General features: G+C 49.7%; 3 protein-coding genes across 5 annotated transcripts in view; all 3 read right to left on the minus strand.

Moving 5' to 3' along the window:
- PPP1R16B (protein phosphatase 1 regulatory subunit 16B) overlaps positions 1–16,001 on the minus strand; it is an 85,951-nt gene extending 69,950 nt beyond the window's left edge. Inside the window, exon 1 of the mRNA XM_036417760.2 lies at positions 15,982–16,001. The gene's annotated coding sequence lies outside the window, so the exon portion shown is untranslated. The remainder of the gene's footprint in view (positions 1–15,981) is intronic.
- A 12,355-nt stretch (positions 16,002–28,356) lies between these two features.
- ACTR5 (actin related protein 5) lies at positions 28,357–51,115 on the minus strand. 3 transcript variants are annotated; one of them, XM_036417757.2, is made up of 10 exons: positions 50,453–51,114; positions 48,979–49,208; positions 46,659–46,828; positions 45,256–45,473; positions 43,980–44,162; positions 38,284–38,400; positions 37,474–37,613; positions 36,409–36,541; positions 34,988–35,231; positions 28,511–29,298 (listed from the first exon to the last, which is right to left on the minus strand). In XM_036417757.2, the coding sequence occupies exons 1-10, from the start codon at positions 51,077–51,079 to the stop codon at positions 29,186–29,188; spliced, it is 2,175 nt and encodes a 724-aa protein (XP_036273650.1). In that variant the 5' UTR covers positions 51,080–51,114; the 3' UTR covers positions 28,511–29,185. The 3 variants fall into 3 exon arrangements, with proteins under 3 accessions (XP_036273652.1, XP_036273650.1, XP_036273651.1); XM_036417759.2 differs by lacking the exon at positions 38,284–38,400 and having other exon boundaries at positions 28,357–29,298; positions 50,453–51,115; XM_036417758.2 differs by lacking the exon at positions 28,511–29,298 and having other exon boundaries at positions 34,818–35,231; positions 50,453–51,108.
- Positions 51,116–55,577: 4,462 nt separating this feature from the next.
- SLC32A1 (solute carrier family 32 member 1) lies at positions 55,578–59,754 on the minus strand. Its single transcript, XM_036417762.2, has 2 exons — positions 59,204–59,754; positions 55,578–56,969 (listed from the first exon to the last, which is right to left on the minus strand). The coding sequence occupies exons 1-2, from the start codon at positions 59,603–59,605 to the stop codon at positions 55,782–55,784; spliced, it is 1,590 nt and encodes a 529-aa protein (XP_036273655.1). The 5' UTR covers positions 59,606–59,754; the 3' UTR covers positions 55,578–55,781.
- Between the last annotated feature and the right edge of the window lie 10,657 nt (positions 59,755–70,411).

Here is a 70,411-nt window from a genome sequence, read left to right on the forward strand (position 1 = left end):
GTAAAGAAGCACACACAAAAAACACATCAGTGCTTTAAAAGACCTGTCCTATGAAATGCAAGGAGATTTCAGAAAATCTATAGTATTCATGATCAGGGAGATAAGAGGACATTAAAAAAATGTTTTAATTGATTTCAGAGAGGAGGAGAGAGGGAGAAAGAAATAGAAACATCAATGATGAAAAAGAATCATTGATCAACTGCCTCCTGCACATCCCACACTGGGAATTGAGCCCATAACCTGGGCATATGTCCTGACTGGGAATTGAACCATGATCTCCTTATTCATAGGTCAACACTCAACCACGGAGCCACACCAGGCTAGCTAAGAGGACGTGTTGACTAAGAAACCAGACAGATCAATTTGTAATTGAACAAATACTTGTTGAAGTCAGTATAGAATAAAACATGTGCTTAATGAAACTAAAGATAAGCATCACAGAATCTATAAAACACGTAAGTGAAAGGAACCCAGAGATAAAGAAGGCAGGGTAATAATGGCAGCGTCTGTGCACAGCACAGCTTCCCACGTGTCAAGCTCTTCACATGTAACATCTCTTGGAATCATTGCCCCAACTCTGCACTGTAGGCACTGTCCCCATTTCAAAGAGGAGAAAGCTGATGCTCAGAGGGGTTAAAAGATTTGTAACTTGGGCCGAGGGTCCAGTTGGTGGCTAGCCTCTCTTCTGATTGGTCTGTGCCTGGGCCATGATGGATAAATATTTTTAATAGCTCCCCTGCTTAAAAACAAACAAACAAACAAACAAACAAACAGCCAGACAAGGAAGATAGCCCACAGGAGCACAAATGAGAGCAACAAGAGGAATCCTTGAAGGAGAATAAATGAAATCTATGCGGAGTGAGGATGATAGTGAAGCCATAACTTCTCCTACTATTAGAGCTGCCATCACCCTTTGGAGGAGTAAGCAGGAAATATCTATACCTCATCCTAAACTTCCTAAAATCTGCCTTCCAAAGCCCTGTGGGCTCAGCCCCCATCACCATTTTCTTGGTGAACACTTTCTCATTTTCTACTTCACCCAAACCAGATTCATAATAGCAACCATCCTCATAACAGCAACTGTCCTCTGTGCTCTACTCTCTGGGTGATGCAATTGTCAGTAGACAAGTCAGAAAGTTCCCAGATGCTCTGCATTTTGGTATGAATTTTCCACCCCATATGCAGTCTTTGAAGTCTCTGAGTGCTGATTTGTGACCTGCCAGGTCACCACACAGAGAAAAGCAAGCTGCAGTGGACTGCCTTTACATTGCTTCGGTTCCTCCCCGCTTTGATCTCCAGCCAGAGTTCCTTCACTTTCATTCCCTCCTCTTGGATCCTCTTGGATGTAAGAACTCCAAGCATACCTCTGCTTCCCCTCTGATCAGCTTTGTTTCCATTGAACATGATACATTCTTTGTAAGCCTCAGAGTCAATCCCATGAAAGTGCTGTTACCATCACAATTGAATTTATCTCCTCCTGTTGAAATCTCCGGTTCACTTTGTTAGCCACTTTGGTCTACACCCAGATAGCTGTGGTCCTAATACTATTTCAATCATCTCACTCATCATTTTCTCCAGCAAATTACTGAAAATCCTCTCTATTTTATACCTGATGTTACCAGTTAACTAATTTCAGAAAATGTTCTCCCCTAATACACTTTAATTTTCAATTTTAAGCCACATTCATTTAGTCAATAAATACGGCATCTACTATGTGCTAAGCAATAAAATGGGGGGGAGGGCAGCTCTAAGGGTCTCTTTTCCTTTAGTTATATATTCTTTTTTTTTATTGATTGGGGTGACATTAGTCAACATGAACATAGGTTTCACGTGTGGGTTTCTATGTTACAAGTATATATTCATTTTTAATTTAAATTCTTTATTGTTTAAATTATTACATATATTTCCTTTTCCCCCCATTGCTGAGAGTCTCTTAATGAGCAAAATTATTTGCCAGAAAGGTTCTGCTTCTAGTAATGGCAAAGTAGCTCTTAGAAGACGTCCCCTCTCACATATAAACTCTGGAGAGAGAGACAGTGAGACAGAGAGAGAGGGAAAGAGAGAGAGAGAGAGTACTGAAAGGCATTTGATTTGTTCAGCAACAAACATACATAAACTTGAGGGAGTTAACCCTTGAAAGGAAGAAACGGCAATAGGTGATGTCCCTATTTTTATGGCTTTTGACCTGAGGACAGACCCAAGTCAATGTTGCACATGGACTACAATTTGGATAGAAATCTTCATTCTTAATTTTTGAGGAATTAGAGGCCAGAGTTCAGGTCAGTACAGCTGGAAAGTAAGAAGAGATCCCAGAAAAGAGTCACAGAACAGTAGCCCCATATTCTGAATATATATTCTGCCCAAATTTCCATGAATGATGCATGTATAGGGCAGGTTTCAAACAGACAACTAAGGCTAACAGAACTAAAGAAAGATTTCAGTTAATGCCCACTCAAGAGAAATTGAGTTTAGAATTTGAGTTTGGTAATGAATAAATAAATAAATCATTACTGTTTTTGAGAAATATCGAATCAAGAGTCTTTTCTTTTTTAAAAAATAATATTTTATTGATTTTTAACAGAGAGAAAGGGAGAGAGATAGAGAGCTAGAAACGTCAATGAGAGAGGAACATCGACCAGCTGCCTCTTGCACACCCCCTACCGGGGATGTGCCCGCAACCAAGGTACATGCCCTTGACCGGAATCGAACTTGGGACCTTTCAGTCCGCAGACCAACGTTCTACCACTGAGCCAAACCGGCTTCGGCGAATCAAGAGTCTTTTCAAGTCTCATTCACAATACTCAGGATGTAATACAAAATTACTAGGGAAAAAAGTGTTTTAAACAAACAAAAATGTGGCCCAAACTCAAGAAGGAAGATAATCTATTGAAAAATGTACCCCAAGAGGACCCAAGATGTTAAGAGTTAACAGATGAGAATCTTAAAGTTGCTATTATAATTTTGCTCAAAGGTATAAAAAAAAATATGCTTGTAATAAATGAACAAACAGGAAATATCAGCCACTGCATAGAAACTAAAAAAGAACAAAAACTATTAATCAGATCAGCTAAATCCCACCAACACCTTCCTTTGACTGTAAGTTGTGCTTTTCACTAGGGACAATTACACAGTGCTAACAGTGACTTCAATGGCTTTTTTTTTTGGGGGGGGGGGGGTACTTTCCAAGTATAAGGTATTGGGCAAGTTTTGGAAAGCTAATATACGATACAAAATCCTAAGCTCTGGTCACACAAAAAAACATCTTTTTATCTGACAGCATCTTTCTATTAGTTATAGGTCACACACACACATACACACGGCACTTCTCGTGTCCTACCTTCTCTTTCAGGTCTTAAATCAGAAGAAGAAACTGAAGACCTGCCATGGCCCCTTTCCAGCTCTCAGATCACTCCTGACGGAGCCATTTGCCCCGCAAAAAGCACAGAGCAGTGAGGGAGAGGTGCAGGCTGTCAGGTTTGATATACCCCACATTCTCCTTCCACAGCAAAGGGACCCTCCACTAGATGGTTAGACAGACCAATTCTGTAAAAACCTCTAGGTACAGAAATAAAAGGGAGTCCATGGGGAGGCACTGGCCACTGTAACATCTCTTTCATCCAGTTTCAACAGCAGGTGTTTAGCTTTTTTTAAAAACTGGGAAGAAAGAGATTCTCAAACTTGGCTACATGTTGGAAACACTGGAGATGCTGGGAACATATATTAGGATCACAGGGCAAGACTACTATATATCCACCAAAATGGCCCCAGAAATGTTTTTGCATCAGAAAACGGCAACTGTTGGCAAGGTTCTCCTACACTGGGAATATAACGATACAGTCACCTTTAGAACTTCTCAGCAATATCGTGTGAAGCTGAGCGTACACACACCTTATATCCCAGCAATTTCATTCCTAGGAATGTGTCCAACAGAAATTTCTATATACACTTTCCAACGGCATTTACAAGAATTTAATAGCACTGTTTATAACAGTCCCACGGTATAAACTGTCCAAAATGCCCACCAACAGGAGTCTAGAAAAGAATGATGGTGTGTTCACACAGGGGAACATTGTGAATGAGAAATGAGAATGAGCAATAGACAATTGAACTCTCACAAGGTTAACCAAAATAAGGCAAATACACACACATACAAATACAGAGATATATGATTCCGTAAACTCAGTAGCAAGCAAAACTGACCTATGTTATTAATCAGGACAGTGATTTTGGGGTGAGAGTAATTGGAAATGACATAAGGGGTACTTCTGGGATACTGGTTGTGTGTGTGTATGTGTGTGTGTGTGTGTGTGTGTGTGTGTGTGTGTGTAGCAGGATATGGGTTACAGAGTCATGCTCAGTTTGTGAAAAATCCATCCTTTATTTGTCTTACGTTAACTCATTAAAAAAAAATATGAAATATTGATGCCTGGGTCCCACCTCCAGAGAGTCTGGTTTAATTGATCTGAGGTGCAGCCAGGCATCAAATGTTTGAAAGCTCCCCTGGTGGGCCTACCGTGCATCCAAGAACCAGTGTGTTAGAACTTGGCAACCCTCCCTCCTATTTCTGGGAGCAGCAAGTGCCGCTGTTTCTCTAGAAAGACTAAAGCAGATGTGTTTTTTTTTGTGGAACACGGGTAGCTCCAGGGGAGGTTAATAGGCGTTTCATGGAAAAAGAAGTCCATCATCAAATGTTTAATTTTTAAAAAATTCTAATTATCAACTGCGTTTCTAGAGCCAAGTGCTTTATCGACATTTAATCCTCACAATGAGCCTACGATAAAGGTGCTATTAATCTCTATTTTGCATAAGGATAAACCAAAGCCCAGTGGGGTGATTGTCAAGGTCACACAGCCAATAAACAGCAGTAATTCACAGGTTTTTCACATCCACATGGGCCTTGACACTGAAGCCCGTGCTCGCTACCACTGTCCTCATCTGCCTCTCTGGGCAGTACTTGGCTGTAGGACTGAACCCAGCTTTTATTGGGCTCAGGTGAGTGGTGGGTTATACAGCATTCCCCAAAGTGGTTTCTTCGTCTCCACCCCTAACCTTCCAACCCACCATCCACACCACTGGCACATTTTTTTTTTTTTTTCATTATGAAACCAAGTGTGATTCTGTATTTCCATTGTAGGGAAGCATTTAATCTCTCTGTTGCCTATAGGGTCAAGTCTAAACTCCTCAGCCTAATGGTTCAGGCCATCTAGTGTGTGGCTTTGACATTTTAACTTTATCGCTGGCCATCCTAATGTCCCAAAGTCACTAAACTCTCAATTTCCCACCTACACTGAACAGTCTGATGGGTTCATTTCCCCGCAATGGTCCCCACCATTTGCTGAGACCCTGCTATGTGTCAGGGTCTACACATAACTTTACTCTCCACAGTGAGCCATGTTAAACAGGTCTCATTATCCTCAATGGATAGATTAGAAAGTGGGGGCTCATCTTAACATGCCCAATGTCATAACTCAGAAGTGACAGAACCCAGATTTAGATTTCTCTCCTCAAAGCCCATGCAGGTTTCACTACAGCACACCCGCCTCCTCACCTTCGTTCATGCTATTCCATGGAGTGGCAATACCCTTCTTTCTCTCCACCTGGCAGTCTCTTCTCTGTTCTTCGAGAGCTGGTGCAAGTGCTGTAATAATCCTATCTATCATCTCTTAAGTGCTTTCCAGGCACCATGCTCAGCACTCCATTTGCCTTGTCTCAATGCTCTTTTTATTCCCTCTGAATTGTTCTTTATCTGCCCTGTGCCAAATGGGTTTCTTTCTCCTCTCTAGTTCCAAGGCATGTGACCACATCTCTATTGTGACGCTCAGCACTCTTCAGTCATTGTTAGTTTCCAATCTGCCTCTTCCATTGGACTAGATGTCCTTGATTGACAAGGCATATACGTTATTCACCTGTACATCCTGCTAGAGAGCCATCCAGCATATGGTAGGCATTTCAAAACTGAGAGAGTTGTCAGAAGGTGGGAAACTGAAAAGTCACAGATTTTTTTTCCATCAGTTCTATCGCAGGGAGTGGTCCTTGGGTTTGGAACCAGAGCTGTAGCATCAAACAGACAAAACAGACCTGGCTTCTGGGAGAAGAGGTCACACTGAGGGCCAGACCCAGGACACGCCTCGCCTGGCCCCCACCTTGCCTTCCATGAAAGGATGAGATGGGATTGCCCCTGGCTGCACGGGCAATCTTCAACTCTGAATGCCTTTCCATTGGCTCCACACATCCCTGCTTAGGTGGTGTGTGACAAAACAATGGTTAGGCTCAGTTCACAGCACTGTTTAAGAAATTCTCAACTGCTCCTTGCCTCGTCCTGCTCTTAAGACACCCCAGTGAATGAAGATCTCCAGGACAGAGAAAATGAATATCTAAGATGTGGCTCCCCAAAGGTGAGTCGATTAGCTGGTCATACCCCTTTCTAAATAGATCTATTCTTTTTTAGTTGGAGGCCCCTTCACAAGAAAAGAGCAGTCTTTGGTGCTCACTCATCGCACTGAGCATCCTTTCAGTGTACCTGGTCTACACCCAGAGAACTCCGCCCTGGAACTGGAATAACAGCCTGTACGTGCCACCAACGTCCCAACTCTAGGAGCTCCAAGGCTGTCCATTTTTAAAGCCAGTCGCTGCTCCTCTGCTCTCACTCTTACTGGACTAACATGCATTTGCCCAGGTATGAGTCATCGGTATAAGCACTCCCAGCTGCGAACTCAGCTGGGTTTCTGCACAGCCTCCTTCCAACAAACCCCTCTGGGAAACAGGGGAGCCACCAAAGAGACTATTTCAAAATCAGTTGCCCTTTCCTAACTGCCCACCTCTTCTGCTGCCCTCACGAGAGGTTAGCTGCGTGATTTTTTGGCTTCTAATCAAGTCATTTTCTTATCCATCCCACCCTCATCATAATGCACATTGTATTTTAAGAATTTGTATGTGATATTCATGAAGATAGAGTTTACCGGACAAAAAGTTAGCTTCTTTATGCTCTTCTTTAGCACACTTGAACCACCGTGTCTTTCTCTTTTTTGTTGTTGTTGTTGTTAATCCTCACCTGAGGATGTCTTTCTATTGGTTTTTAGAGAGTGGAAGGGATGGTGAGGGACAGAGAGAAACATCCATGTGAGAGAGACACATTGATTGGTTGCCTCCTACAAACCCCATGACCAGGGCCGGGCATGGAGCCTGAAACCGAGGTACTTGCCCTTGACGGAACCCTTCCATCCTGTGGGCCGACGCTCTATCCACTGGGCAAAATCGGATAGGGCTTCTCTTATTTTTATTTGCCCAAGTCTTTGATTACTCCAGGAGGCAGGGATCAGTGTGAGGGAAGCAACTGCTTTAACATAATTTTATGTCTTTCATTTCAAGAATAAAGCCAGGTAAAATGTAGCTCTTAAATATGTAACAATCTTTATGTAGGCCCAATCTAAAGAGTCAAAATTTGAATTACTGTGGAACCCGACTCAGAAACATGTTTTCCATTTTATTCTATCAGACTGGCAAAACTTAAAGTTACTTAATACTCAGCGTTGGAAAAGGGGATGTATTCCCACATACTGTTGATGGAATAGAAATTGGTTTGGCCTCTTGGGAAGACAATTTGACAACGTCTGTCATAGCTCTAATTGCAGGAAGTTTTCCTTATAGAGAAAACCATGCCAGTGTACAAAAATAGACACTGTACAAGCAAGGATGTTGTAGCATCCTACATTGGTAGCAGGAAAAAGCTGGAAACAACCTCAACTGTCAGCAAGGAAGTAGAAATAAATTATGGTAAAGTTTTATTGCTGGAATATCATGTAGCCTTAAAGACTGAGGCATCTCTCTGTGTGCTGACATATGCTAAGATAAATTAGATGGGGGGGGGGGGGAAGGAAGTTTCAAAAGAGTGATCTATAGATGTGTTAAAAAGAAGAAAAAAAGGATAAACATGTAAATGGATATGGGTCTGTCTATGTACCAGAAATTTATGGAAAGATACATAAAACATTCAGGAATTTCTTCCAGGGGCTGGGGGACGAGTGGCTGGTGGTAATGGATGGGGAAATATCACTGTCCATTGTCCACGTGTTCATATTGTTTAAATTTTAATAATGCATTTGTATTCTTTTGTAATTAAAAAGCATAAAATACAGCAATAAGAAAACAAAAGCTGAATTTTATATGTTAAGAAAAAGCTAATGAAAATTCAGAGGCAACTGTCCCAGTTCCAGAAGGGCCGTGGAGATGGCGACAAGTCACCGCGAAGGGCCACAAGCTCTGAAGAGAGCAGGTTTGAGAATGTGTGCCTTCTATTTGCGCTTGGACCACAAGAAATGAAGCCAGTTCTGACTGAGACTCTGAACCATCCTAGGAGCCAAGAAATTCTGAGAACTCCTCAGGGTGGCCCAAACACTAGGGCCTCTACCCTGTGCCAAGAAGCGAAGGCTCAGGAAGCCTAGGTATATAATGACACAGGTGATGTGGGTGAACAAAACAATGGCTCCGGCCAACCGGGACATCAGCAGCTCAGGGCTCTGTGCACCTACCCCCTCTGCTCTGGAGCCATCTGTGACTCCCAGGGACCGAGTTCGCTGATACTAATGCAATAATAATAGTTGAGATGTACATCCTATGTGCCAAGTAGAGGCTAAATGGTCAATCATATCATCTCATGCTTTCTATTATTCCTGTTACACAGCGGGAAACTGAGGCTTAGGCAAGTAACTTGCTCAACATTGTAATAAGTGGTGGAGGCAGAAATCAAACCCAGGTCTGACTCCAGAGCCAGCCAAGGTCACTGCCAGCCTTCCCCCATTTGGGGAAGAACTGAAAAAGAGCACTCCCTCAGCGTACAGACACAGAGAGCCACAGAGAAAAGCCAGAGACTATAATGATCACCTGCATCATCTTTGAAGCCAGATAATCTGAGTTCAAATCCTTGCTCTGTCACTTACAGGCTGTGTGGCCTGTGGAAAGTCATTGAACCTCTCTGTGCCTCACTTTTCTCTGCAGCACAATCAGTAATAATGCCGCCCCTAAGAGTTGCTAGGAGGACTAACGAGCTAAAAAGACAGTGATCAGCTCATAATAAGCACCAAATGTTAACAACTATTATTCATATATTTTTTAAAGATGCTCTTTCTTCCAGGCAGATGCAAGTCTGCAGGGTGTAGAGTTTGGCAGGTGGAGCAGACTAGGTTTCAGCCTCTCCCTCAGTCAGGAGCCATCAGAAAGTATATGACTCTACAACCTTACACTAGTCCTGCTGAGCAATTACTTCCGATGCACTGCCAGTTCCTCCTCCTGGCTACCTCTCTCCCAGCCTGGCACACTTTTTAAAAATGTGGGTTCCCAGGGCCCCATCCTGGCCGGTTCTAATCCAGGTGGGTTGGGCTAGGGCCCTAAAGCACCCCCCCAAAAAAATAAATTTAAATTAATTAACTAATTAATTAATTTAATTAAAACAAATAAAAAAAAAACCAGGTGACCCAGAAAGGGTGGGTTCCAGACACACATTTCTGGAAGCACAAGAAGCTCCTCACCCTTCCCTCTGGCTGGGTCAGTTGCTCCTTGAGAGCCGGCAGCCATCCCTTCACACTCGGTCCCAGGCCTGGGCCCTGGACAAGGCGCACAGTCAATACGTGACTCTGCAAGCCAGCCAGCAGAGCAGGTGGCTGTGCGCGCAGGCATGACAGGCTGGGTTTCCTTTTACGCTTGAGCGGGTTGCACCAAGGACCCCTCACTTTGGGATCTTCAGACCCTGCTACTCAAAGTGCAGTGGACAGACCAGCCAAAGGGCTTCCCCTGGGAGCCTGTTAGAAATGCAGGCCCTCAGTCCTCAAACCTACTGAGTCAGGAGCCCCGAGACGATTCATGAGCAAGTCTGAGACATCTACCTGAGATTCCCTTCCCCCATCAGAATAAACTCTGACCAAGGTGCACCTCTGACCCGTCCAAATGCCCTTGGGGGATAATCTTTTCCTTCAAACTCCCAGAGAGCCCACGAATGACACAGCCAGATCCTTTCAACAGCCCGGCTCCAATCTCAGCAGCCAGCCTGGGGCTCACGGCGAACCTTTGCTTTAATCAGTTATTTATTTCAAAGGCCCAATTAAAATACGCCTTCTTAATACATGGAAAGGGAGACAACAACTGCAGCCTTTACAATGCCGGGGTGTAAGACACTCCCTTCTTTTGCACAGAGCCGTGACTCCTGCTTCCCTGGCCAAAGCCATCCAAAGACATCGGATGCCCAAAGAAAACAAGCCGTGTCTTCCGGTTGGCCAAGCTTTAAGTGATCGGGCAGATTTTACGCTGGAGTTCGACCTCATTAATCCAAGGCCTATCTCGGTGCTGTAAATGTCAGTGGAAAATAGCCATTCAGTGGGTTTCCTTCATTCCACCAGAAAGAGAGAAAACAGGAAGCTGACAGCAGCTGTGCCCCAACTTGGCAGATCCCAAGGGCCCAGCTGACAGGGCGTTCCTTGTCAGCACCTATGTCCCCCCGCCCCGGCCTGCTCGTCCAGATAAAGGTGGGTCCTGTGTCTGCATGAGCAAAAGGCAGTGCATGAGCAAAAGGCAGCGGTGACTGCCATTCAGATCATTCAGGCCCCCAAGCACCTGCTCGGGAAGGAAAACAGCGTGAATTTCTTTGGCCTGAATTACCAATTGGCTGCTCATCATTCAGATCCATCTAAACCTCCTCTTCCCATTCACAACGTCCTGCGAGCCAAACCTCTGGGACTCCAGGGGACATAAGGTGTTCCAAGACCTCATTCATCTCTTTAATGCATCTTGATTGTCTCCTGTGTGCCGGGCAGCATGCTGGGCAGCCAGGGACATGGAGATGAATGAATTAGACACAGTCGCTGACCTTTTAGTTTAGGGTTTATAGTCCCGTCTAAGCTTTCTCGGCCTCGGCACTATTGGCATCTGGGATCATATAACTCTTTGTTGTGGGGGCTATCGTAGGCACTGGAAGACATTAGCAGCATTTCTGGCCTCTCCCCACTAGATGCCATAGCACCCCTCCCCAGTGGTGACAACCAAATGTGTCTCCAGATATTGTCACATTCCCCCTGGGGAGCCAAACTGCCCCTCGGTGAGAACCACTGGCCTGGGGGTGGAGACAGACTAAAAGAGCAATGACCACCTAATCACAATTTTTGATAAGTACCATGGAAGAGAATGCAGGTACTACACCAATATTATCTACAACTTGGAAGCCAGGCATTTGTGTGTGTGTGTGTGGTGTAATTATAAATCCTTAGGATAACTCTGAATGATCTCTATATAACATACGGTCTATAGGACCTGCATTCCAGATGAAGAAGCCGAGGCTCACGGGGATGGAGAAATGGTCCGAGGCCAAAAACCCAGTGGAAGGCAGGGTCAGGGTTTGGACCTTGGCCTTCATCTCTGCCTCTGATGGGAAAGGAGAACGGCCTGTGGCTACATGATACTCTGACCAGCCATCTAACAGGCTCATTCCTTCCTGGGGTCACTGTGGTGCTCAGCCACCTGCTACATTAATCAAGCTGCAAACTGCCTGCATCAAGGCGTGTTTGTGGGACATGATTGGGCGGAGGAATGCGGCCTGAACTCTGAGACACCCCAGAACCCCTCCCCCTTGCCAAGGGCCTGCAACAGGACCTTCCCACAAGGCAGCACCGGGAGAAAATAGGGCAGTTCCCCGTCCCCAGATAACCAGAACACACCCCACAGAGACCCATCTCTGAGGTGCCTACTGCCCACTCCAAGGATGCATACAGGTGAAAAAACCCAGACATTCTATACCATCAGCTTTAGGTGTCTACAAGGCGTGTAAGTTGAGGTGGCTCAGGATAGCACATAACAACTTTGGAGATACCCCCCCCCCCCCCCCCCCCCAGATATGAATTCCTACCACGTATAAGCTGCATGCCTTCTGCAAATCACCTCATCCTTTGTGCCTCAGTTTCCCCTCTGTGCAATGGGAATAAATGGGCCCACTACAATGAGCTGGTGCGAGGATTCAGCGGCAATGCAAGCCAAGATTCCAGACAACGACCACCACCCAGAAAAGCATGGTACAATATTCTGATCAATAAAGAAGCTGGACCAGGACACTTTCTCTCCCCCCAGCCCCTTCCTTCAAATAAGACACTGAGTCCCAGGAAGACAGGAACAGGCACAGGAGTATCTCATCTCAGGAAGCATCTCAGGAAGAAGGAGGGGACCTCTGTGCTTCCCGGGTAGAAGGAAGAGGGAGGGACAGTTAATATATTAGCAAAGAAGCACAGCACAGCCCTTCCTCTCAGGCAGAAGTTAATCCTGGACTCCCTCGGGCCACAGGGTACCTGCTTCGGGTCAGCGAGTGTTTAATCATTCGGGACCCGTTGGCAGCACAGCCTCTGCCTTGCGCCCTGGCTCTGCCGGCTGCCCCAGCCTCCATGTGCTCCGGTGGCAACTCCCCTCTGCTCACAAAGACAACAGGCCCCCGTGCCTCTGCCCAAGCTGTTCTCTCTGCCCAGGCTGCCTACCCCTGGACTGCCCGCCACCGGGAACACTGTCTCTGAAGGGCTCAGGTGGGTTCCCACAGCACACTTTGCCCACCTGTTATTGGTCATCACAGACTAATCATAACAGCAACTAGCATTTGCAATCGTGGGTTAACATCTCGAAGGCCCTGAGCTACATCTCTCACCCCTGTGGTCTCCCTTTTCTCCTCACATCACCACCCTCAGGTAGGCAGCTGATCGTTTGAGAGGTCAGGCATCTGTCCATCGCCACCCAGCTACAAGATGGCAGAGTCAGGAATGAACCCTGTGGGCTGGCCTGAGCCCACCTGGTCACCCATCGCTCTGTTTCTCAGTCCTCTTCCTGCCGGTGGAACTGTTTTCCCTGGCTCTCTGTGGGGGGCAGTGGCCTCACCATCTATTTCCAGGCCTGCCTCTCCCTCAGAGAGAAAGAACTCCGAGAGCTGCCTTATTCATCTTGAAATCCCCTGCTACGCACAAGATCTAGAAGGAAGTAAACATCTGTTGAAAACATCAATGAATCCTGAAAAAATGGCAGCCAGGTGAGAAAGGCTCTGTCATGGATTCCTGGGGACAGGCCGTGCCATCCTGACAGCCAGAGGCAGAGGAGGCCACACTGCCCCAGAACGCAGGCAGTGGGAGCCCGGTGCCTGGGAGGAAGCCGCAGTGAGGTGACAGGAAGCACTTCCTGCGTTCCTGCCCACACCAGGCGCTGCACTAAGCACTTTCTGGGTGTGATGGTCTCACAGAATCCTCACAGCCCATGAAGTCAGCATTACAATGACTCCCATTTAACAGATGAGAAAGTCAGGCCTGAGAGAGAGGAAATAATTTACCAAGGTCACAGAGCTTTTAGCACTGAGCTGCAATTTGTGCCTATTGGCACACAAAGACCCAGGAGAACAACCCCACCCCAGACGGGTCCCTTGTGCTCTTCATACTTCGTAGCTTTCTGTGGGCAACAGGCTCGTCCACGCCCTCCCTGGAGCCCAGTCTCTAAGATGTGCTCGGGGTACAGAAGGTCACCTGGTCTCTGCTGGAAGGATGCCAGCGAGGACCCACTATCCACCACGTCCTCCGTGCTGGGCTGGGGGTGGACAGTGAGGTCGGGTGGGGGTCCTAAGGGTCCAAGCACAGCACATGAATCCAGGTACGGGCCTTCTGCGACCTACAAAACCAGGCCGGCTGCAGCCTCTGGGGGTCAGAGAACGCTCCCTCCAGACGATGGAGCAGGTTTTAGGAGGAACCCGAGGCCCTAGTTTCCAAAGAGTCCTCAGAGGCTCCGCAGGGAGGTCTGGCCTTGGGGGAAAACCCACCTTCCTGTGTCAGCAACCTCTGAGCCCTGTGGCTCAGGCTCCCAAACAGACTTACCTAGGTTAGTGTTTAACTCCACTCCAGCATCAATTACCTGGGACGTGGAGGCTGCGCACGCATTGGCCTTGCCTGCCATGTCCTTCCACGCCAGGGAGGATTCAGAGAGCACAGGAGTCACAGGAATGTCTCAGAGGGGGGAACGCAAAGAGGGGTTGGAAGGATCGAGTGGTCTATCTCCCTGCAGGAATGTCCCAGCGGCTGGGAAGAGCCAGGACCAGAGAGGGGCCAGGAAGGTTCCGGGGTTGGGGGACACTGCTGGGTAGACTCCATTGGACAGCAAGGTGCAAAGTTGAACATCCAGAGTGGCCTGGTTGACCTCTGACTGCCAACATCCTGTGGGGGAGGGGGGCCGGGGAAGAGGCTGGGGATTTGTGTGGGAAGGCCTCCCCATGCAGGCTGCCTGCTGAAAAGACTCACTAGCGCCCACCAGCTGCCTGCAAGCCGCCTCTTGATGACAAAGCAGGGGAGGGCGATGTGGGAACTCCCGGCTCCTGCAGAACCACCCACCGAGGCTCCACTTCTGCTCCTGCCTCAGAGGAGGGACACGCCCCACTCCAAACCCTGAGGGAGGGCGCCAGCATTGACTTAGGGGCACTCCGGCCATGCCCCACTGCACCAAGCACTTCCATGGGGGCCTCTCCCCCATCCCCCAAAAGGCTGGTCCTCAACCCCATTTCCTAGAGGCAACTGCTGCTCCCACGAGGCCAAGGGCCTCGCCCTGGGGCAGACAGCTGGTCACCAGCGGAGTTCAAAAGCTTCATTGCCAGCCCAGGAGGGAGTCTCCGGGCCGGAGGGGCTTTCTCGATGCTGCACGGGCCGCAGGAAACGGCAGGGCACACGGGGAAGTCCCCCCGCGGGCCCGGCGGCTAATGGCAGGCCCCTTTCCGAGAGGGAAAGCGCCGGGGGAGAGGGCCCGGGGCCTCCACAGAGAGCGATTCAGCGGCGGCACCTGGCGCCCGGGCCGCGGGGAGCCGGGGAGCCGGGCTTTTCTGGAGGGAGAACAGGGGCCCTTTATGTGGCTCCATCACAGGGGCGCCGCCGCTCGGCTCCCGGTTCCGAGCAGCGCTGATGCCGCCGCGTCTCTCCCTCCCTCCCTCCCTCCGCGCCCGGGTGCCGGGGCGAGCGCCGGTCCCAGGCTCCGGAGGCCGGCCTCGGAGCTCCCCGGCTCGGCGATCGGCCCCGGTTATCCGCCCCGGACTGGGAGCTGCATCCCAGCACCTCCGGGGTGGCCGGGCCGGGCCGGGGGAGGAGGAGCGGGAGGAAGGAGGCTGCATCGGGGAAGGAGGCGGCAGCGAGCGCCTCCCCTCCTCCCCGCTCCCCGCGTGGGGATGCCCGGCAGCTCCGCCGGGGCGCTGCTCCGGTGACCTTGGGGAGACCCCCTGCGACCTCTCGGAGGCGGCTGCACAGGGTCCGCCCCTCCCGGGCGTTCGGGGGCGCTCCTCCGGGGGAGTCGGAGCGCGGGACTCGGGGGGAGACAGCGCGCCGGGCGTGGGGACCCCGCAGCCGGGACCAGGGGGCCTTTGGAGGGGCCGGGCGCGCCGCTCCGGGGCAGATCCACGCGGGGGCGGCACGCGGGGTCGCCTGGCCCTGGGGACCGTTCCTGCCGGAGCCAGAGCGCTCCCTGCGCCGGGCCGCTGTCCCGGGGACCCAGCGCCGCCACGCGAGGGGGCGGCGCCCCCATGCCCGGCCCGAGCCCGGGCTCCGGACTGTTCGGTGCCGGCGGTGGCTCCCGATGGCCGGGATGGAGCTCCCCGGCGGACTGACAGCGACAGAGTCCGGAGCCAGCCTAACCCCGCTGCCCGCCCCACCATCGGGCACGGCGACCCCCGCCGACACCGTGCCAGCGCCTCCCCCAGCCCCGGCCTCGTCCTGGCGCGCAGGACCGAGCGGGCGCCTCATCCCAGCTGCGGGGAGGGCCCCCACCTTAGGGCGCTCCCGTCCCCGCCCTCACCGCCTTCCTCTCCCCCACCCCCGGCCCCCGATCATCTCAGCCGCCGGCCCGGCCAGAGCGCCCTCCGCCCCCGGCCGGGCTGTCAGGGCCGGACCGCCCCCGCCGCCCCCCGCCGCCCGCCGGGCCGCCCGCAGCCCGCGGAGGCCCGGGACTCACCGCTCTCCAGCCCTGCGCGGCGGCTCCGGCTCCGGAGTCGGACCCCGAGCCGGTGGGTCCCGAGCCGCGGCTGCCGCCCGGGAGGCGACTGGAGCCCGGAGCCGCCGCTCCCCGCGCCCGCGCCGCCCGCGCTCCGCCCCGAGGCGGGGCCTGAGCCGGGGGGTGGGGGTGGCCGGGGAGCGCGGGTCCGGGCGCCCTAAGGTGGGGGCCCTCCCCGCAGCCGGGAATGCACGGAGCTGGGGCGCAGCCAGGCCCTGGGGGAGTCCTCCTTAGGGTCGCCCCCCCTTCCCGCCGCCGCCACCCCCTCTGGGAAGGGGAGCCCAGGGCTGGAGCCCCAGGTCACCCGGAACCGCTCAGAGCCGGGGGTTCGAGTCCCTACCTCGAGGGCTGCGCCGCCGGAGTCGGAGGCCTCCTAGGACGTCGAGGGGACCGGCCAGGCCTGGTCGTGGGGACCGTGGGGACCGGTCTGTGGGGGCAGGTCCCCCAACGGGGGGCGGAGAGCGGGAGCGAGACCCGGAGCGCGGCGGGCCGGGCCTGAGACGTGGGCTCGCATCATTTCCCCTTTCTGGGAAGAAAGGAGGTGAAGCGCAGGAGGAAGGAAGTGGTCGTGCCTCTGCTGACGTCTGCCACGGCCTGGAAAGGGGCTGCCTCTCCGAGGTGCACTGCTAAACACGAAAAGGAAAACACCTGGTGGCTTCTGTCATCGAATCCAAGCCTCTGGCCTGGGCCCAGAGCTCTGAGCGCCATCTTTTCTTTGCAAGACAAAGGATGTAACTCCCTTAAGGCTGCTGTATAGAGGGTCCTGTCACTCCCACCCCCTCAGGAAGGGGAGAGAAAGTTAAACAAAGCAGAAGGGAGGGGGGGAGAAAATCCATCCCAAAACATTCTCTGGAATCCACACTCCCTGGACACTGGCTTTCCAACAATAGCGTTCTCTTCTCCTCAAAGGGCCTTGTTTCCTGAGCTCGCTCAGCCTCCAGACTAGAGGCCTAGGGCCAGCCAGCCTGGTGCAGACAAGGTTTGAGTTTGGGGTTCGGGGATGGTACCCAGTGAATTCAGACCCCAGCAGTCTGTGTGAAGAACAACCCCGGGGTCATCACTGACGAGCAATGTTCTTCGGAGGCTAACGGTGTGACCTGAGGTTAGTGATGTTCTCTTTGCTAAGGAAACTCAGTAACCTTTCATGGGGAGGAGTGAAAAACCTCGGTATTGGGCTTATTCTGGGGCCCCCAAGTCCTCTGAAAGCACCCCCTTCTTCCCCCCATCTCCCACCCGTCTCAGTTCAATAATAATCCAGTTGTGAATGACACCATTTCAGTAGGAGCAATTAGAAAGCAGGGCAGGGAGGGAGGGTTTAAAGTGATGTTCGCTCGAGGGGATCCTGGCTCTCCACAGGATGTTTCCATCGATTTGTCTCAAAGAGCTGTGGGCTGACAGAGCGGGAACCATCTCTTCCAGGCAGAACCTAGAGTCCGTGTCCCTGAAATGAACCTTAGACCACGGGCCCAAAGCCCTGGGCTGTGCTGCCCGTTCACACCGCTGACAGTGTCTGATACCAGAAGCTCAACCGTTCTCAGAATAAGGTGAAGGACTCGCACTTCCTGATTTCAAAACTTAAACGAGTATGATGCGCTTATAAGGACAGACACATAGATCACATAGGTGTGTGGGATAAAACTGTGAGTCCAGGTATACACTCTTCACATTTACAACAAGAATGACAAGTCAATGTAGTGGGGAAAAAATACTCTTTTCAACAAATGGTACTGGGACAACCAGATTCCCACATACAAAAGAGTGGAGTTGGCCCTACCCGGTTTGGCTCAGTGGATAGAGCATGGACCAAAAGGTCCCGGGTTTCAATTCCGGTCAAGGGAATGTACTTTGGTTGTAGGCTCCTCCCCAGCCCAGGTCCTGATCGGGGAACTTGCAGGAGGCAACCAATCAATGTGTTTCTTTCACATCAATGTTTCTCTCTGTCTTTCCCTTGCTCTTCCATTCTCTCTAAAAGATCAGTGGAAAAATATCCTCAGGTGGGTAGAAAGAAAGAAAGCGAAGAGCGAACTGGACCCCCTCCCTCACACCATATACAAAAATGAACTCAAAATGGATCAGACTGAAATGTAAGAACCCAAACTGCAAAACTTTCAGAAGAAAAATAGGCAAACATTATGATGTTGGGTTAACTAATTGTGCAACAGAAAAAAAAATAGATAAGTTGGGTTTCATTAAAATAAAGAAAAAAACCTTTGTGTTTTAAGGGACATCGTTTAAAAAAAAAAAAAAAGCCCATAACTGTTATGGGCTGAATTGTGTGTCCCCCAAAATTCACATCTTGAAGTCCCTAACACCAGTACCTCAGAATGTAACTATATTGAAAGGTCTTTAAAGAGGTGATTAAATTAAGCTGAGACCCATAAGATGGGATCTAATCCAATATGAACAGAGTCCTTGTAAGGAGGAAGAGACATCAGGTGTGCACGCATAGAGAACAGACCTTGTGAAGACACGGGGAGAGAATGGCCATCTACAAGTTAAAGGAGGGAGACCTCGGGAGAAACCAAATCTGAAAACTCTTTGATCTTGGACTTCTAGCCTCCAGAACTGTAAGAAATAAATGTATGCTGTTTAAGCCATCCCAGTTGTGGTATTTTGTTATGACAGCCTTCACAAACAAATATTGTACAATAACCCACAGAATGGGAGAAAATATTTGCAAATTGTGTATCTGATAAAGGACTTGTATCTAGAATACATGAGTGACTCTTACAATGCAATAATAAAAAGCCAAATAACTTAAAAATGGGCAAAGAATCTGAATAGACATTTCTCCAAAGAAAATATACAAATGCCCAACAACTGCATGAGAAAATACTCAATGTCATTGACCATCAAAAAATGCACATTAAGACCACTGTTCTGATATATTGTACTTTCAAACTCACTAGAATGGCCATCCTAAAGAAGGCAGGTAATAACAAGTCCTCATACACTGCTGGTGGGAATGTAAAATGTGTTGCTGCTTTCAAAAACAGTCTGAGAGTTCCTTAAAATGTTAAATATAGCATTACCAGAACACTCAGAAATTCCATTCCTAACGTATATACCCAAGAGAAATAAAAGCAAACATCCACATGAATTTGTACACAAACATGCATGGCAGCATTAATGATAATAGTGGAAACAACCCAAATAACCATCAAATGATAAATGGGTAAATAAAATCTGGTGTACCCATACAATGCAATATTAGTTGGCAATCAGAAGGAATAAAGTTCTGATATATGCCATAACATGGATGAGCATTGAAAACATGAGCTAAGCCCTAGCTGGTTTTGCTCAGTGAATAGAGCAATCACCTGAAGGGTCGTGGGTTCAATGCCGATCAAGGGCACTTACCAAGGTTGCAGGCTCTATCCCTGGCCCTTGGTGGGGTGCATGCAGGAGGCTTCTCTCTCTCTCTCTCTCTCTCTCTCTCTCTCTCTCTCTCTCTCTCTCTCTCTCTCTCTCTCTCTCTCTCTCTCTCTCTCTCTCTCTCTCTCTCTCTCCCCCCCCCTCCCTTCCACTCTCTCTAAAAAATCAATGGAAAAATTTCCTCGGGTGAGGATTAACAAAACAAAACCACCCAAAAAAAGAAAATAAAACAGGTGCTAAGTGAAAGAAGCTAGATACAAGACCACATATTGTATGATCCCACTGATATGAAATGTCCATATAGGCAAATCTATAGAGACAGAAAGTAGATTGGTGGTTGTCTAGAGTTGGGTTTTGAGGGCAAGTGGAGAGTGACAGATCAAGGGCACCAGTTTCTTTTGGGGGTGATGAAATGTTCTCAAATTGATTGTGATAATGGCTGTACAACTATGAGTATACCAAAAATTATTGAATTGTATAGTTTATATGGGTCAATTACACAGAGTGTGAATGATTATTTTTAAACAGTTTTTACCTCCAAAAGTTAAACTATTCTCTGGTCCTTGAAAATAATACTGACCATGTCCTTCAACTCTCTCTCTTTTGTCCCTAGGCCATCAATGAAAAGCAAATCTCTTTATTTTGAGGTCATCTATGACCTGTTAGACATTAAGGGACAGTCCAAGGCTAATGAATGTATTTGAGGACGTGAAAATAAATGGATTCACTCCAACATATAAAAATCTGGGCCCAGTCCTGACTAGTTTGGCTCAGTGGATAGAGCGTTGGCCTGCGGACTGGAGGGTCCCAGGTTTGATTCTGGTCAAGGCCATGTACCTTGGTTGCTGGCACATCCCCAAGAGGGGGTGTGCAGGAGGCAGCTGATCAATGTTTCTCTCTCATTGATCTTTCTAATTCTCTATCCCTCTCCCTTCCTCTCTGTAAAAAAATCAATAAAATATGTTTTTTAAAATAAAAATAAAATAAAATCTGAGCCCAGTTGGCATGACTCAGTGGTTGAACACCAATCTATGAACCAGTAGGTCTCGGTTCAATTCCTGGTTAAGGCATGTGCCCAGGTTTTGAGCGTGGGGTGTGAAGGAAGCAGCCAATCAGTGATTTTCTCTTATATTGATGTTTCTCTCTCTCCTCCCTTCCTCTCTGAAATCAATAAAAATACATTTTTTTAAAATAAAATAAAATCTGGAACATGGATACTTATAATTATAGAATTAAATATCTACGTAACTTTAGGTCAACCAATCAACTGCAATTCAAGGGCTCATAATTACATATAAAGCATATGGAAGGTAGAATTTGGGTGAATTACACAGGGTGTTCCAAAAAATGAATGCACTCTTTGAATAATTATTAATGCCAATTGGTTAAATCTGAAAAGAAAGAACATCAATTGAGCTATCAGCTGTAAAGTATGTATATACATTTCGGAGGTCACCTATATGGTTGCTATGCTGCAAGGCAAGGCCTCTAGAATAAGGAAGGCCTAGAGACTCCTGACTTTGTAAAATAAAAAAAGGAGCTAGCCGAAACCAGTTTGGCTCAGTGGTAGAGCATCCGTCTGCAGACTGAAAGGTCCCAGGTTCGATTCCGGTCAAGGGCATGTACATTGGCTGGGGGCACATCCCCGGTGGGGGGTGTGCAGGAGGCAGCTGGTCGATGTTTCTCTCTCATCGACGTTTCTAGCTCTCTATCTCTCTCCCTTTCTCTCTGTAAAAAAATCAATAAAAATATATTGGGGGGGGGGAGGAGCTAATCCAGCTCACAGGGATTTATTTATTCCACTGGTTTCAATGTCAGCCAGTGGGCAAGTGCTGGACTGGCTGCACTCATTCATTCAACTAATAGCCCAAGGCCTGGCTAAGGCTAAGCCCTGATAGGTGGCTGATTCTGCTGGTGAAGATGTTGGCTCCAGGCCAGGCCCAACCAACAGCGGTGCAGGAAGCCCAGGGGGGCCTGAAGGGCCCACGTAAAAGTGAGCCAAGTGGGAGAAAGAGCCTGGGTAAGAGTCCTGGCTCTGCCATGAACCCGCTGGCCAGTCATTTCCCCTTCCAGAGAGTCCGCTTCCTGGTCTATAAAACTCCGATTGTACAAAGCTTGCATGTGTTTTTGTGCGCATTTTTCCCACGTCCCCGCACTTTGTAGGGAAGTGACCTCTTTTCAACCTCTTTTGTCAGCTCGCCGGAAGAGTTTAGGCTGGGCTGTTTGCACACAGTGGGGGGCCCATCAGAGGTGTGGAGAGAGCAGCAGATGTTCCTGGCTGGCAGGTGAGCGCCTGCCCGTGATGCTGTGAGTTTAACGGTAACCAGGTGAGGGCAGATGAAATTTTATTTTTATATTTGGTTTAGAAAGAACCCTCCTCACCCTGTGGCTCTCAATGTTGGCATCACAAAGGGACCTTTTAAAAGTGTTGATGCCCAAGCTCTATCCCAGACCATATATGAATCAAATCCTGGACATGGGGCTTGTACTTTTAAACACACGTGCTCACACACAGAGATAATAATAATCGATAATAATAAAAGCATAGCATGCTAATTAGACTGGACAGCCAAACGACCTTCCGGATGTCCTTTCGGACAAAGCAGGGGCTGTGAGGGCCGAGCCCCTTGCACAAATTTTGTGCATCGGGCCTCTAGTCTATAATAATAAAAGAGTAATAAGCTAATTAGACCGGATTTCATTCTGGACGAAGCTGAGGCTGGAGGAAAGCCCGGGTCCTGGCTGCCTGCTGGAGGCCACAGGGAAGCCCGGGTCTCAGGTCCCAGAGCGAAGCCGGGGCTGGCAGCCGGGGGAGGGAGAGCGGCCTACTCTTGCATGAATTTCCTACAACAGGCTTTTAGTAATAATAATAATAAAACACTTTCCAGAAAAGAAACACTTGCATGGTGAGTTAAAAATGCAATGAGCAGCAAGGCCGAGGATCACAAACTAGGTCTGTGTTTCTCAAACTTGGGGAACTTTGCAAAAAATGCTGCTTCTTGGGCCTATTCTTAGTACTCCTTTCTCATTCCTTGGTGTGGTATGGGGCCTAGGGATATGCATTTTAACTGGTTCTAATGAGTCTTAGTTAATGCCTCCAGCTGCCCTGAGAGCAATACCTTGGTCTGACTTAAACAGAGCTTCCCATATTCCTTAAGCAGAAGAGTCGCCAGGGCATTTATTGATAAATGCAGATTCCATTTTGCAAGCACCAATATAATAATCAATTGAGGAAGTAACAGTTCTCAACAGATGCTGAAGCCACTGAGGGAGAGGTTTGGAGTAACAAATAGTCACATGGTTCAAAACATCACAACACCAATTATTTGCTAACTGAAAAGGGAGAAAGACACCTTTACAATAGAGACCCGGCCATCTCCACCGGAATCGAGTGATCCAACCCACATCCCCAAGAGTGGGGCCAGCTGACGCTGTGGCCTCTGTGTGACACAGTACGATGGACTCAACATCTCCTATGTCATGTTCTTGCCAAAAATACTTACCCTGATTTTAATCATGAGGAAAATTTAGACAGATCTAGAATGTGGGGCACTCCACTAGCCTAAGGCAGGAGTTATTCTAGATTAGAAGGAGTAAAGGGACATATTTCCTTGATTGGATCCTGAGTTGGAAAGTAAATGTTGCTTGGATGCTGGGTGACATTATTGAATTAATGTTAATATTCTGAGACATTCCCTAACCAGTGTGGCTCAGTGGATAGAGGGTCGGCCTGCGGACTCAAGGGTCCCTGGTTCAATTCCGGTCAAGGGCATGTACCTTGGCTGTGGGCACATCCCCAGTAGGGGGTGTGCAGGAGGCAGCTGATCAATGTTTCTCTCTCATCGATGTTTCTAACTGTCTCTCACTCTCTCTTCCTCTCTGTAAAAAATCAATAAAATATATATATTTTAAAAAATATTCTGAGACATGACGATAGTAATGTGGTTATGAAGGAAAAGTTCCTTATCTTATTCTTAGGAATGCATGCTGAAGGGAGGGCAATGAAAGGAGAAAGAAAAGCATAAATTGCCAAAAGGCCAAGTGTTCTTTGTATTTCTCTTTCAATTCTTCCAGAGATTTGATATTTTTCCAAAATAAAAATGCAGCTTCCTCTTGGGGATTCTGATTCAGTGGACCTGGAATGAGGCCCGGGATCTGTATTTTTATTTTCTCTCTCTCTTTTTTAAAATTAACTTTAGATAGAGAGGATAGGAGAAGGAGAGAGAGAGAGGCATTGATCAGTTGCCTCCCCCATGCACCCTGACTGGGGCTCAATCTCACACCCTGGGTGTGTGCCCTGACCAGGAACCAAACCTGCAGCCTTATGGTGTACGGGGCAACGCGCCAACCACTGAGCCACCCGGCCAGGGCAAATCCACCATACCAGGTGGATTTCCTCTGGTTCAAGGCTTACATCTCAAGGTCCCATCAGCAACCTGCCCTGCTGGCTGCCTTTCGGTTTCTCAGACGCCAGGTACCATCATCTCTCCGCACATCCCGGTCCCTCAGCCTGCTCTGCTGTCCCCTCCTCTGCTTCACCCGCCCTTTTCCAGATCTTAGCCTGAATGCCACTTCTCCAGGGAGCGCTTCCCACAAGCCCCTCAGCCGATACCCCCTTCCCCACTGGCTCTCACAGCCCCGGGACCACAGCTGTCATTTCCATAGAGTTGTGATTTTTGGATTCATGTCTTCTCCCATTACACAGTGTTATGACTGAGCTGGGTCTCTCCCCACCTCCCCCCTCTTCCCCGGCCCAATCCCAATTCATAGGCTGCAATCCTAACCCCGGTGCCTCAGAAGATCACTCCATTTGGAAGAGGTGAGTAGGGTCAAATGAGTTCATAGAGGCAAGGTGGGCTCTCATCCAGGACGACTGGTGTCTGTGTGAGAAGAGGAAACTGGAGACAGAGGAGAGACCGCCTGGAGATACTGGGGGAAGACAGCCTTCTATCTACAAGCCAAGAAGGAAACAACCCTGCTGACATCGTGGTCTCAGACGTCTAACCTCCAGAATTGTGAGAAAACAGATTCCTATTGTCTAAGCCACCCAGCTTGTTATGGTGGCCCCGCCTAACACAGAGAGAGAGCGACACTGACCAGGGGCCAGATCTGCTCTGTTTACATCTGGATTCCCGGGGCCTGGCGGAGCCTGGCACAGAGGCTGTGTGCACACTGGCAGCTCTGTGGGACGCATGAAGTGGGAGAACGCACGACAGTCCTGGCACATAGTCGGGCTCCAGTAAACAGCACTTGAAAATGCAGCAAGATAACATTTGATAAATCACATGCTGAGGCGCGGGCTTTCTTCCCCTCGATGTGTGTTTTGTTGCTGCTGGTGCCATGGCCCTCGGCCCTGCACCCATCTTGTCACCCCTTGCCTCCGGGGGTGCCCAGATGCCACCTGGAACAAACCAACGTGGCTGCTCAGTCCTGAGTTGCAAAAGAGAGTCTAAAATATCCCCGGTCCAAGTAATAATGACCGGGGAGCCAAAGCACTTTGCATATGTCACTGCCTCCGACCAGAGAGGTCTCATGGAGTTCTAGAAAGCTATGCTTGGAAGATCGAGAGGCAGGCTGAGAGGCAAAATGTTTATTCCCAAACAACAGATTGGCTGAAGAGAGGCTCAGCTTCTGAATGTTTAGGGAAACGCAAATAAAAAAGCCAGGAGAGACAGCTCTCAGAAAGGCAAAACCAAAAGGAAATACCCACAGCTCCGTCCATACTGGGAAGGCCAGGAACCCCTCGGGTGGGGGGCCAAGGCCTGGTACTACCGGTCTGAGGAGAGGACTGGCGTTATTTAGGAAAGTTAGATGTGTGTGTCCTGTGGCTCAGCGGCTCCGCCAGGAGGCATGCCTGCCTGGAGAAGGCCTTACCCTGTGTAGGAGAAGACAGGCAGGAAAGGATATGCGTCATAGCTTTTATCCGCAAGAGCAGAAGATGAGCAGCATTCTAAGTGCTTACCAAGTGGGGGGGTGGATATGATGAATTAGGAGGTGTCTTAATGATGGAACTTTTTTCTTCTTCCACCCTTTCTCCCTTTCTACGAGGAACCTCTGCCCCCCTTTTTAACATAAAAAAAATCTCATGGATGCATTTAATGTTACTTGAAATTTCAAAAGAGAGACCTAGGAGAAATCCTTTCTCTGAGATGGGGGCAAGAGGGAGTGGGCGGGTGTGCTTTGGAATTCAGGGCTTTAGAATTTTATAAATATAAAGCGGTGCCCATGCTCTGTATTAGTGATTCTCACACTTGAGCAGGACTCAGAATCACCAGGAGGGCTCCCTAAAGCTCAGACGGCTGGACCCCGCCCCAGAGTTGTTTTATTGAATAGGTCTTGGGTGGGGCCTGAGAATTTCCATTTCTAACAAGTTTCCGAGTGGTGCTGAAGCTGCTGGCACCACACTTTGAGAATGACTACTTTTTAAAAATATATTTTATTAATTTTTTTTTTTTTTTTTTTTTTTTTTTTTTTTTTTTTTTTTTTTACAGAGAGGAAGGGAAAGGAATAGAGAGCTAGAAACATCAATGAGAGAGAAACGTCGATCAGCTGCCTCCTGCACACCCTCTATTGGGGATGTGCCCGCAACCAAGGTTCATGCTCTTGACCGGAATCGGACCTGGGACCTTTCAGTCCACAGGCTGATGCTCTATCCACTGAGCCACACCGGCCTCGGGGAGAATGACTCTATTACATCACATCCCTAGAGGGGTCTATAATAGCACCCAATAATCAAACATTCACATTGTCCCTGTGGAATAAATACCTATTACATAGGAATAAAAATGTAGTAATAAGTATTATATATATAGCCTTATGTCAGTTCAGATTAGGTTTTGCTACTGAGTCAGCTTTTGTAAACTAATGAAAAATCTCTCCATTTTTATAGAATTTTGATTTTTGGAAGAAAGCATAGGAGATTGTTCTCTTCTAAGTGATGTGCCATGACCATAGATGAAAGTATACAAAAACTGTAACATTAGAATATGCTTTCTTTTTTAGGTACATTTGACCCCCACCCCACCATCAGGGATTGTGAATGTTTGTAGAAAGAATGAATGAGAATAAGCTTCTCTAAAAAAAGAGAGAACAGCCGGTCTTGCATTGTTTCTATTGGCCACCAGGTGGCAGCAACAAGTCAGTCCATAATAGTCACATTATCAGAAATGTGGGATTGGAGATATTCGTTTGGCCATCTTTAAGAAAACGCAATCTGTGCATATTTGTAGCAGGGATAAGTCAGGATCTTTGTGGACCAGTCACTACTTGTAATAGGATAAATTTAGAAACATATTTATTCAAATGCCATTCAAAAGTGGAATAATTAAATAAATCATGGCAGAAAACTATTGGAATACTATTCAAATGTTTAAATGAATGAGTTACTTCACCAAAAAAATGTGCAGGAGACATATGAATAAAACTGTTGAAGTCAATTCTGTGGCACAAGGACCTATGTAAAGGAAAAAGGCTCATTCCCATTTTTGACTAGAAGACTCAATAAAGGAAAGATGCCATCTTTCATCTCCTAATCTATGCTTTCAATGGGATGCAAATAAATATTCTAACAAGGTTATCTTGGAACTTAACTGACTTCAAGAAAAGTCCCAGGGAGAAAAAAAGAGAGAGAAATCTAGGGAGACAAACTCTGCCACCTCTTAAAGTATATTACAAAGTCAGATTAGTAATTCATTATGAACTCAGGAATAGACAGAGATGAATGGAGCAGATGAGTGAGTCTGGAAGTAGACCAAAATATATAAGGTTATTTAATAAACAATAAAAGTGGCATCTAAATCAGCGGATAAAAGATGGATTGCTCAGCAAATATTGTTAGCGCAATTTGCTGGTCGTCTGAAAAGAAAATCAACTGGAGGCCTCCCACAAACCTAAGGCAAGATAAATTCCACCTGGATAAACGAATCGTGGCACATACATACAATACCGAGCACTGAGAATGAATCACGGCTACCTGCAACATGGATGAATACTAAAGACAGTGCTTAGGAATGCATAATTAGGTGGCAAAACTATAAAAGGCACAGAAACGAATACTACAGAAGTCCACAGAGTGGTTTCCAACGAGGGGAAAGGAGCAGATTTTGATCAGGAAAGACCATACTGGGGGCTTTTGTGGGGGTAGCAATGTTCTGTCTCTTGACCATTATGATTATGCAGGTGCTCATTTTACAAGTTATTAGGTCATATCTTTATATTTTATGCCATGTTATGTTACATTTTACATAAAAAGGTTTAAAGTAACTAAATATATGGGAAGAAAACATAGGATTCTCTCCATGCCCCCAATCCCCTTCCCCCATGCATTACCCATTAAACATAATATAAAAAACAGCCCTGGCCAGTGTGGCTCAGTTGGCTGAGTATTGTCTCATGCAGCTAAAGGTCCCCAGTTTGATTCCTGGTCAGGGCATATGCCCAGGTTGCAGGCTTGATCCCCAGTAGGGGGGATGCAGGAGGCAGCCAATCAATGATTCTCCCTTTCTCTTCCTCTCCCTCTAAAACCAGTAAAAATGTATTATTTTTTTAAAAAAGGGAAAATAATGTGAAAGCTCTCTTTGTATCAATGTGGTGTGATCTCCAAGATATATTATGTACAAGATATATTATGTGCAAATGTCTGGAGCAGTGGTCACCAACCGGTGGCCCATGAGGTCCAAAGACTGGTGACCACTGGTGTAGTGTGTGCTACCATTTGCGTAAAAAGTACATTGCATGCATATGCTGACTGCATCCTCATGGTGTTGTCTATAATGTTTGTGACAGACATACAAGCACAAACACTTTTGAAAGATTCCGGAGAAGCAGCTCCATATGCAGTGGTATTTAAATGATATCCAAAACATATTGCTATAGGACAAGCAGAACAAGGAAAGTATGAGTACTGATACTTTTTGATATTTTTAATGGAAAACTTCAAACACATACAAAAGTAGAGAGAGAAAGATAATGCACCCTATGTAGCTATCCCCATATTCCTGATAATGAACTCATGGCCATTCTTGTTTCTTTAAAAAAAAAATTTTTTTTTATTGATCTCAGAGAGGGAGAGAGACATAGAAATGTAAATGATGAGAGAGAATCATAGATTGGCTGCCCTCTGCACACTCCCTACTGGAGATCGAGCCTGCAGTGTGCCCTGACCATGACCTCTTGGTTCATAGGTTGGAGCTCAACCCCTGAGCCACACCGGTCAGTCAAGCAATTCTTATTTCATACATGCCCCCTCCAACTCCCTTGTATCCCACTTGATTATTTTGGAGTAAATCCCAGACACTTTTGAATGTATCTCTATACGTATTCTCATTCATTCATTCATTCATTCTCTTCCCCTCCCCCTCTCTCTCTTCGCTCCATAGCACATTACTTCTACAAATAAAAACCCATCAATAATTCTTTCATATACTCAAATATCCAAACTGTGCTCAAATTTCCCTGGTTTTTTCAGAAGTTTTTTTTTTTTTTAACAGTGACTTATTAGAATCAGGTCCAAAGAAGATCTATACTTTGTGTTGTTTGAAATGTCTTATAATTTATAGCCCTCCCCTTCTTTTTATTCCTCTTGCAATTTATTTGCTAGGGAAGAAAAAAACGTTGTTTAATTTATAGCTTCCCCTGCCTCTTTCTTTCCTCTTGGCGATTTATTTGATGGAGGGAAGGAGAAAAGAAGGTTGTTAGTCCAGGAGAACTTTCTGCATTCTGGATTTTGCTGATTTGCATCCTCATGGCATTGTCTGTCATGCTGGTGACAGATTTCACTCATTTGCTCCATTCAGGTCCCCTTCCAGCCTTCTCCACTCTGGTCTCTGCCCCCAGGAGACTGACCTGGGGGGACAATATCAGCCAGGCTCTCTGGCTTTCGTTGGGCTTGGCCAATAGGGAGCTCTGGTAGGAATGGGAGGGAGGGAGGGAGAATGAGGTCACACTGTATCTCCCTGGCTTCCTCCCTGCTTTGTCTGTGCTTCATGACTGAAGGGGACAATTTCTCTCAAGACAGCTGCTCTACCCAACTTTCTCCCCTTCCAGGTTCTGGTAATCTCTCCCTCCTACTGGAAAAGGCTTCTCTGCTGCTCATCCCAGGACCCTGCACTACTCACCACACTCTGCCTTCCCTTGGTAAATATCCCCTCTTCTAATGGTGCTCATCTGAGTCCACCCTCTGCTTCCTGATAGAACCCTAACATACAATGTTTTTTTGTCCTAGCAGTTCCAGTGAACTGGCAGTTAAATCTGAGGGCTTGATCAGATTCAGGTTAAATTATTTTGTAACAATACTTCATGGATGGCCCCGCTGGCATGGCTCAGTGATTGAGTGTTGTCCTATGAACCAGGAGGTTGGGGTTTGATTCCTGGTCAGGACACATGCCCGGGTTTTGGGTTCAATCCCTAGTGTGGGGCATGCAGAAGGCAATCAATTAATGATTATCTCTTATCATTGATGTTTCTCTCTCCTCCCTTCCTCTCTGAAATCAAGTATACATATGCATTCCTTTACGTAAGTGTAAAAAAATATTTTATGGATGATGTTCAATATGTCATATTGTTATCACACCAGAAGGAACATGCTATCCGTTCATTATAATGATCCCATCAACTCTTCACCAAATGGTGTTTAGATGTTGTGGAAGATCCTTGTCCCTTGCTGTTATCAGGAGTTTGATAATGGTGGAATCCTATCGTTTCTCTTCATGGATTAGCTGGAAATCCCCTACAAAGAAAACTTCCCTTATCATTTATTTGGTTACCCTGGGGCACAGTTGGTTCAGGAAAGGCAGGATCAATGCCTGCTTCTTCCTCTTTATCAGTTTTCAAAAGTATGGCCTGGTTTCTCCAGAGGTAACCGATGATGAAGTCATGGATTTTAAGAGTTGATATTTTATCGGTTCATTTTTATTCTTTCTGACGCTAAATTGTCCCATTCCCTGGCCACTACAAGTTGGCTCCTGAGATGCAGTCCCAAGAGTCTTCATGAGTCTTTCATACTTCCCTTGCTTTCTAAGGCAACAAGATATTCCAGGCTCATCTTCTATGTCTCCTGCCTCAGAACTGGAATCAGTTATTTCTCCAAGGAGCCCTGGTTCCTTTTGATAAGAAAGGAACTTGAGAAGCCACAGTAGGCATGTTTCTGGGATACAGAGTTGTCTGTTATTTTTAGATTGTATTTCAGCTAAGAAAATAATACTTTCAGAGAGAAGATACATCATGTGCTCATACTGATTTTGTTATTTAGCCTGGCCCGTGTTGCTGAGTGGTTGAGTGTCAAACTATGAACCAGAAAGTCATGGTTTGATTCCCTGTCAGGGTACATACGCAGGTTTCAGACTCGATCTCCAGTGTAGAGTGTACAGGAGACAGCTCACCAATGATTCTCTCTCATCACTGAGGTTTCTATCTCTCTTTCTCTGAAATTAAAAAAAAAAAAAAAATCTTTAAAAAAATAAAAATAAAGAACTAAGGAAAGAATGTTCATGTGTCCAAACCACCAGACATCTGGAAGATTACCATCTCAGACCAATCCAGAGATTCAGAGATTCAGAATGCAATACGAATTCTTTTCAAAGATGTAATTTTTACTACAAGAACTCTCAACCTTTCTCCTCTTCCGCGCGCGCTCGCGCTCGCTCTCTCTCTCTCTCTCTCTCTCCTTCTAACACTCTGAGTGCTTACCTGATAGTATTTCCAATTTGTAAACCCTAAGACCCTTGAATAAAACTTTGTCATTTTCAATTTTGGCAAAGCCTCCTGATTCATTTACATTCAGTTGACACCATTAACCCAACTCCCATGCAGTCTCCAGATGGTTGCCCAGGCTAGTTAAGGGCTGGCAGGATAAGCTATGCCCACTCCCAGCCAGGTGTTTTATCAAAATGTCATGCAGAACAAGTGTGACAGGAAAGTGCCGAGAAGCTGAAATCAGCTCCTCATTCTTGTCCAGGTTAAGGAATGACTGCCAAGAGAATCCCACTTCATTTCTTCTGGAACATTTCCAAGAGACCGTCTAGCTAGGCCCAGGCCAGGAGAAGCCATCCTATTAAGCATTCCTAAGAATGCTTAATTCTTTCAGCTGAGACTAGTGCCAAGGAAGTGTTCTCCTGCCCCCACTTTTCTGTGCCAGAAAGTGAATGTACAGGTAAATACAAAAGATCGCATTTTTATATTTCTCCAGAAGACGGTTGACTAATGATAACAATGTATTATGGCCCTAGCTGGTTTGGCTCAGTGGATAGAGCATCAGCTTGTGGAATGAGGGTCCTGGGTTCAATACCGATTAAGGGCACATGCCCAGGTTGCAGGCTTGATCCCCAATAGGGGGTGTGCAGGTGGCAGCCAAGCAATGATTCTCTCTTATAGATATTTCTATCTCTCCCTCTCTAAAGTAAAAAAATATATATTTATTAAACAACAACAACAAACCCACCACAATGTATTATGTATGGGGTTTATAAACTAAGTAATAGTAAAACATGTGACACCAATAACAAATTGCCAAAGTGGGAAATGAGGTTGTGGTAACATGCTTACACTGTGTTTGAAGGGTAAGAATTCATCCCAGGCAGATGGTAATAAGTTAAGGAATCATATTGTAATCTATAAGGCAACCACCGAAACACAGAGGGGGTAAAATGGAATACTGAGAAGTTACACATGGCTAAATGATTTACTTTGGCCAGCGAAGGTGAGTAGGCGTGATGTATGTCACTCCTGGGTAGACACATTTCAGAGCCAAGACTTGGCTCTTGCTGTTTGGTTTCCTTGCTTTGTGTTGAGATGGCAGGATCGCAGGATGGTGTGCAGTGATTGTGTGGAACAATGCATTCCCCACACCCACACACCACTCATTTGCTGACATTCACTGGACATGCAGCATAAGAAATAAACTTTGTGTTAAGCCTCTGAGATTCTTGGTATTTGACAATTACACTTGCATTCCTGGAATAAAACCCACTTAATCACCATGTATGCATTATTTTTTAATGTGCTGGCAGAGTCTCTTTGTAAATAATCTACTTGTGACCAAAACCAGTTTGGCTCAGTGGATAGAGTGTCGGTCTGCGGACTGGAGGGTCCCCGGGTTCGATTCTGGTCAGGGGCATGTACATTGGTTGCGGGCGCATCCCCCGTGGGGAGCATGCAGGTGGCAGCTGGTAGATGTTTCTCTCAATGTTTCTAGCTTTCTATCCCTCTCCCTTCCTCTCTGTGAAGAATCAATAAAATGTATTTTGAAAAATAATTTACTTGTTTACTTCATTAATATTTTTTTAATATATTTTTTATTGATTTTATACAGAGAGGAAGGGAGATAGTTAGAAACATCGATGAGAGTCATCGATCAGCTGCCTCTTGCACACCCCCTACTGGGGATATGCCCGCAACCAAGGTACATGCCCTTGACCGGAATCGAACCCGGGACCCTTCAGTCCCCAAGCCAACGCTCTATCCACTGAGCCAAACCGGTCCCGGCTCATTAATATTTTTAAGTTTGAAATTAATCTATGGTTTTGTGTGTGTGTGCAATCTATCAGATTTTGATAACAATGATATACTTGCTACATAAAAACAATTTAGCCCTGGCTGGTTTGGTTTAGTGGTTAGAACAAAGGCTTATAGACTGAAGGGTTTCAGGTTTGATTTCTTATCAAGGACATGCACCTCGAGTGCAGGCTCAATCTCTAGCCCCAGTCAGAGTGCAAATGGGAGGCACCCAACTGATGTGTCTCTCTCCCCCTCCACGCCTCCTTTCTCTTCACTCTCTATATAAGTGGGCAGTTAGGGGATATCCCTACCACATTTTAGCCAGAGAAGGGAGCCCTGATCCTCTAAAGAGGCCACCCTTGAGAGCTGCCCTGACTTCAATTCCCTGAGTCGACATGAACCCTAAACAGGACAAACACCTGTTTGACTAAAATGTCCCCGCTTACCTGCCCACTGAGGGACCTTCCCCTTCAGGGCAGCTTGACCTCCATGGCCGTCTTGACCATTCACCACTGCTGTTCAGGCTGTTTAAACTGCTGACTATGGGGAAAAGGCTCCAGACCAAAAAGCAATTAATCATTAATGGGCTGCCTCCTGCGAGCCCCACACTAGGGATCGAGCCCTGGAAATGTGACAGGAAAACCTCTCACATGGAGGCTGCCTTTGCCTTCTTCGCATCTATCCTTTCTTAGCAGCTCATGGCTATCACCGGCTCATCAGTCCATGGGCCCAAGCATGGACGGCCAGTGGTTCACTGGCAACATGTGGGAGATCTTGAGTCGGCCCAAGTTTTCTTCCTTCTCCACAATCACCACTGCCCGCTCCTGGTCTTCAGTTGCTAGGCCCCTAAGAGTGGAGTTTCAGGTGCTCGACCTTGGTCAACCATCGAGCAAACATGTGCAGAAGTGACCTCATCAGAGACATCAGAGCAAGAGGCTCTATGGGAATGAAATATATGGACCCTGGGACAGGACTCTAGCATCTCAGGGGCCTTCTGGGCTCAATTACTGGTGTTTGAGAGTTAAAACTCTTACCAATCTCTGTAAAGGAGCGGGGTCATGTGTCCAAAGATGAAGCTACAAGGGTGCAGGGAATGAGGTATGACAACACTGAAAAGGCTGCAGGAATAACCTTCTCTAGTCCACTTTTCTGTAGAAAGGCCAGAAAATGTTAAGTAGCCAAAACACACAGGGACAAACATTTTAAAAATATGTAGGAAAGTCTCATGTGGTGGAAAAAGTTTCCAGCAAAAGAAGTTTGAACAAAAGCTGGACCAAGACCCCATTTCTGCACATTCAGAAGTGGGCACCAAGCGGGCCCCTAATTGGCTTACGCTGTACAACTTCATTTCCCTCTTTGGGCCCTTTTCTCTCATTTGAAAGAGGAAGTAATAGGAAAAGGGAAACATTCACAGCTCCTGAGGTTTTGTGGAGAACTCTTTTACATAAATATCTTTTTACATGTATGTGGAAGTCCTCCAAATTCTGGGCATTCACACAATTTCTGAATAAATCTAGAAAAATATCTACACTAACCATATAAATTTTAACCATTTTTTAAAACAAAAAGGGATTTAAAATGCAGTAAGGATAAGGGCATTTCTGTCCTCCACAGTCTTCATTCACTACTGCAGGCAGCAGACACTACAGCTCGACCTGCTCCAACAAAGACGCCAGGTCACTGGAAGTTTATTCACGGCGAAAGCCCCCAGAGGAGGGTAAGTTCTAGAGCACATGTGTCAAACACAAGGCCCGCGGGCCAAATCCGTCCTGCCAGGCCTTGCAATGTGGCCCGCACCGCGCTGTCATCACTGCACTCCGCTGCGTTTCCATCACAATGACAGTTTATGACTGTTCAGTAAACCATTCGGCCTGCGATTTAGGCTGGATTTTAGATTTTGGCCCCTTCTCTGATTGAGTTCGACACCCCTATTCTAGAGGGTAACTCCCAGTGTCCCTCCATGTTCTCCCCAGGAGAAAGCCATCTTGCAGCCCAAGGTTCCCAGTAGACTTGAGCCAGACACATCTAGCAGTCACTGTCCTGCCACACTAGCCAGCATGGCCCAAGGTCCGAGAGGGGCCCTTCTGTCATGCCTGCTCACCAGCACTGCCTCCACTGGCCCCTGAGCCTTTGCCTGACGCCTGGGCTTCTGAGGAGCGTGAAGCCTGCTTTGGCAGGTGGATGGGGACGTAGATGTTGGAAGCAGAATGCTCCTTGAAGTACTCTCCTCCCTTCTCTTCATATTCTTTCCTGGTGATCCAGACGGCATCATCATCCAGGTGGTCCAAGGCCCAGTCACGAGCACCATACCAGGCGTCCAGCACAGGGTTAGAAGCAAGCTGAACCTGAAACACAGAGCACATTCGTCAGAAGGCCGTCTCCATCAGGACTCAAGGAGTGAATGTCCAACAGGCCCAGCCATATCCTCTTTCCATCCCCAGAAATACACAGGAGGCCCCGATGGATTCTATCTCTGCACCCTCCTAACTCAGCTGAGCCGAAATGCCCCCGACTCTCCAAGTGACACAAGCATGCAAACACTAGCAGACTTGACCTCACAGTCAGCTACCTTATGAACATAAGACCTGCCTCTCTGGTCTGAGAGACCAGTTGCTCCTCCTCCTGCTCCAGGGATGTTAACCACAAGTTGTCAAATGGAGAGGGAGGCTGAGCTGGCCGCATCCCCTCTCTGTAAGCAGAGGGGAGCAGCGGGAAGTGGAGGCTGATACGAGGCAGCTCCGGCCAATGGTGGCAAATGAGCCTCTAAAAGGAGAGCAGAGAAGATGCCGCTGTCAATGCCCAGTTTCCACTGCTTATTATCAGAGGGAGGTGAGGAGAATGACTTATTCTCCATGCAGTCTTCTGTATCCTTTGTTTTTTACTATGTGCATGCCTTCCTTTTTTAATAAACAAAACATGATTCTCATTCTGCTTTTAAAATTAAACATAAATGGAAGACCAGAAGGAAAGCCACAAAAATGTTAGCAGTGATGAGATTATAAAGTAACTAGAGGCCTGGTGCCCAAAATTCGTGCACGGGGCAACCTGCCGTCTTGGTCGCCCCATGCAGCCTGCTGTTCAGTGGTTTGGGCATCCCTCACTAACCTCCCTGCCAGCCTTGTCGCTCCACACAGCCTGTGTTCAGTGGTACAGCTGGTTGTTTTGGTGGTGACGGCAACTGGCTTTTTATATATTAGGATTTTTCTCATTTACACTTTACTTACCACTTCTGCAATCAGAAAATAAAAATAATTAATACCATTTTCAAAACAGCTAGTTAGGCTCAGTGAACAGAGCTTCTGCCTATGGGTGAAGAATCCCAGGTTCAATTCCAGCCAAGGCACATGCCAGGATTGCAGGCTCGATCCCCAGTAGGTGGCAGGAGACAGCCAATCAAACATCTCTCACTGTTGATGTTTCTCTCTCTCTCTCTCCCTCTCCTCTCTGAAATCAATAAAAATTATGTTTAAAAAAAACAACATGCACACATAAGAAATAGCTGGCAACATTATCAATCAGTACCTGAAAAGATGACTGAAAGGGTCTCATCGCCAATAGTTCCTTCTCGATTCTACCTTTTAGCCCAGGATACATCAAGTTCCCGCCAGTGAGGAAAACGTTCTGAACCAGCACCTCCTGAATGTCCTTTGGGTACCTAGGAGAGAGAGGATTCCTCTGCTTTGGCCCCGGGAACTTGAATGTCAGAAGAGAATGTACATGTGGAAATGTAAGCTCTCAGTACAAAGGCGAAAACATCTGCACACCTTTAAGAACTTCCAAGTTTCATTTGCATCTTTACAGAATGCTAAATATCTAGTCAAAACCTTACTTTGAGTGGTCAATTCACTTCTTTAGTATGATTAGAAGTTTTGTGCCTTTCTAACACGTTTTCTAACAACTAATTTTACTGAGGTTTTATTTACACACATTTTGGGTAAGTCTGGTAAATTATATACTTAGCAACTGGCATCACCACACTCTACATAAAGAACATTCCCATCACACAAGAAGTTTCACCTCCCTTTTGAGAGTCCATCTCTCTACCTCCGATTTTTTTTTTTTTTTTTAAGTAACAGTTTTATCATATACATGTTTGGCCACTTTCCCACCGTTAGACCAAGCTGACAGCCATTCAAAGCAACTGCAATAGCTTTCCCCCCTCCTGTTTATCCAACAGCAGCCACAGCACTAAAAGTCATGCTCCTTAACTTGTCCAAACTAAATTATGAAAACTCACACCGCAGGAAAATGCCTGTATAAACAGGAGGAGGGAAAGCATGCTCTTATAGAAATGCAAACTCCTAAATAAATGTCTACAAGGAGGAAAGAAAGTTCTGCACATTTCTGGGTAATTTACAATCACTAGTCTTCAATGTGAAGGTTTAAATGACAGCCAGTGCACGACATTACCACGTTACTCAAACCTAAAGGCCTGGCAAGAGATAGCGAGTACTATCTGAGCTCAGCAAGTCAATGAGAAGGAGAGTGTGAGAGAGAATTCCAACGCCTCGCCATCAAATCTACCATTCAAAGCCAAGGAAGTGGTTTTTTTGGGGGGCGGGGGAGAAAGAGAAGTTTCAGTCTTACCTGTCCAGAATGTACTGGAGGGTCTCCGCTACTCCAGCCTGCTCTTCGCCCAGGAGAGACGGCTGGAAGATAATTTCCGGAGCCCGAATTCTTTCTGTCCCAACAAACAGCTGGTGATATGCTGCCAAGTTAAACACGGGCTTTAAAAACCCAAGGTTTAGAAGACATTTTTAGACCACATGACAAACATCCTCATTGCCAGTTTCCTCAAACTGCAGTTTATTCCAATTCAGCTTCTGTCCTTTGCTCATGCCTGAGTAGCCCCTCCCCAACTCTCTTGATTTGAACGTTCAATTTCCTAATCTTTTCCCGCTACTATTTGCATAATGAAATGACCCCTGAGTAGCAGGGAGAGGGACTGTTGAGAGTGGCAGCAGAGAGACTGGAAGACCAGGTCTCCAGCACCCTGGTCCCTGAACAGCTGGGAACGCTTCCTCCCAGGTGTGTCTCAGACCAGGTCAGTCTCTCCGGCTGCTATTATGACATAGACGTAGACCCAAATGAGGATTAAGCATGACACTGGCTTACATTTGAATTAAACCACTAAAGCTAGTCTTCGGGTATAAAGTCCCCAATTACTTATCCTAATGTTTCCACCAGACACACTATTACTCACAGATTCCTGGACCTTGATGATGGAACCCCAATCGATAACTCTGACTTTGGATGTTTTAAGTATCAGAACCCTCCTTTTTAGAAAATACAACTGGGATTTTTAAAAAATATCTCTAAAGGAGCAGACTAGACTAGCCCGGTCACTTATGTCACAGCTTCAAAACATGAACATGGTCGAGGCCACAGGGGTCCGACCTGGACAGCGGCGACGGGCTTCTCCACTTCCGGCGTTTCCTCTGAGAACAAGGGCTCAGAATCACTGATGTTCTCCACGTCTTCCAGGGTCGGCTCTAGAGGCTCTAGGTCAGGGGTCTAAGAACAGAATAAACAAAACACAACAAGCCCTGTAACTTCAGCAAGCTTTAGTTCTATTAGCTCACGGTCACCGAAGGAGTGAAATCTCCCAATGGCCTAACCTATGAAAAAAGTATGAAAAAATTTCTCAAGTATTTTAAAATAGAACATGCATGAACACAAGGATTAAAAGACTGAAAAGCCAGGAATGGCTTTGCTTTGTCCCCCTCCCCCCACCACTTATATAACCTCAACTCCTACCTTCTCTCTGAAGCCTTCTGATGGGCCCCCACACACCTGAGGCACAGTGGGAGCCCTGCTGCCTGCAGGAGTCACACCACATACAGAACTCGGAGGGTGTGTGTGTGTGTGTGTGTGAATACCTGGTGTCTTACAAAGTGTCTTAGACCACGAGCAAAATTAAGTAAATCTCTTCGTAATTAGTAGATCTACATGCCAATACTGATGAGCTGGTCATGTGACCGAAAGCTCCCGGTGGGAGAATGCTTCCTGTCTGTGGAACCCAGTAGAACAGGCTTTTCTCTTCAGCAGTGAACCTGGGTGGCCTGACACGCTGGTACCGTCCCCAATGGAGGATTTAGAACATTTGACCTGGCCAAAGGCGCTAGGTGGGAGTGGGGTGGTTCTGGATGACATCTTCAGCCACCCGTGTGCTGCCACGTGAAAGGCAGGTGAGTTTCACCTCCTGGACTCAAATGGCAGAATTACAGGAAGAAATATCCTGTTGTATTCCATGGAACAATGCTCTAACAATGACAGCTGTTGCAGAAAGGACTGCCTTAAGAGATGGTGACTTGGGAGGGTTCGAGCAGACTCGACCTGCCCATATATACTACAATGTAAACTAGCATTTAAACTGCCCCTCCAGCACACGCGCGCGCACACACACAGTCATGTGGCATATGTGGCTCAGAGAGGGGTGACAATGCATTCTAAATCCTGACCAATATAGATGATCTATCATATTTAAGGGGAGAGGAGGGTAAACCCTGGAAAGGACAAGGAATATTTCTTCATCTGGGACTAGAGAACAGGATGAGAGGCACTGGCTTAGAAATAGGTAATTTAAGGAGGCGAGAACCTAAGGACCTTGCTCTTGCCAACACTGAATCTGACTCAGGAGCAGAAACACCTGCTGCCTGGCACAATCCTCACCACAGATATTCCTACGCTTTATGGGTGAGGAAACTGAGGCTCAGGAGGCTTAATAGCTTGCCCATAACCACAGTATACCAGTAAGTGGTGGAAAGTTGGCCTAAAATAGAACTTCTTAGCTCCAAATTCTGGGCTCCGCCTTAAGCTGAAATTCTATAACTCATGATGTCCCACAAAAACTTTAAAAATAAGAAACTCAAAACCCAACTAATTATCTTCCTAAGCCTGGAAGGCTTTATCTTCTAACCACTGCCTTTCAGTGTGATCACAGTGTCTCTGGAATCAATGGCTGTTCTGAACCTCAACTGCACACCGCTAACTCTGCAACCGTGGGTGTGTTTCTTCACTCCCCTAAGCCTCATTTTCCTTGTTTGTAAAATGGGGGTGGTGATAGTACTTGTTGAAAAGTAAGAATTAATCAAGGTGATAGCTGCAGAAGAGCTCGGCGCTGGTTCTGGACATGTCACATGTTCCATTATCATCAATCATTGCCACTCCTGTCACCTCTGCTTCTAACTGGCTCCAAGATCACTAGATCCTACATTTAAATGTCTCCTCCTCCACCCTCTAACCCCAAGACAAATTTCAAGTCAACTACAACACATTTTTACCCTCTTTTCCACCTTCAGCCTTGCCTCTCCTTAAACCATCTTCCTAACTGCCTCCAATTATTATCCTAAAATAAAAATCTCATCAGATGACTTCCTTGCTCAACATGCTTTGAAGGCTTTGTCTGTATGAGAGATAATATCCAGATTGATTGGTAAAGACCTTTATAGCCAGCCCCGGCCTCCTCACTTCATCTCCCACTCCACATGCCAAACAGGCCATGCTCCCTGCCCATGTGGTTCTTTCCATCTGAAATGCCCTTCCCTCCTCATGGCTGCTTCAGGAAACCAAATCAGCTTTCAGGCTCAGCTTAAATATCTCAGTCTTTTCTTAGAACTCCACCTGCACTCCCACACACGCCTACCACACCTGACAAGCTTCTTTACAGTCTACTCGGTATGATTCTACAGCTCAATTTTTTTTTTTTTTTTAAAGCACCAAGAAGGGCAGGAATTATACCTTTTTATTTTTATTGATTTCAGAGAGAAAGGGAGAGGGAGAAAGATTAAAAAAAAAAAATCAATGATGAGCAAGAATCACTAATTGGCTGCCTCCTGCACACTAGGGATCGAGCCTACAACCCGGGCATGTGCCCTAACCAGGAATCAAACCATGACCTCCTGTTTCATAGGTCAACGCTCACCACTGAGCCAAGCAAGCCGCAGGAACTGTACCTTAACCACGTCTACAACCCCAGTCCCTGGCATGCCACACCTAGCTCTGAGTGGTTGGCACCTAAGATATACCCTCTCCTTTCCCTGGAATAGAGATGTTTGGGTTTCAAAAGGCTTCTTCAGCTACCACAAAAATATAATCACTCATCTTCATCTAGCTATATTCAAAAGCATGGCACCTTAAAAAATAAGATAACTTGTTAGCTTCACTAAAAATGGTAAAGAGATATTTCACTTATCCCAATTCATGTGATTCACAGAAGAACAAAGCTAATAATTTCTACACAGAAGACAGCATCCGAAAGAGAACAGAGCTCTCTAGCATGGCTGGTGTCTCTCTGTCTAGGGCTTGCCAGGGTCTTCACGTGCATTGTGTAGTGTTCAGAAATACAAATATGACTGTTCTTTCTGAAACCGAACAGAAGGACAGTTTGCCAAACCACAGCAGGAAGGATGCAGCAAGGGTGCCTGGAACAACCTGGGTGCCTGGCACAGCACAGGAACAAGCAGAGGCCAGCTCTGATGGTGGCTGGTTGGGCAAGGGAACTTTCTATGTTGGGCCCATTGTGTTTCCTAACCAAGACAGCGCTCTAAAACCATGAAAGTGAGCACCTGCAGGTTTAAATACTTCATCAGCAAGGCTAACAGAGCCTACTCCTCACAACATCCTCCTAAGAGTACTTGCACAATAAGAAGGGCAGGAAAGGACTGGTCTGTAGGTAAGAATGAATTTTAGAAAATACTGAGTTAAAAAATTTACCTGTATTAGCCGAAACCGCTTTGGCTCAATGGATAGAGCGGCAGCTTGGGAACTAAAAGGTCCTGGGTTCGATTCCGGTCAAGGGCATGTACCTTGGTTGCGGGCATATCCCCAGTGGGGGGTGTGCAAGAGGCAGCTGGTCGATGACTCTCTCTCATCAATGTTTCTAACTCTATCTCTCTCCCTTCCTCTCTGTATAAAATCAATAAAATATATTTTTAAAAATTTAGCTGTATTAATCCAATTCAGCCATTAGTGCTTGGATGGCATTTTAATATGAACTTTGGTCCGCATAAATCTATTCTCTCCATTCATACTTTTTGGAAGGCAGAACTGGCCAGCCAGAATCATGGTCAAATTTATCCCAGGAAGATTACAGTAATAAACTCTAGTCACTAACAATCATCTTTAATAAATGCCTACCGACCATTGAAGCTCTGGGGACAGATTAATCAAGATTGCTGTATACAGAGAAATCTTTTGAAGTCTGACATTTCTCAATCTTCCTAAGCCCAGAGAGATTTGAATATGTACCCCCTGATCACGGAACAAAGTAGAAACCAGCACGTATCTGCTGATTGAATGAAGGAGTGGCTGAATCATGGCATGAAACTAATGCAGAAAAGGGAACCAAAGAAAGGAAAAATTAGTTTCCCAACTGCTCAGGAATCACATCTTCAAAGTTGTTTGTTTTCCTTTTAAACCTGCCGGTGGCTCAGTGCAGCAGTCACCAACTTTTCAACCTCGGTCCGCGGACCACTGGTCGGTGACCGCTGGCTTAGAGCACATTTCTGGTGTAAGGATGCTGATGTGCTGGTGACATGTTAAGCATAATAAAAACTAAATATGGCTGAGTAAACAACAAAGACAACTTAGGATCCCAGTAAACAAGAGCTCAAACTGAAACCCAGACCTGACAGCTGGGAGAAGCAAACTAGTTGGTTCCACCAAAGCTGATCAGGGATGCTGTATGCAAGTAAGAGGGTAGGAAAGGTGCCTTCTAGCCGAGACCTCAGTGAGCCATAAGCTGAACCTAGGACACCTGACTCAGGATCTGCTCTATCAAGTGGGCATGCTCAGGATCAGGGGCTGTCCTTGTACAGTCAGCAGCCCGGCAGAGAGGTAGAGAATGAGAGGTGAAAGCAGGAACTGAGGGAGCCCCCAGCTGTGAGATGGTCCCTGAGAAAAGCTACTTTCATGCTGAGCCAAAAAGCTCTGAAGTCTCTGGTAAGCACCACATTACACACAGCATCAAACTGGATTTTCCTACAGCACTGTTTCTAAGTATAGGGTTTAGATTTAAAGAAATATTATTTTTTTAAAAATATATAGTAGGACTGGTTACTTCTGCCCCCGAAGTGTCACAAGTTCCTCTGTTTAAAACTCTATAGAGATTCAGGAACAATGAGTACTTACTTTTTTCCAGCTCTAAAGAGAGGAGAGGCGACCAGCGACCTCTGGCTATGGTGTGACCTGCCGGCAGCCCCTTCACCACACAGGGCACAGCATGTGGGTTACCCAGGGTCCTACCTCAGCCCTGCCCCTGTGGCCATATCAACACTTATTAATAGTCCACTGGCACGGAAACAAAAAGTAGAGGGGGGGAGGAGATCAAAGGCTTATTCAAGACTTAGTTTTTAGTAACTAACAAAAGGCTGATGTTTAATTTACCAAAAAACATTTTACCAAGCATGCCCATTATTGGCTGTAAAAAATGTATCCACTATGTATGAAGCATGATCCCTGTCCTCAGAAAACATCAAGATGGAAAGGAGGAAAGTGAAAGATCAACCACAATCCATAATAAAAGCGTAACATTCTAATTAGACTGGAATCCTTCCAGACGACCTTCGGACAGAGCCAGGGCTGAGGGAAGCCCGGGTCTGGGGTGCCTGCTGGTGGCCAGAAGGAAATCCAGATCCCCGGTGCCAGAGGGAAGCCAGTGTCGGCAGCCAGGGGAAGGAAGTCCTACTTCTGCACAAATTTCGTGCATCAGGCCTCTAATATACTTACTAAAGCAATGAAGAAAGCTAAAGGGAATGTATGACTAACTGCCAAAGAGCCATCACAGGAGCAGGTTCAGGTTTAAGACTGTACCACACACGTGATGTGTGAATGTCCTTCCTACTCTCCACACACACCTCCCCATCCCTGAAGAGCCAGAGTCTACAGGGTGAAATTGCTCAGGTCAGAACGTCAGTGCAGGTTAGTGCTATCATTGCTCTGCCAGTGTACCTGTGGGCATCACTCACCACACCAGCTCTCTTCCCCCAAGTCTGGTCTCAGCCCCTTTCATATCAGCCTTCTCAAGACACTCCTCCCACACTCAGGAAGGTCTGCTATCTCTAAATGACCCCCCTCCCCAAAACACTCAGTACCTCAGGCTTGCTGTCCACCACATCCACCTCGAGGGCGACTTCGGATTGGAGGATTTTCTGCTTAGCTTGCTCCACAGCCGAACTGAGCTTGTGTATGTAGGACTGCAGCTCTTCTGGGGAGTCCATGTTCAGCTCCATCAGAGCTTTGTGAAATTGATCCATCTGGCCATCCTCTAGAAGTTCCTGAAACCATCATCCTCAAAGTCATCAGTGCAATCACAGACAGGAAGGAAAGAGAACCTCAGCAGGACAGGACTCCTAGAGTGCCTCAGCCCGCCCCACCACAAACCACACCTCCCCCAAAGTTCCCCACAGCTGTCCTCCCAGCTGTCCCTAGGCTGCCACGGCATCATGGTTTCAGGCTACCTGACCAGGCAAAACTAACCTACGGTGACAGACATCAGAAACATTGTTATTGAAACCGGTTTGGCTCAGTGGGTAGAGCGTTGGCCTGTGGACTGAAAGGTCCCAGGTTCGATTCCGGTCAAGGGCATGTACCTTGGTTGCAGGCACATCCCCAGTTGGGGGTGTGCAAGAGGCAGCTGATCAATGATTCTCTCTCATTGATGTTTCTAACTCTCTATCCCTCTCTCTTCCTCTCTGTGAAAAATCAATAAAAATATATTTTTAAAAAAAAGAAAAGAAAAGTTGTCTTCTTTTGGGTGGGAGAAGTGGGAAGGTTACTAAGAGTAGGCAGGAGAAGAGACTGCTGGGGTGCTGGTAATGCTCTACTTTTGGATCTGGACGGCAGACACACAGTGTGTTTCACGTTGTGAAAATGCATGAGCTACACACTTCAGATTGGTGTACTTTGCAGCGTGTGTGCTACACTAACATTAAGAAATTAAAAAGTAAACTAAAGGGGATTATAAGGCTGACATAAATCAACAAAGCCAGAGTTCACAGTTATTTCAAAAATGCCTGCTGCTATACCATCCTCTATACTAGGGGTGTCGAACTCAATCAGAGAAGGGGCCAAAATCTAAAATCCAGCCTAAATCGCGGGCCGAATGGTTTACTGAACAGTCATAAACTGTCATTGTGATGGAAACGCAGCGGAGTGCAATGATGACAGCGCGGTGCGGGCCACATTGCAAGGCCTGGCGGGACGGATTTGGCCCGCGGGCCTTGTGTTTGACACATGTGCTCTATACTGATGATCCCAGACTCCTTCATGACCCCAAGGGCAACTCAGTCGATGCATTGTGGGTAAGGAAGAACTACAGGAGGAACATCTGCTGAGTAAGGCCGGGGCCCATCTGGGACCTGCTGTTACCTGCACGTACTGCAGCCTGTCCAGCCGCTCCTGATCGAGCTGCAGCTTCTCCTCCCGCCGCCGGGCGTTCAGCTCCTGCAGCCGCCGCAGCTGCTGCTGCCGCCTTTCCTGCTTCTCCTCGGCGGTCAGAGTGCTGCCGAGGAGTTTGCTGGAGAACGGGAGCTGCATTTTATGCACATTGTTTTCGTAATAGTCAGGGCACCGCCACTTCTGCAATTCTTCAAATAAATAAGTTTAAAAGTTAAGAAACAGCAACACTACTAGCACAGAAATTAGAAAGACAATACCAGAATTCTAGGTCTGTGTAAAATGAAGAGCACAGTCATACAATCTCTGAACTATCCAATCAATAAAATGCAGCCATAAAACTGGACACAATGCCAACAGACTTCCTCTAAAATAATTGCTAAGTAAAGGACTTCAGACTGAAATGATACCAGAAGGAAAACTGGAATACCAGGAATGAATGAAAAGCAATGGAAATGATGAAAATCTGGTTAAATGTAACAGACAAACCTCTTCTTGAGTTCAAAATGTTTGACAATTAAAAGTGAAAACCACACGCTGTCTGATGAGTTCCCAATGTTGTGGATGATTACATAAGACAGCTCCAGCACAAAGGAGGAAAGAGAAAGGACCCTCTCACATGCTAACAATTCCACATTCTACTTGAAGTGGTAAAATAGTGACTCTAAGAAGACTGTGTAAAGTATGCTCATCGTACCCTCTAGAGAGCAATCACTGAAAAAACTACAGGAAGGTATAGTAAAGCCCGACCAGCAAATTCAGTAGTTGAGCATCGACCTCTGAACCAGAAGGTATGGTTCCATTCCCAGTCAGAGTTGTGGGCTTGGTCCCAGTAGGGGACATACAGGAGGCAGCTGATCAATGATTCTTTTTCATCACTGATATTTCGATCTCTTTCTCACTCTCCCTTCCTCTCTAAAATCAATAAAAATATATTTTTAAAAAGATATAAATAAATGGAAAGACATACTGAAGATTCAACATAATAAAAAAATGTCAATTCTTTCCAATGGACTTAATATTATTTCTGCATTTATATTTAGAATGTTGTTGTCCTATATCCAATCTTATCTGTAGATTTAATGTACTTTCAAATAAAATCCTAACAGAACTTCTTTGTCAATATGGATGGACAGGTTGATCCTAACATTTATATGGAAAGGCAAGAAACTAGAATAGCCAAAACAATTTTGAAAATAACCTACATGGGTAAGTTATCCGTTAACTAAAGATTTTGTTGAAGTAATACCAAAAGGGAAAGGGGGTGCTAAAAAGTACTGAGTTAAAAAAATGAGCAAATGAGTTATCCTGGAAACAATTTAAGGAACGCTCCCCAGCCAACATCCAAAAGCTGCAAGCACCCACTGCTCCCTCACCTTCTGCATAGTCCTCGGCGATGTAGCTGTGCTCGTGCAGGATCTCCTCCATGCGGCTGAGGGTGATAGCTGCCAGGTGCCCAGGATACTTCAGCTGCAGGAGGCGCTGGAGGTAGCCAGCTGCGTGGCTTCCTCCCAGATTGATGCGTTTGCAATTTTTAGCATCTAATCTACAACCAAGAAATGAAAAACAACACTTTTTTTTTTTAAAGAATAGTTTATTGACTTTTAGGGAGGGAGAGAAACACCGTTTAGTTGCCTCCTACATATCCCCTACCAGGAATGGAGCCCGAAACACAGGCATGTGCCCTGACTGGGAATACAACCAGCAACCTTTCAGTGCAAGTGATGACATCCAACCAACTGAGCCACACCGGCCAGAGCAACAGCACTTATTCTTGACAGCATGAAAGAGAATATGGAGCACCGTTGGGGAGAAAAGATAATTTAATGTAAATGCAGGAGGAAGAACCAGACCAGCTAGGAGAACATAAAACCTTAGTTGGAAGGGACTTTCAAGTTCCCTTGGTCCAACCTCTTAACCAATGCAGACTTCCTAGTCCACACCAGACAGACATGTGCCCATCAAACTCCTGGCAAGCGTTTCAGAAGGAAACCAGTTCAATGGGAAGGACATGTACTCTGAAGTCAGACCCACCATCCATTTCTCAGACTGTGGTCCTGGAACCAAGTATCCTGGAATTAGCTGAGGAAATGTTAAATGCGCCCATTCTCAGGTCTCATTTGCTCCGGGATGGCCTGGGAATTTGCATTTTAACAAGCTTCCCAGGTAACTCCAGTATAAGCCGGACTTTTGAGACTCCCTTCCCCAAACGCTCCACTTCTATGGACACACATTAAGTAACGCCAGGTATACTGGCTTAGTGTAACTCCTTAAGACTGCCATGAACTGCAGGGAAAGAAAACCAGAGTTACTTTGTGTTTTTCATGAGAGTAACAGAGCACTAGGAAGTGCTCTATATTGATATGTCGCTGCTCTATCACACCTCACCAGCAGATGCCAGCATAGAACTGGCATATACTCAGAATATACTCCAATCTGATCATTCCTTAGCCTTCAGGTAAAATAATTTTCTCTAAATACAAGATAAAAGTAACAATATCATCATTAATTTCTGCATATTGCTTTACATAATGTAGACAACTCTGCACTGAAGTGTTTGGTAATGTCTAAGAATTGCTTTTTTTCTTCGTTAATTTTTGTAAAAATTTTAAGAGAAATTCCTACTCTAGGGCTCAATATATTCCACAGCATTTGTTTTAACTTAAATGTTCATAGTGCTTTATAATTTATAACATGCCATCATCTACATTATCTCATTTCATCCTCAGGATAACCCTGAGCAATCCATTTTTCCCGTTTTACACGTTAGGAAACTAAGTGAAGAGGCTAAGTACCTCATTCTTAGCCGGACTACAAACCAGGCATTCAACTCCAAACCTGTAACTTATTTTCTTAATATATTTTTATTGATTTCAGAGAGGAAGGGAGAGGAAAAGAGAGATAGAAACGTCAATGATGAGAATCATTGATTATCTGCCTCCTGCACACCCCCTATTGGGGATCAAGACCACACCCCAGACATATGCCCTTGACCAGAATCGAACCCGGGACCCTTCAGTCCATAGGCCCACACTGAGCCAAACAGGCGAGGACAAAGCCAGGACTCTTTTCTTGTACATCCCCTTTACTCAATGAGAAATCTCAGGAGAGCATGATGCTGGCCTAGTCTCTCATCAGACAACAAAAGCCCAGCTATAAAATGAGGACCAATTTTAGACATGACAGAAACTACCCTCACTTTTTATTCAACTCAAAAACACTTAATAAGTACCTCTATGATGTGCCAAGCACTGTATGTGAAAAAGGTCAAAACTATGGTGATTAAAGAGCTTTAAATAAAAATCATGCATGCTCTCTTAATAAGAAAGTGACTCCAGAACACAAAAATAGTCTAAATTAAGTTTATTCAAATCATCTATTCAAACATTTTTTTTGAGCCCCTAGTACCTGCAGGTACTGTGTTAGCTATCTCACCTAAATCAGAATTACAAAATTCTAGAATTGTGGATTTGGACCTCAGAGACCATCCACCTCAACTCCTTCCACAAGGGCACAAAGAATGGAAGGTGAAGTGACTGACCCACAGTCACAAAGTGAGACAGGTCAGAGCTAAGCCCGGAGGCCAGTTCGCGGTCTGGTACCTGCTCTTTCAACTCCACCTTTAAAGCAGGCACCCCATCAACGTTTCCCCGAATGCTCCTCAAAGAGGACTCACATGCTGTCGATGCCACTTACCTCCCTTCTAAGATGGGTAAAATGTGTGTGCACTGGTACCCAGATGAAATGATGAGCCCGCTGGAGATGGAGGTCTTTGGCTTGTTGTGGTAGAAGCTGAACAGGCTGTCTATTCCGTAGGCCACCTTGGGAATCCTGTAGCACTCAAAAAGGAGCTCGGACATCATCTGTCGCGAATACAGCGGGTTGCACACCGCTTCTGTCAGAACGACGGGGTGATCCACACAGCCCTACTTTGAAGCAAAAGAACAAGGAGGTGGGTGATATGAGAATACTCTTCTTAAAGCACAAAAGAAAGGAAAATGCTGAATTTGCTTTTGGTCTCCAACCAAAAACTTGATCAGAAGCAGACGTAAAACATGCCTCTCATTTCTATGGGAAGTGGTTTTGGAAAATAGGAACGCAGGGTCAATTTAAGGATATGAAGTCAAGCCCCTTCCAAATTCTCAGTGAATCATAACGGCTCTATCTTCAAAATAGCTCCAGAACCCAACCACTTCTTACCCCATCTCCCCCATTCCCTGCTGCCTCCTTCAGAGAAGTCACCATCACCTCTCACCCAGGTGATTGCAGCAGCCTCCTCCCCGGTCTCCCCATTTCTATCTGTAACCCATGCCAGTCCACTTCCCGTACAGCAGCTCCAGCGACCGCTAGGGAACGTCAGTCATGTCCCTCCTCTGCTCCACACCAAGGCTCCCCAGTTCACTGGGTAGAAGCCTGGGTGTGTAATGTGTCCCCTCCACTTACTACCGCCCCGCCCTCACGCCGGCTGCCCTGCGGTTAGGATCAGGGCATCCTTCTGCCCTGGGCCTTTCCACTGGTGGTTTCCTCCCTCTGTACCACTATCCCCTCAGATATCACGTGGCCTGCTCCCTCAATAACCTTCTTCAAGTCCCGACTCCAACATCACCTTTTTCCTCACCCCTCTCCTCTCCTTCTACCATGCCATAAAATCTACTACTTAATTCTACTTATCGTCTGTCTCTCCATACTAGAATGTCTTTCCATACTACCCTGTTTCACCGAAAATAAGACAGTGCCTTATATTAATTTTTTTCTCCCAAAGTTGCGCTAGGTCTTATTTTCGGAGAATGTCTTATTTTCGGGGAATAAGGTTTTGTGTTACATTTCACAGATGCATTCCAAACGCCTAGAAAAGTGCCTGACAGAGTAAGTGCTCGGTGCACATTAGTTAATAAGTGAACTTATTAACAAAGGAGCAATATGCCCGAAATGTATGCTCCAAGAGAAAAGGGGTACGGTTCTGTTCGTGCTGTATCCCAAGCGCCTACGGCTCACACACATTAGGCGCTTCGTAGCTGAAGGAGCGAATAAATGAATGAATGATTCAGTAACGATCAGCGCCACGGGAGTGGCTCTTCTTTCTCTGAGGGCAGAGAGAGCGGGGACAGGACCTCATCCCTCCCGCTCCATCCTACCACCTCCCTCCCCGCCCGCCCTCCGCGAGGCTCACCTGCGAGGAGACCCCCAGGTGCTGGAAGCAGTAGTCAAACAGCAGCTCCTGCAGCTCCAGGTTGACCGGCACGTTGCGGTCGAAGGGCGAGCGCAGCATCCAGCGCAGCGGCTCCAGGCTGCCCAGCGCGTTGCCCACCTGCGGGCCCGCCCCGCCCCGCGCCGCGCCCCGCCCGCGGGCGCACACGGCGCGGAACTGCAGGCGCGGCTCCGGGCCCGCGTCCGGCCCGGGGCACGCCCAGCCGGCGCGGACCTGGAACGACCCGTTGTCCAGCACCAGCGGCACCGGCAGCGGCCCTGGGGCCACCGGGCCGGCCTCCAGCACCGGGTCTGGGGTGGCGCGGGCGTCCCGGAACGGGAACACGTTCCCCACCGGCGCGGCGGCCCCGGACGCCGCCATCTTGCGCCGCGCGCGCTGGCCCCGCCCTCCGCCGCAGCGTCCGCCCCGACGGCGCGAAGCCCCGCCCCGGCGCGTCACGCAGGGCGGCTCGGGTCCTAAAGAACTTCCGGGCCTCACCTCCTCGCCGAGGCCGGCGGCCCTCTGCGCCCGGCTCGCGCCTCGCGGCCCAGGCCACCCTCGGGACCGCTGGGGCCCGACCATCCTGGCGGTTAAGTCCCGTGGTTGCATAACCTCGTCTTACTATCCGGTCTCGCCACGCCCCTTCGCTCCAGCCGGGACTCTGGGCCAATCAGTCGCGCCCCAGTGCGCAGCGCCGTCAAGCCCCGCCCCCTCCTGCCTCCGGGAGGCCCCGCCTTCTCGCCTGGCCACGCCCCATTCCCCCGGGGAACTCACCTTCTACAGCCCTTGGTTCCGCCTCCACGTGGTTACGTTGCCCTCAGCCTCTCAGTCAAGGAACTGCAAGCTCTGAGTCACTGATTGTTCAATTACATTAAAATATATATATATTTTAAATTTTTTACAGAAAGGAAGAGAAAAGATAGTCAGAAACATCAGTGAGAGAGAAACATTGATCAGCTGCCTCCTGCACACCTCCCACTGGGGATGTGCCCGCAACCAAGGTACAAAAGTCCTTAAATGTGTTTGTGTAGTTTAGACTGCCTTCTTGCACTGCTGCTGTTAGTCACGAGAAGGGCATGTCTGAAGTCTAAAAAGGATGAAAGACCCATGGATAGGACTCGAACGCAAACTGCAGCCTGGAGCCAAGTCCAGCTGCCATGCAACCTAAAGCTGAGCCATCCCCACAGACCCATGAACAAGAAAAGTTTATTCTGGCCGAAACCGGTTTGGCTCAGTGGTAGAGCATCGGTTTGTGGACTGAAAGGTCCCGGGTTCGATTCCGGTCAAGGGCATGTACCTTCTTTGCGGGCACATCCCCTGTAGGGGGTGTGCAAGAGGCAACTGGTTGATGTTTCTCTCTCATTGGCGTTTCTAGCTCTCTATCTCTCTCCCTTCCTCTCTGTAAAAAATCAATTAAAAAGTATATTTAAAAAAAAGAAAAGTTTATTCTGAAATTCTGAGGTTTCTATGCAGCATTATTGCTGCAGAAAAATGACAGATACACTAGATCAAAGTTGTCCACCTGGTACTTCCTGCCTTGATGGAAATATTCTACAACCTGCATTGTCTACTGCAGTAGCCACTAACCACATGTGGCTATTGAGCACTTGAAATGTGAGTAATGCAGGTGAGGGACTGAGTTTTTCACTTTATTTTATTTACATTTACATTTCAATAACCATATGTATCTAGTGACTATTCTGTTGCACAATGTAGCACTAGACAGAATCTGCCTGTGGAAATGACTAGAAGAAAATAGATCATAAGCTTGGGGTTACAAGGCTCTGGAACTCCAAGTGTCCTCCACACAGCCCTCAGCACAAGGTCTTTGCTCCAGCTGAGACATCCGCTGAAATGACTCAGAGAAACAGGTAAAAGTCTGGGAGGTCAGCAGCCTCTTCAAGAGTTTCACAAGGACTCAGACAGCTCTGAGATCTTGAGGCTCCGTCCCCTTACACTTGACCTCCATCCCTTAGATTCATCTGGTCTTGGGAAAACAGCTCAGTCAAGATCAAACGACACCTTGTCTGTCTTCTTTACTGCTGCATCCTGAAGCCTAGAGTAGTTGTTAGCCCTATGTGTGTGGCCTGAAGTGTGCTCAATAAATATTTAATAAATAAACCCTGGGTGCCTGCCAGAACTTGTACTAAGTACTAGGCCAGTGGTCAGCAAACTCATTAGTCAACAGAGCTTCACGACATTTGGCTGGGCTCTCAGCACTGCCAGGCCATCCTGCTGGGAGTCCCTGGCCAGAGGCCCCGCCTCACCTGGTCCTTCTGGGCCCCACAACTTGCAGAGGAGGTGTCCACCGCGCCGCTGTGGAATTCATGATAGCCAGACCCTGGAAAACACTCAATCCAAACCTGTAGGGAATAGGGTTCACCTCCCAAACCTTACCTCACACCTAGGGCTGGGATTAGGATGAGGCAAGAGAGGCATCTGCTTAGAGAGCAACATTCTAGGGGGTGCAAAAACATTCAATAAGCAAGGTAGCATTTTGTGCAATGTGTCTTAAAAAAAAAAAAAGATGAAAAGCCAAAATGAACTATGATTTTCAAAATAACACGACGAACAAAATCATGAAACTCGAAATAAATACAAGATTGGTATTGCTGGTATTTCCTTTGGCCTCCATATGGCTTAACACAGCGCTGCTGGGGCACTGCTCTATCTGAAAGACATGGTCGCTGATCCTCTGAGTTTGGGAAGGAAATGATGCTGAGGAATCTTGCCTGGCCTATCCTTGAGCTCCCTGCTGACCAAGAACATAGTTCTTTCTTTCAATTTCTACCCATGCACTTGGGTGTTGCCTGAGAACAAGTCTGGGGAGGGGTCTCCTCTGGACGAGGGTGCGGGCCTTCCCTTAGGACGCTGGGAGGCTGGCTGGGGCGGGGGGAGGGGGGGAAGGGGCGAGGGGAGGGGGAGAAGGATGCACGGGCTCCTGCTAGTGGAGCACAAAGCAGGGAGCCAGGGTATGGTGGAGCGGAGCTGGGAGAGCCTGCGGATGTGGCAGCCACTGTGCAGAGTCACCTGGCGCCTCATTTGTCCTTTTAAAGACAGGAAGGACCGCGCTAGTGCAGCATGGCGTTCCCGCCTTCCTCTCAACCACAGAAGTCCGGGCTTTCTCTGAACAGCGCAGCCCAGGGTCCATGGGCCCGCATAGGAAGTGGGGCAGAGGGGGGAACAGTCAGCTGGCTCTCCAGGACTGGGAGACAGCGAAGGGGGAGGGGGCCTGGAGACTGAGCCTCTTCTGGCCAGCTCCGAATCCTGAATGCCGGCAATAGTGACAATAGGGCATTAGGGGGTGACAGCAGTCATCTCAAATGGCCCGTGAAATCGTCAGAAGCAGAAAGTGGCCGAGGGATCGGATCTGATCTCCCTTCCGCCCCACTCCCATTCGCTGGCTGCAGAACCGCTATCACACACACAGGCGCTCACAGACGCCCATCCGAGTCCTCACGAGATGCGAGTACGTACAGCCTTCCCCTCACCCCTCGTGCCTACCTTTGGATGGGTGTGCTCTCTCTCCCACCTGCACACATGCAGCCCGCTGAAGCCCGCAGGGAGGAACGGACAGGTTCTTAGGCATTCTCCCGGTGCCTCCCGCACCGACTGCACCGGGAGAATTCGGTCCAAACGGGCCCACCATGGGGCTGGAGGCCAAGAATCTCCCGCTAGGCTTCTCTCGTTTGATTCTCGCCTTCCCGCACTCCCAGATCCCTTCTGGAAAGTCTAACCGTGACCCTTCCCAGCCATCCTGGAACTGGCTCTCCTGGAGGCAGGGCCAGCGCTGCCCCTGGGACAGGATCTGCACAAAAAGGGGCTGGGTGATTCAAGCAAACGCGTGCTCCACGGCTGTGCAAGGAAGAGGGAGATTGGGGCCCGGATCGTTCAGGGCTGCTGATTCTAGAAAGCCAGGTTTCTTCACTGTGGCTGTGTAACCCCAAGCTTGGACTTGAGGGTGGTGGAGGTGGTGAGGGTGGTGGAGATGGTAGAGTGAGATGCCTTCCAGCCCAGGCAGTCACGCTGGGAGTCCTGGTGTCCTTGTTGATCGCCGCCTCTCTGCTAAACTGCAAACTCCCCGAGGTCCGGGCTGGGTTTGCCCCCCCACCTGGAACCCGGCACGGTCCTAGCTAAGAGGGGCTGTCCACCAGCACCCACTGAACACCGAGGAGGGCTGTCATTGGCATCAGCAAGCCTTTGTTTTTAATGGGAGCAAATTCTCCCCCAAATTCTCAGATGGATCCCGCCCTGGGGAAGGATGGAAACAAACCTTGTCCTGGCGGCTGAGAGGCGGAGATGAGAAGGACGCGCCCCTTCCCACTGCGTGTCCTCCCTCTCCCACCCCCACCCCGCTCGCGGCCCCCCACCCCCGCCCCAGCACCTGCAGAGCCTCCCTCGGTGCAGACCCCCCCTCCTCCCCTCTCCTTGGAGCTCTCCCGCGACCCTTTCACGGCAGCTGCTTCATCACCCCCACCTGCTCCACCAGGCCTTACACACACACACTCCGCGCCGGGATCCCCGCAGGTGTAAAACGCAGAGCCGCAGGCGCCTTTGTTTCTTCTTTATTTGCGGATATAATGATGCGCCGCACTCTAAGTTAGAGATAGATTTTTTTTTTCTGATATAACATTTCATCGTATTCACCACGAGCACACAGCACACGCACAGAACAGTTCCACAAGATGAGTTTGGGTTCCTGGAAGCCCGCAGGCCAGCCAGCCCCGCCGCCGCTTCTCCTCGCCTCCCGCTCCCCGCGCCCCTCCGATGGGGACCGCCCGCCGGAACGGGCTCCCCGCCGGCCTCGCCCGCCGCCGCGGGGCTGACCTGTCTCCGGGAGGGGAAGGCTCTGGCTGGAAAGGGCTGGACGCTGCACAGGCTCCGAGCTCTGGATGGATGTGAAATGTCCCGCCAAGGTCGCGTTTCTGCGCCTGCGAGCTGCTCCCCTCTCCCTCCCTCCCCACCCCCTCCGCTGGGGGGACAGGGGCCCAGGTAGGGGGTCCCCCTGGAAGGACAGATCCCCGCCTTCCTCCCGACGCCGGGGTGTGGTGGCAAAGAAAGGACCACAGACACGCAGACGCGATGGATTGTGGATCCCCATCCCCTCCCCCCGCCCCCCGCCCCCCCATCCCCCATAATCAGAGACTAGGAACCGGAGATGTTGAAAGCTTGGCTTTCCAAGCGCTGCGTCGGCGGGGCGGGGCGGGGCGGGGCGCCCGGGGCGGCGGGGGCGGGGGCGGGGGTGGCAGGGAGGAGGGAGGAGGGAGGGGAGGAGCGCGGGAGGGAGCTGGCCTGCCCGCCCCGGGACCGCCTAGTCCTCCGCGTTGGTCCCGTAGGCCTCGATGAGGCCCTCGAGCGAGTGCACGAAGCCGGACACGCTGCAGATGCCGCCGATGACGAAGATGGCCACGTCGAAGAAGACCTGGTGCCAGAGCAGCTTGCGCCAGAGCAGGCGCAGGTGGAAGAGGCTGGGCAGCAGGAAGCAGAGGCCGGCGCCCGTGAGGCTGCCCGTGAGGCCCATGAGCAGCGCGAAGTGCGGCACGTAGATGGCCATGAGCAGCGTGAAGACCACGAGCGCGCAGCGCAGCGTCAGCCCCCAGGGCTTGAGGCGGCCGTCGCCGCCGTAGCAGGCGGGGAAGAAGGCGCGGCCGCCCTCCTGGAACAGCGACTTCTCCAGCACCTCGACGGCGGCGAAGAAGGGCAGCGGGTAGGACAGCAGCGCCTTGGCCACCAGGAAGAGGTTGACCACGGCGCGGATGGAGCCGGGCAGGTTGTCCGTGATGACCTCCTTGGTCTCGTCGGCCCAGGTGAGGTAGGCGACGAGCGCGAAGAGGCCCTTGAGCACGCAGGCGGCCACGTGCGTCCAGTTCATCATGCAGTGGAACTCGGCGGGCCGCTGCATGTTGCCCTCGAGCGAGGGCAGGAAGATCTGCGACGTGTAGCTGAACACGATGATGCCGATGGAGATGGGGAACTTCTTGACGTCGATGTAGAACTTGACCTTCTCCCAGGCCCAGTCGCGCGCCCGCGACAGGCAGTAGGCGATGACCAGGATGTTGATGACGAAGTGGGCCAGCGTGCACAGCAGGCTGAACCGGGACACGGCCTTGAGGTTCTTGAGGAAGGCGCAGGGCAGCAGCAGCGCCGTGGCGATGATGGACCAGGACTTCTGCGACACGGGCAGCCCCGGGAAGCTGTTGTACATGAGGTTGCCGCTCACCACCACGTACAGGATGCAGGTCATCACCAGCTCGATGATCTGCGCCACGTTCACCACGCGCCCGCCCAGCGTGGGGAAGCGCGGGGCGCAGCACGCGTTGGCGATGGCCACGTACGAGTCCCGCACGCGCACCACCTCGCCGTCCTCGTTCTCCTCGTACAGGCAGGCGATGAGGATCTTGCCGGTGTAGCAGCACACCACGGCGGCGAAGATGATGAGGAACAGCCCCAGGTAGCCGCCGTGCAGGATGGCGTAGGGCAGGCCCAGCACGAACATACCCTGCGGGGCGGAAAAAGGCATCCAAACCTGGGGGTGAGCTCTCAGGTGTGGCCTCGGAAGAGAGCGGCGCCTTAGCCGTGGCTGCAGGCTGCAGCCCGTAGGGGGCGCTAGAGAGAGAGCCCAAATGAAGGGTAGGCTTGACATAGGGGTGCAGAGCGCCTACATGGGGAGCCTGGGTGTGTTGAGGCAGAGATGGACACAGACGGAGGTGTGTACAGAGAAGGAAAGGTGTGCTGATGGCTGGGAGGAGTGCAGTGGGCTGAGGGTGAGGTCAAACCACAAGGAAAGAAGAGGAAAGGGGAGATGCCTGAGGATGCCTCCTGGGGACAGAATCACAAGTGGGGACTTGGGAGGGGAGAAGGTGCTGGAAGGGCCGTCGCTAGCTAGCTAGGAAGGGCTCTGGGAAAGGTAGAGTGCTGGGTCTGAGCCCCAAGAAAGAGGGGGCGCAGGATTTAAGAGGGGCTGCAGAGGGTAGCGGTGGAGGAAATCTAATCAGGGAATTGTGGGTGCCTGGAGGCTGAGCTGGAGAAGGAAACGTTCAAGGCGGCAGTGGGAGGGAGGAGCGGGGACAGAGTGTGGGGCAAGCCACGGGGGAGGCGGGAACTGAGGGCCGGGGAGGACTTGTGCTAGGGGTTATAGGAAGTGAGGGGGGGCCACGGCAGGGGAGGCAGAAAGCAGGGTTGGAGGTAGGGAGTCCCGTGGCCAGCCCTAAGAAGGGGATGACTGGGAAGCGTAGAGGCCAGCAGGAAGCGTGGTTTTGCAAGGCCAGATCACGTGGGGACAGATAACCAGCAGCAGCGGGGTGGGCCGGTAGGGCTGGGGGAGGAGGGTTTAGCATCCCCATGGGGAAGAAAGCTAACGAAACCCCGGGCTCCCTGGGTCCGCGGGCCTCGGGCCCCCCGCCCTGGCCTCCTCCCGGGCCCACGGAACGCGGCCTCCAAAGACGCCCCGGCGAGGGCGCAGACGGCCGTGGATGAGGGCGCAGCCCCCCTGTATCCCCAGGGCCCGGTTCCGCCTGGCGCTCTCGCCGGGCCCTGGGGAGGGAGGCACCTCGGGACCGGCCACTCAGGGCGCAGGGCCCCGCAAAGCCCCGGAGCCCCAGGTCCTCAGCAGCCTCGCCTCGGCCTCCGGTTCCCGGGAAACCCCCGTTCTGCGCCCCAACGACCGCGCGCTTTGGGGACGCCGTGGGGGGAGGCAGACCCCGGGCCGAGGGCGCCTGGGGCTTAGGCCTCTTTGGCCCCAGGAGCCGCAGCCTGGCCGCCCCGCCAGCTCCCGCGTCAAGGTGCTGACTTCAGACTCGCCCCGGCGGAGGGACTGGCGCCGCCTGGCGGGGAGCGGCGGGAGGGGTGCTGACAGGAGGGGTGAGGAGGTGCGGGCTGCCAGAGCATGGAGAGGCTGCTTCGCTTGGGTCACGACGCTGGTCTCCTCTCTGCGTTGGAGCCGGGATTTCGCGCGAGAGGGGGAGAGTCTGTGCGCGGGTCCAGCTGCGGCTGCACGACCCGGGAGTGTGTGTGTGTGTGCGCCTGTGTGTCACCCTGAGCGGGCTGGTTACTGTGGGCATGAGTCAGTGCATATATGCAACTGTGATATGTTCAGATGGGTTTCTGTGTGTGTGCTTATGTGTTGTGTGGGCTTCTGTATGTGCGGATATGCGTTTCTCTGTATTGGAGGTGTAGGGATAAGGAAGGTGCATTTGAGGATAATCTTGTGGTCTGTGCATAGAGGCATGTCGTGTGCACCTGGGAGGATGGCTGAGGGCATGTGTGCCTGCCGATATACGTGTGCCTGTACGAGTATATGCGTGTGTGTCGAGGGAGGAGACTCCAGCTCAGCAAATTTCCCCTCTGCTTTCTGCCCCCAAAAATGAAGCTGTGGATCCATTCCGGAGTCCCATTGCGATGCAATCCTGATTTTCTTTCTCCCTCCCCTCTCCCTGCTCCCCCTCCTTCTGTTTCCCTCCCTTTTTCGGGGTTTGAGGGCAAGTGTCTCTGACCTAACCTCAGTCTGGCTGTGCTGGGCGGGCCAGACGCTGCGTGCCTGGGGCCGCAGATGCCACCTGGGGGCTGGGACGGAGGGAAACACCCCTTCTCCCTCCCACCCCCATACTAGAGGGCGTCTGGCGGCCCAGGTCGCCTGGGGACTGGAGGGTGGGGGTAAAGCCTGGTGGTGTTGGTGCTTGAGGGGGGAGAGGTGGGGAGGGGAGGAGGAGGCAGAGCTGGGAACCCCGCGCTCACCTGGATGGCATTGGTCACGTTCCAGCCCGCCTCCCACGCCGTGATCTTGGGCTTGTCGTGGCCCCCGAACTCGCCCGCGGCCCCCACGGCCTGGTCCTTGGAGCCGGAGGGCGGCAGGGGCGCGCCGTCGCCGCGCTGGTAACGGATGTCTCCCTCGACGGGCGACTCGGCGGCGCCCTCGTCCCCGTCGACGCGGGGCTCGCCCTCCGCCCTCAGGACGTCCATCTGCAGCCCCTGGCGGTGCTCGTAGTCCAGGTCGTCGCAGTGCGCGAACCCCACCGCCTCCTCGTCCGTGGCCGCCTGGAAGCCCATCCTGGCGAACACACCGCTCACCTTGGCCTGGGACTTGTTGGACACGGCGGTGGCCACGTTGGTCAGCTTGCTGCGGAGCAGGGTGGCCATGGCGGCGGCGGCGGCGGGCCCGGAGGCAAGGACAAGGGCGCTGGCGGCGCGGGGCCCGGCGGCGGGGCGGCGAGGTGCGGGGGGCGCGAGGCCGCTATCGGCTCCGGCTCTGCGCGCGGCGCCCCAGGGCGCTCGGGCTCATGCCCCTCCCGGCGGCGGCGGCGGGGCTGGGGGGACCGGGCGGGCGGCGGAGGCCGGGCGGACCGGGTGGGCTGCGGGGCGGCGGCGGCGGGCGCACTGCGGAGTGCGGGGCGCGGGCTGGGCTGCGGCGGCCGCGCGGCGTCAGAGCGGCTACGCGGAGCCCGAGCGGCGCCCCCGCCCTCCGCAGCCCCGTGCGCTCCCGCCCCCGGAATCGGGCGGGGGTGGGGGACCGGGAGGGGGACGCGGGACGGAGGCAGGGAGGGGTTCGAGGAGGGGGCAGAGGGGAAGGCAAAGGGGGCGCTGAGGACCTCGGGGACCGGAGAGGAGGGCAGGAGGGCGCCCGCGAGGAGGCGGCGGAGGGAGCGCCAAGACGGGGTGCGGAGGGCGCGGGGGGGGGGGGGTGAGTGCTGCATTTCTGGGGGAGGTGCTAAGCTGGATCCGGGCCCTCCTACCCCGCCGCCGCCGCAGGGAGGGAGGGAGGGGGCGGGCGTGCGGATTCCCGTGGTCCCAACCATCCCCTCCGGAGTCCGGGAGGGAGCCTTGTGGCCCCAGACTCTCCGGCCAAGGACGAGTCTGGATACCCTGCAAGGCAGCGGGACAGTGGCCTGTCGCTGCCTGCCCGGGCCGTCTGGGGGTCGATCTGCCTCCCTGGCACCCTCACACGCACTTAAGCCTGGCCTCAAGCCCCCTTTGACCGGCAGGAGCGTCGGTCACGGTCACGGATTGCTCTCCGGAACGCCCAGCCCGGCGCCGGGACCGTCCCCGCCGGTCCGGGATGCTGCGATGGAAGTGAATCTTCGGGTCGCTCGCTACCAACCAACCGCACTCCAACTGCGTGCGGGATGGAGGCGAAAGGTTGGCTTTTGGCTTTCTTTTCGCGCGGCGGGGCTGGAAGGAGGCAGGGTTTGGCGAGGGCATCGCTCGCGGCGGGTAGCGGTCCGGCGGGGGAGACGCTCCGGCCCAGGAGGAGGCGCGCGGGCGCTGGGCTCCGGCTCCACGGCGCTCCCGGGCCGTGGAAACGCGGACTATTCCGCGGAGTGCGTGTCGCGCGTGCAAGAATGAGAGACAAAGACCGACGCCGTGTCAGACAGTGACACGGGCTGGCTCCCAGTGGATCCCCAGAGTGAGAGACTCGGTAACCGTGTTTCTGTGAACGTGTAGTTTTGTTCGCATTGGAACCTGGATGTGCCCAGCGCTTGTGTGTTGGGAATCATGTGTGTGCGCGTACGTTTCCAAACGGATTGCCTGCGTTTTTGCCTGTGTGTGTCCTTTCCTAATTGTGTTCCCCCGTGCGCCCGCCGCTCAGGATGGGGTCCCCGTATGCGTTCCCGGCTGGACTCTCGCCCAGACCCCTCCGAAGCAGGAAACACGGCACCCTTTGCCACCCTGCTGCCCCGGCCCGGGTGACGGAGGATTAGGGCTGCGAGTGGAGGCCGGGGAGGGGGGAACCAGAAGGAAGGAAAAAGGCCCCTCAGTCTCTCCGCTCCTGAGGCCCTGAGTCTGGGAGGACCCTGTGTGCTCCCCTGCAGTATTTCTAGATTAGCTCACGTCAGCGCACAAGTAGGGCGGCCTGAGGGCTTTGGCCAGGCTTCGGAGCTGCCAGGACAACAGCCCCCCCTCACCCCGCCCTCCACACACACACACACACACACACACACACACACACTAAATCAGTCCCCTCCTCCTCCCCTCTGCCTCACAGTCTCCCAGAATCTCCTCTCCGATTAGAAAACCTCCGCCACATTGGACAGAGATGCTCCTAAAACCTCCCAATCTACCTTTTAAAATCCCCCCCAAGAGCCTACTTGGCAGAAAACAAGACCGGGACCCCCCCAACCTGAAGACCCCCACTGTGACGAGAAAAGCTGTCCATAGAGACCTTCCCCAGACAGATCCTCAGATCATGATAGGATTCCCTACAAAGATAGGACAGAGATCCTTCCTCCCCAACCCAGATCCTCTCCTCCGAAGAGGCTTTGAAATGGAACTGACCTCCCATCCCAGAGGTTTGCCCTTGCACAACGTCCCTCCCCTCCCCAGGCCCCAGATTCTGGGAGAAAGAACCTTTTCCCCAGATTTTTGTAGACAAAGAGCATCATCTCCCAATTTGCATTCCCTGCACTTCTACTCCTGGTGAAATCCTTTAGGTACTCCCCAGATGATCTGGGCAGAGCCTGGGGTTCCCTAGTGCCCCCCCACCTCCCGCCAAACATCCAGACCAGAAGGTAGCCATCGAGGCCTTCGCTGACAAGTGAATCAATGGCATACATGTATCGGTTGGTCATTGCCAATTCATGGGTTTTATGAGGGTCCAGAGTGTTTCGTTTCTTCCCTTTTCCTTTGTGATGATCACTGCTGCAGGACCCAAGGTGGACCGTGCCATTCTTCCCACAGTGGGAAATTCATTCATTAACCGTTTATCCAGCAAACCGTCTCACAGCCCTACTATGCGTGTGGTTCTCTTCTGGCTGTTGTGGGCATCACCAAGATGGCCCAAGCACAGTCCTGTCTGTGCTCTCCACCCCAATTTTTTGTGTGTAGGAGGTACCTCAGAGAGCTTTCGGTCCAATCATCCTTTCTGCAATGCTCAAACAAACCCTAAGACCGCCTCGCAGAGCCTTACTTCCATACTTTGATCTTCAGCGTGCAGATCAGCACACCCAGGCCTGGCAGTGACGTGTCCTGCTCAAGGTCACAGAGAGCCCAGGGGACAGCCAGGCCAGGGCCCAGGCATCCTGATGGCCCTCCTGTGCCTTCCCTTTCAAAAACCTCATCTTGTCCTTCCAACTCCTCTCCAGGCTTATTCAGTGTCTGGCCACTTTGCTGTCAAAAAAGATGAAATTCAAAATCAGATTCCAGGGTTTTTTTTTGTTTGTTTGTTTGTTTTTTGTTTTGTTTTGTTTGGCTGTCATTAGATGGCAGCCACCTGGGGGAGGAATGCCTCTGTTTACCTTCTTTCCTGGGCAGCCAGCTCAGAAGCAGCCCATTATGTACTGGAAAGCCATGTTCCATCATACACTAGCTGTGTGGCTTTGGAATAATTAGCTCTTCTTCCGTTCCATTTCACATAAATAAAATGTGAAAATAACCTCACATGGAGAGGATGCTATGAGGTATTACATATAAAATGCTTAGCACGTGCTAAGTGCCCAATATGTGGTAGCAATTATTTTATTGTTGTTGCTGTTGTTACTGTTATATCCAGTGGCCATTTCTCATTGTTTGGGGGAAAGTCTGTGTGCAAGAAAAAGCCCAACATGGGTGTGAGAATCAGAGAGAGTTGAACTGTACAGTCTTCTGTCTTTGCCTCACCTCCCTGTCCTCACCCCTCTAGTCCTGTGTCGACCTGAAGGGAGAGAAATGGAAGTTAGGAGTAGGGCAGAGGGCAGGGGACCTGGCAGGCAGCCCCAGGAGACAAACAGGATGACCTACCTAGCTGGTAATGAGTTGAGCCGTGCTCTAGGGAAACTATCAACCTCCAAATTCTCCTAAAAGCTCCTCCAGGGGCACCCTCAGGAGAAGAATTTGCAGCAGCTTGGCCCCCTGAGTTGAAACACAACACCCAACATGCACACGCACACACTCACACGCGGAGAATGACAAGCCGATTGACAGGTGCACAAAGAAATGAGGCCAACACACAGATTCACGCACACGGGCAGATTTACTCAGGATGACAGAGCAACACGCAGGAGCCGAGGACAGGCCGGCACACAGACCGACATACGCAAGGTTTGTACCGAGACTGCCCGCCACACAAAGAACCCAGTGCAGGCACCCCTCGATCCATTCCCCTGGGCACCCCTCGATCCATTCCCCTGCCGGGGAACTGGCTTCGACACACAGCAGTGCAAGGACAGGCATAGACATGGAAAGTCACACACACAGTGACAGATACCCAGACACAGGAAACCACACACACACACACACATAATTCACACTGAGACCAACAGTCAGGCACCCACAAATGAAAGAATACTCCCATATGATCACTGAAGGGAAAAGAGGGGAGAACAAAGTGAGGGAAGGGGGCAGAGGAGACATAAAAGAACACACTGGATGAGGGCACAGGGAGACAGACAGAGCAGGGCATGCCAGCAGCGGTGCCTGCCAGCAGGGCACAAAAGAGACACAGGTGCCACGGCCTTCCTCTTGGCCAGCGCCAGCACCCAGCTCTGTGACAAAGGGAATGCAGGCTGGGTGGCTGGGTGGTGAGGGAGCTGGAGCTGTCCCTGCTGCTGATCTGTGAGGAGTAGGGGCAGGGGCTTCCATCCCAGGGCCAGACAAGGTCCTAGGGTCGTGGGGTGGGGGTGGGGGAGTGGGCTGCCTGAGAGGCAGTGGGTGAGGGGCTCCTGCGACTCCTGCCAAGCCCCAGGAAGCAAGGACTGTATTCCGGATCAGTCCTGCAGCCTGAGCCCAGGGGAGATGCACACTCCTCTTCCCACAGGAGATCCAGCTCTCTATGTTTGATGCCTTCAGTCCCCAAGGGGTTAAACGCCTGGCTAATGGAGATGGAGGCCACTTTGGGGGAATAAATAGGGTTAAATAGAACTGGGCTTATCTCCCAGAGCAGGCAGCAACATGGGGGTGGGGCACAGAACCCTTGAATTAATGGCCTGGAAAGCCAACATCATGAGCATCATTTCGGGGCTGAATGATCACAGACAGGAACCCTCCCTCCCCCCTTCCCTTCCCAAAGCAAGTTCTGTCCGTGGGCCTTTTCCTGCCGTGAGGACAGGCACTGGCCCTAGAAATCCTCCTCCCCTCTTCCAGCTGGGGCATTGGTGAGACTTCCTTGCAGTTGCATGCCCACCTTGGCCCAAACCCAAACCCAACTTCCTGGTCCTGTTCCCACTGGCACAAGGGAGGAGATGGGCAGCAAGGCTGAGAGCTCCAGGTGGGCAGCCCAGGCCCAGAACAAAAACCCTGATTCTTCTGCCTTTGATGAGAAAAATCAGGTGGGACCGTGGAGGGTGTAGGTGCTGCCTCAGCTGACTCAGGGTAAAACATAGTAAAGTACGATAATGACGTTGTAAATAGTAGGGGTTTACCCAGCTGAGGGAGTGAGCAGCCCACCTCTGGAGGCTTGCAGGTAGAGGCTGGATATCCATCCTGTCAGAGATCCTGCCTCAGGGCAAGGGAAGCTGGCTTGTATGATTCTGAGCATCTTGGGTCAAGCCTTCTGTACACATGGCTCTAGGAAAGGCCAAAGGAACAGGGGACACGGGGGTCCCAGGCCTAGTCCTCAGAAGCCTTTGAAACTAGGCAAAGCTGCCTGGAACTGAGAGAAGAGCCCTGGGCCAGACTCAGTGGGTTAGATCAATGGTTTCTGCCCCCCTGTTATGCTGGGAAGCAGGGAGCATGGTGACTTCCTTCCCCACTGGATCCCTAGCACAGAGGAAACACTCAATAAACATTTGTGGGGTTGAATTGAATGGATGTAACAAAACCATCCCCACCCCACCCCCCATGAACTTCTAGTATCATTGGTTGAGGAAACACACATACACAATGGCCAAATTCCAGCTCTGAATTCTGAGTTCTGTCGCTCTTCCAAGTGGATTTCCCTTTGTGCTCACATCACCTTCTACATAGTTGAAAGCCAGTCATACATACCTGTGTGAGATGTGATTTTTGTTCAGAGCGCGCTTGGGGTGCACACTCAGGTTCACCACTATGCACCCCCAGGAATCCGTGAGTCACCGGTTATAACAACTGGGAGGTTGTGACTCCAGTGAGCCCTGTGATGAGGACCCTGGATTCTAGGAGTGCAAAGGGGCTGTGGGCCTGATCTGGCTCAAACCTGTTGGTGCAGAGCTAACCTTAACTGAGTACAATCCTTAGGTTAGTCCATTGTCGTTTTAGGAGGTTGCAAGCAGGAACTGCAGCACTGAGCATGGGGAGGTGGTGATGGGTGGGCACAAGCAGGGGAAAGAGGGATGTTGGAGGGACAGTTATGGGGGTCGAGGTGTTGGATTATTTGGGCCAAGGATCAAGGGTTAGCCTTTGCCGGTCAACACCTTCCCTCTGGCAGATCTAGGATAACCTGCCTCACAGGGCTGAGGGCCAAATTGTGCCTCCACCTCCCCAAATACATTATGATGGAGTCTTAATCCCCAAATGTATTTGGAGACAGGGCCTGTAAGGAAGTAATTATGGTTAAATAAGGCCATAAAGATGGGGCCCTGGTTTGATAGGATTAGTGCCTCTAGAAGAAATTCTAGAGAGCTTACTTGCTCTCTCCGACATGTGAAGGCACAGTGAGAAGGCAGCCACCTTCAGGCCAGGGAGAGAGTCCCCACCAGAAACCAACCTGCCAGACCTTGATCTTGGACTTCCAGCCTCCAGAGCTGTGAGAAAATAAATGCCTTTCTTGTAAGGGGCCTAGCCTGTGGTGTTTTGTTATGTGGCACTCGAGCTGACTAAGACACTGAAGGCCTCTGCCAGCCCCTGGCCAGCACTAGCTCAGGAGCCAACGATTCTTCTAGGTCATACTCCCTTTGGACGCCTCATGAGGCTGAAGATCCTCTCTCCAGAAGCACACACAAAATGTTGCGCCGTTTCAAACCCTCTGTGGCCCACGCGTGATCTGACCCTGGCCTCCAGCCTCAGAGCCCAAAGTAGAACTTTTGTTCTTTTCCACTTCTGCTGAGAGCTGGATTCAGGTGAGATATCAATGTTAACATTTTTAAAAATATATATTTTATTGATTTTTTACAGAGAGGAAGGGAGAGGGATAGAGAGTTAGAAACAATGATGAAAGACATTGATCAGCTGCCTCTTGCACACCCCCTAACGGGGATGTGCCCACAACCAAGGTACATGCCCTTGACCGGATTCGAACCTGGGACCCTTCAGTCCGCAGGCCGACGCTTTATCCACTGAACCAAACCGGTTTTGGCTCAACATTAACATTTAACAAATACTTATTCTCGAATAAATGCTTTACATGTGTTCCCTCATTATTGCCTTATCCTGTGAGCTGGGGTTGATCCCATGCCCTTTCACAGATAAGGACGCTGACGTACAGAGAGGTTAATTATTTGCCCAAAGTCTTGCAGCTAAATAATGGCGGACCCAGGATGCAAACCCCGGCTCAGAACTGCCCTTATAACCTCCGCTCTCTGCTCTCCGGTGAGTCCGCCAGGAAGGCCCTGGGCCCCGGGCACCAGGGAGAGGCTGCAATCCAGATCTGACTCCCACTGGCCACACAGATCTCATGTGTGTTCTCGGGCATTCTCTCTGCACGGACCGCTACTAGTGTTCACCCAGGCGACCCGCATGTTCCTGTTGACCACGTGGGCAGCTCCTCTGGGGCAGGGAGGTGGGGTGCCCAGGGCAGGTAGAGAGCAGAAGCTTGTGGATGTCACTGAAGTCTTGGTGAAGTCTTGGATGGCGGAGCCCTGCACAGCTCGCTCATAAACAATCCTGGGACACGGATTGTTTTCTAACCATGGACAGCTGAGCAGGCTGAAGATCCTCTCTCCAGAAACACACACAAAATGTCGCGCCGTTTAATTAATTTTATATCATTTTATGTCTTAAAAAACAAATCTTCCAGCAGATTCTAGCCCCCCTGGAAGACCAAATACCGCTTTCATTGTCATGGGCCTCAGGACAAAAGAACCGAGGGGGGCTAAATGCTGCAGCACAGAGAACCATGCTCCCTGCGCAAGTGGCCATTTAATTCTAGCAACACATCATCCATCACAGCGAATGAATTGCGTTATTTTGAGATTTCTGATTTTGTAGCTCTCTTTGTATTCCACTGGTGCACGGTCTTAGCTTTCCAGTTGTATGCAGCTAAAAGGATAAGGTTTTATACGTAGCTTTGCATTTGTACATATTTTAGTAAAATTGTAATAAAGATGGTTTGTCAAATGCTGGGAGGGGGCTGTAGATTTATTTTTTTACCCTTTAAAAATGGCTCGTGCATTACTCACGTGTGAGACGCGTGCGTTTAATTCATTCTGACCAAGGAGAAAATAAGCTTCACACATTGGTGCCCCGCACACGGCCCTGCCACCTGGACGGGTCCCCGTCCGCAGTTCTGCTCCCCCACTGTTGCCTTCAAGGGGAAATATGACAGCGTAATGAACAGTTGTACGACGTGGTATAAAAAGGCAATTAAGGGAACTATTGGACTGGGACAAGCCAGTGTGACCTGGTTAATAGCTCTGAGCCGAGCCGGCTGTGGGGGGTGGGGGGGGGGAGGAGAAGGAGGAGGGGGTGGGGTTTTCTGTTTTACAGTGAGGGGCTCAGGCTCTGCCACCCACTGCCTGCCAGGTACCCAGGGCAGCAAGGCTGGCCTCATGATCAGTGGCTCCAGGGGCAGCCTGAGCTTGGTTCAGATTTCAGCTCTGGAGCCAACTCTGCCACTCCTGGGTGAGCGACCAGCATAGGTGGCTCAGGGTCTCTCAGCTTCAGTTTACTCATCTGTTAAATGGGATAAAAATAATTGTCCTGTCGAAACCGGTTTGGCTCAGTGGATAGAGAGTCAGCCTGCAGACTGAAGGGTCCCGGGTTCGATTCCGGTCAAGAGCATGTACCTTGGTTGAGGGCACAACCCCAGTAGGGGGTGTGCAAGAGGTAGCTGATCGATGTTTCTAACTCTCTATTTCCCTTCCTCTCTGTAAAAAAATCAATAAAATATATTTAAAAAATAATTGTCCTAAAACCATATCTTGGCAGTGCAAAGAAGGGTTGGGACATTCATGATTAAGCTGGGCGGTGCACAGAGTCCAAAGGAAGAGGTGGAGGAGGCTTTTAGTTTGTGTTCAAGTGGGACCTTTCAATACAACATAATCTGTGGGTGTGTGCATGCGTGTGTGTGTTTGTGTGAGGGTGCCTGTGTTCTAAGCAGCTCACCAGGCTCCCGCCCTCCTCGGGATGGGGTGGAAGATCTTTGATCGGGTCTCTGGAGTTGCCCATGTGGTCATTCATCTTGAGGTAACTCCTCTGTGTTGCCCTCTCTCTCATCTCTTCAGCTGCTCAGTCCCTGTTCCTCCCAAATTGTGAGCTGCCGTTGGCCTGTGCCACCCTTCAGGGTGGAGACAGAGAAACGCTTTCTGCCCCATTCATTCAGTAGCTTCACAGTGTGGGTGGAGGATTAATGAAACATCACACAAAAAGTAGGTAGTGAAGCACTCAGCACATAGTAAATGCTCAGTAAAAACCAGCTATGCTTATTGTTGTCTCAACTGGAACAGCTCTGGGTTTATATGTAACACCTAGCACAGTGCCTGACACATAGTGGATGGTCAATAAATGTTTGTTGACTGAATGAATGAGTGAAGCCTTATTTGGTTCCATTATCTGCTATCGGTGGTTATACACTAAGCCTTCTCTGGGCTTCAGTGACTCAGCCAAACAGGGATATGATTCTGGCCCCGCAGTCAAATATATGCCTTGCAAACCGAGGGAACTGGTTCTTTTCACCTTCACCCACCCTCACTCATCTATGCCGGCACTTGGATCTCTGAGAATGGGGAAGGGGGAGGGACCCTGTCCCCAACATGTGTTTATCCTAAAGCAGGAAACCGGTGGTGCATATTAGTCATCAAGGCCCCCATTCCCCTCCTGCAGCCTCAGATGGAAGAGGCGCTGAGAGCTGGCCCGGTAACACAAAGGAGCAATCAGGCCTCGTTATGGCTCATTAGGCGGGGCTTGGTGATTGGCTGCGAAGCCCCAGCCTGCTCCTCATTCAGGATGAAGAGGGTCTGAGCCAGTCCCCTGGAAACCCAGTCCCTCAGCTCCTCTCCAGCGCTGGGTCCCAAGGCGGGGGGGCTCCGGGAGGCAGGCGTGGCTCAGGAAGAGACCCTGTCACCCACAGCCACGGGGCCCTCCAGGTCTGTGTGGCAGCATCCCCAGCCACTGACGGTGGCATCTCTGGGCATACGCTTCCCCGGAAGAGTTCTAAAGCCAAGTCCGGCCTTCTTGGTCGCCCAGCTGCCCTCACGATGAAGTCCAAGCTCACCCGCTCCCCAGCTCACAACCACAGCGGGTTGTGTGTCCTGGCCACAGCGGGTCTGAGCAGCCTCCTCTCCAGCAGTTCCTCTCTGTTCCCTGCCGCTCCCACCGACTCATGTCTGTGGTTCAGAATGCACACCTGAAGGCAGGCAGGCTTCTAGCACCAGTAGCCACTACCAACTCCATCCCTCTTCCATCCTGGGAGGGTGCACTCGAGACTGACAAAAGGCTTGGAGTTCAGAGAAACAATTTTGAAAAGCTCAGGGCTTCTGGGAATTTACCTAATGCTTTCTGGTCCGAGATCGATAGGTGAGGAGATCACCAAGCCCTTAATTAAGTCCTTGAGAAGATGAGCTGTAACTAGGTATTAACTAAGCATTCCTTTCCCTCCACTGGCTTCAGGCAAGCGGGTGGTTTCTTAGCATTTCTTGGAGCAGAAATTTCCTGTATCTTTTTGTTTTCCTCTCCCTTCTTTTTTTTAAAATTTCATATGGTTCAGGAATGTTAAAAATATATATATATAAAATGTGTAGAGTGGAAAGTCTTTCTCCAACCCCTGCTTCCCATACACCCATCCTCTGATCCTCCCCGAAGCACCCTTACTGTTTTCTTAAGCAGCCTTCCATTTGCTTACACCACAGGTTCAAATCTGTAAACAAATACAAATACATAGTCACACTATCTTTTCCTTTTCCT

Source organism: Pipistrellus kuhlii, unplaced genomic scaffold (genome assembly GCF_014108245.1).
Source record: "Pipistrellus kuhlii isolate mPipKuh1 unplaced genomic scaffold, mPipKuh1.p scaffold_m20_p_6, whole genome shotgun sequence".
NCBI classification, from domain to species: Eukaryota; Metazoa; Chordata; class Mammalia; order Chiroptera; family Vespertilionidae; genus Pipistrellus; species Pipistrellus kuhlii.

Excerpts from the sequence above, each read along its gene's own strand:
- ACTR5 (XM_036417757.2), bottom strand. The coding sequence starts at position 51,079 with ATGCAACCACGGGACTTAACCGCCAGGATGGTCGGGCCCCAGCGGTCC. Across the intron at positions 46,829-48,978 it reads TTACCCATCTTAGAAGGGAG|ATTAGATGCTAAAAATTGCA; the intron begins GTAAGTGGCATC and ends TCTTGGTTGTAG. Across the intron at positions 37,614-38,283 it reads AGCCCGTCGCCGCTGTCCAG|CCCGTGTTTAACTTGGCAGC; the intron begins GTCGGACCCCTG and ends GGGTTTTTAAAG.
- SLC32A1 (XM_036417762.2), bottom strand. The coding sequence starts at position 59,605 with ATGGCCACCCTGCTCCGCAGCAAGCTGACCAACGTGGCCACCGCCGTG. Across the intron at positions 56,970-59,203 it reads ACGTGACCAATGCCATCCAG|GGTATGTTCGTGCTGGGCCT; the intron begins GTGAGCGCGGGG and ends TCCGCCCCGCAG.